Genomic DNA, 72089 nt, shown 5'->3' with positions numbered 1-72089 from the left:
GCTCTGTGTCAGTTTGAGCTGCTGCTGATTTGTGGCCTGCACAAAGGGAGTCACACAGCTGCATTGAGAGGGATCTCTGCGGACAGCATTGCTTCTACACTACAGCGGACCGGAGACTGTTCCAGATCTTCCAGTGACGCCTGCACTTCAGATCTGAGTAAGCCGCAGCATGTTGTGACGGGGTCAGATGCCATTCCCAGAGCCAGGAATCACGGGGAGTTCCTGAAAGAGCCTTCACCACCATCACCTGCATCGCTGGCAGCGGTTTCTGTAACCAGTGTGGTGAGCGGGCATTTGCCCATATAGATTCATTAGAACACTGCATTTAGACATCATCCACTAGCTGAAGACTGCCGGATTCCAAGGAGTAACATTTCAACCTTTATATCCTCTCTTTATTTGCTCAAGTGACTAAAGTTATTTAGCACCAAAAGGTCTGCTTTTTTTCTCTGGAACTCTAATTAACCGCTTCAGCCTCGGAAGGTTTGGCTGCTCAGTGACCAGGTAATTTTTTTGCAATTCGGCACTTTGTTGCTTTAACTGACAATTTTGCGGTCCTGTGATGTTGTACCCAAACAAAATTGACGTCCATTCGTTCCCACAAATAGAGCTTTCTTTTGATGGTATTTGATCGCCTTTGCAGTTTTTATTATTTGCGCTATAAACAAAATAAGAGCACCAATTTTGAAAAAAAAAACACAATATATTTTACTTTTTGCTATAATAAATATCCCACATTTTTTTTATCAAAAAAGCAAATTTCTTTCCTCAGTTTAGGCCGATATGTATTTTTCTACAAATTTTTGGTAAAAAAAATTGCAATAAGAGTATATTAATTGGTTTGCGCAAAAGTTATAGCGTCTACAAAATAGGGGATAGATTTATGGCATTTTTATTATAAAATGTTTTTTTATTAGTAATGGCAGCGATTTGCGATTTTTATCGTGACTGCAACATTATGGGGGACACATCGAACACTTTTGACACTATTTTGGGACCATTTATACAGCGATCAGTGCTATAAAAATGCACTGATTACTGTGTAAATGACACTGGCAGAGAAGGGGTTAACCACTAGGGGGTGGTCAAGGGGTTAAGTGAGTCCTAGGGAGTGATTCTAACTGTGGGGGGATGGGCTTCCACTCCCATGACAGCGATCACTGCTCCCGATGACAGGGAGCGGTGATCTCTGTCATGTCACAAGGCAGAACGGAGAAATGCCTTGTTTACATAGGCAGCTCCCCATTCTGCGGCTCCATGACACGATTGCCGGGATACCGGCAGACATCGAGTCCACGGGACCCACGGGCACGGTCACGCTGTATGCGGCGGGTGTGCTCCCGCTAGCCCCGCCAATTAAAGGGGAAGTACAGGTACGCCCATTTGCCCCCCCCGCTGCCATTGTGCTGACGTATATCGGCGCGCAGAGGTCGGCAAGTGGTTAAACTGTTTGATTGATATTGTGCAAGTCTCTTATTATTGGTAACAGTTGGTGGAAAATGACCGAACCCAGGGTTTCAGAGGTGATGGAGGCTTTGCAGAGGCGGGGCAACCAGTGGGGTACAGATTCTATCAGCGGCCCTTATGAGGGTAGCGCTACATGTATGATGTATGTACTTATAAAATGTGTTTTTCATAATACCTAAAGGGTCTTTTAGTGTCTTTTGGAGTCATCTTGACATATCAAGTTGTAAAAGTCAATAAAATATAAAGTTGTGCTTGCTTGATTCTTATCTTTGTTCTTTTTATATAGTGTCTATATTGTGGCTTGTCATTGTCTAGTTCAGGGGTGTCCAACCTGCGGCACACGACAGCTATGAATGCGATCCAACAGAACATAGTAAATTTGCTTAAAATTTTAAATTGGGGGGGGGGATTTTTTGTAGAAATGCATTTACACTTAGTGAGCACATGTGGCCGATGAAAAATTTGACAGTATCTCTTTACTGGAGTTTTATAAGTTTTAACTCTTCCACTCTTCACAATCATGCCTTATTCATGTTTTCAGCAGCATCTACACTATATTACCAAAAGTATCGGGACACCTGCCTTTACACGTAGGGTTCAATATTGAATTGGCCCACCCTTTGCAACTATAATAGTTTCAACTCTTCTGGGAAGGCCGTCCACAAGGTTTAGAAGTGTGTCTATGGGAATGTTTGACCATTCTTCCAAAAGCGCATTTGTGAGGTCAGGCACTGATGTTGGATGAGAAGCTCTGGCTCACAGTCTCCGCTCTAATTAATTCAAAAGGTGTTCTATTGAGTTGGGGTCAGGACTCTGTGCAGGCCAGTCAAGTTCCTCCACCCCAAACTCACTCATCCATGTCTTTAAGGACCTTGCTTTGTGCACTGGTCCAAATCATTTGGTGGAGGGGGGATTATGGCGTGAGGTTGTTTTTCAAGGGTTGCCCTTAGTTCCAGTGAAGGGAACTCTTAGGCCCCATTCACACCTGAGCGATTATCTGCTTGAAGCTTGAAGCTCAAAAACACTGGAGGAGAAAAAGATCAAGTATTCTCTTTGGAGATGGTTCACATCTCCACTCCAAACGCATGAAGCTAAACGTCTGAAGCTCTAACAAGTTCTGAAGCTTTTTTTGTCGCTCAAACTGGGCAGATTTGGGTATTTTTGGCATGTTTGTATTTCCATAGGAATGAATGGAAACGTGCTATTCACGCGTTTTTGCATGTTTTTGCAAGATTTTCTGCTCAAATGAAAAAAAGTTAAAAATAAAATAGTAATAATATATGAATAAATAAAGGTAAAATAAATACACAAATAAATAAAAATCATCATAAATAAGTAAAATAAATGAACAATATGTAATAATATATTAATAAATAATAATTAACCTCTAACCTTGAAAAATAATAAATACATTATTATTATTATTATTATTATTAATAATAATAATAATAATAATAATAATAATAAAACAACAACACTGAAATGCGAACAAAAAATACATTAGTAATAATAATAATATTTTTTTTGTGTGTTAGGGTTAGGGTGTTTAGTTGTTTATTATAATTTTATTTTTTAGGGGTAAGGGTTACAGTTTAGGGTTAATTATTTATTTGTTGTTACTTAGTATTAATTTATTGAATTTATTTATTTTTTATTTATGATTTTTATTTATTTGTGTATTTATTTTACATGTATTCATTTATTATTATTTGTATAATAATAATAAAAAATAAAAAAAATAAAAAATAAATACAAAAATAATAAATAACCCTAACCCCAGCTCCTAATCCTAAACTGAATTTGAACCCCTTACCCTAACGAAAAAACATTATAATAAATGAATAATAATAAAAGAAGAAATAAAAGCTAACGGAAAAGATAAAAAAGCTGAAAAACCTAGCAACAAATGATGCAACAGATAATAGTTTTCTCTTTCGCTAATAAGAAAACGCCAAAGCGTTGTATACAAACGCGCAAAAATGTGCCAAAAACGCTTGAAAAAACGTTGGAAAGGCGCTAAAAGACGCTACGCTTGGGTGTGAATGCAGCCTTAAGGTGTCAGCATACCAAGACATTTTGGACAATTTCATGCTCCCAATGTTGTGGGAACAATTTGGCTCCTTCCTGTTCCAACAAGACTGCACACCAGTGCACAAAGCAAGGTCCATAAAGACATTAATGAGCGAGTTTGGGGTGGAGAAACATGACTGGCCTGCACAGAGTCCTGACCTCAACCTGATAGAACACCTCTGGATGAATTAGAGTGGAGACTGCGAGCCAGGCCTTTTCATCCAACATTAGCGCCTGACCTCATAAATGCTCTTCTGGAAGAATGGTCAAACATTCCCATAGACACACTCCTAAACCTTGTGGACGGCCTTCCCAGAAGAGTTGAAGCTGTTATAGCTGCAAAGGGTGGGCCAACTCAATATTGAACCCTACGGACTAATGCCCCGTACACACGGTTGGACTTTGTTCGGACATTCCGACAACAAAATCCTAGGATTTTTTCCGACGGATGTTGACTCAAACTTGTTTTGCGTACACACGGTCGCACAAAGTTGTCGGAATTTCTGATCGCCAACAACGCGGTGACGTCAACCACGTACGACGAGACTAGAAAAGGCCAGTTCAGAACCAAGCGCTGCACCCTTTGGGCTCCTTTTGCTAATCTCGTGTTAGTAAAAGTTTGGTGAGAGACGATTCGCGCTTTTTCAGACTCGTGGCTTTCAGATCGTGTTCTGTTCAGTTTGTGCTTGTGGGTTTGTATCTGCTCTTCAGTGCGTGCAAGCAAGTTCCGCGTGACTTTAAGTAGTCATTGTGTTCTTGTTCGTTCGTTACTGTTTTTCAGGTCGCTCTTCACAGGCCTTGCTGTTCTTCAGTGCGTTCTGTTACTTCGTTCTGAGCAGCCGACCGTTTTCTAGCCATGTTGCGTATACTTACTCCTCGTAGAGTTCGTGCTGTGCGGGGCCTTGACATAAGTCCAGTTGATGAACTGGGTGGGGAGGAGTTCATGGACCAAGAATTGGTTGCTTCAGCGTGACCAGTTCTGTCATATGCCTTTGCTCCGTGAGATCTGTGAGAATAATCCTGATGATTTCAGGAACTTTCTCAGGATGACGGACCCCGTGTTTCACTGTTTGTTGGCTTCGCTGACCCCCTATATTAGCAGGCAGAATACCTGCATGAGGCAAGCCATCACTCCGGAGCAGAGGTTGCTTGCTACCCTGCGGTACTTGGCGACAGGGAGAAGTCTGCAGGACTTGAAGTTCTCGACAGGCATCTCCCCCCAGGCTCTGGGGATCATTATCCCAGAGACCTGTTCTGCCATCATCCAGGTCCTGCAGAAGGAGTATATGAAGGTAAGATTTATCCTTTAATATCACATTTTATTGTATTGAATGTTGGCTAATATCTTGTATTTCTCTCCTCATTCCCTAATTACCATGATTGGAATATACTGTGAATGTCCCCTTTGTCCTCATGCATGCTGGATTTTTATGTAATTAATATTTTAGTCCTTCATACAGATTGGCCTTCAATAACCTCCCCAGCATGTTCTCCTGCCCCTATATTTACCTCATGTAGTCACTTAACAATGTATTTGCTCCATAGTAGTGCTTTACCCCAAACACCCCCTAAAATGTTTAGAAATGTGATTTGTGCTTTAAATTCAGGCAGAGTGCCAGAGGGTTTTTTTTGTGGTGTCCCCAAATCATTTTTATTAACCCTCCCTCCCCCCAACTGCTAAGTCAGCTGATCCCAATTCTCTATCTATCCTCAATCATCTATCTGCTGACTTTGCCAAACCCATACACACTATACCCATCTCTTTAGTGGTCAGATTTATGGATGAATTCCCCAAAGCATGTAGTGCAAGGGCCTGCCTGTATACTTTCAAATGGTACTGTTTAAAGTTTTTGTATTATTATTATCTTGACAGGTAATAGTAGAATGTCCAAATGTCCTCAAATGTGTACAGTGTGTATTTATAACTTTGTATGATGACACTTCTTACCTGTCCAGTGGGCTGCCAATAGTGTAACTAAGGAGGGGCTGTTCCAAGTAATACCCTGTATTTAGGCATTCATCTCTCAATGAAGTGGAGAGGGTTACCTGTCCAAGATTCCCCCCCATAATGTTAGAAATGGCCCATGGGGGGGGGGGGGATATGATAGGTGTACCTTATACTTTGGTGTTGTTAAATTCCCCTTAATAAATGCTATCTGGAGGTTGGCCAAGAATGTTTGTGTCTAATCTGCTTGCCATGTTTATGTGCAAAAATAGTAATTTATTTTTTTTTTCCTCAACAGTTTCCTTCCACGCCACAGGAATGGCAGACTGTGGCCTCCCACTTTGCCCAGCGGTGGGACTTTCCTAACTGCGGAGGGGCAATTGATGGGAAACATGTCCACATCGTCCCACCACCCAACTCGGGGTCGTACTATTTCAACTGTAAGTGGTTCAATAGTATTGTGATGTTGGCGGTGGTGTCGGCTAATTACGACTTCTTGTATGTGGACGTGGGGAAGAATGGCCGGATGTCCGATGGTGGAGTCATCGCCCAGACAGAGTTTTACAGGCATCTCCAGAATGGCAGCTTGGATTGCCACCTCCAGAGGACAATGTGGAAGGACTCCCATTCGTCTTCGTTGCTGATGAAGCGTTTGCGCTGGGGGACCATCTTATGCGGCCATTCCCTAAGAGGACCCTCACCCCGGAACAGAGGGTTTTTAATTACCGGCTGGCCAGAGCCAGAAGAGTGGTGGAGAACACATTTGGAATCCTGGCCAGCCGGTTCCGCCTATTTCTGACACCCATCCATATGGCGGAGTATAAATGTAATCATATAATCCTGGCGTGCTGTATTCTCCATAACTTTTTACGCAAACATTTGGCCAACTATGCTGGCTCAGTTGGGCCTGAGGCTGGAATGATACATGAACCAACACTGACGGCGCTTGAAAGTGGCCGTCCTGGCTTGCCCTCCCTGAGTGCCCGTGATGTCCGGTTACGATACCTGGAGTTCTGTGCAGGTAGGGGGGCCATCAATATGCCAGCAAATTTGTGAAGCCTTTATCAAATAAAAAACCCAAAAAAAGAAAATCTTTGTGGACATTTACTGCTTGTGTTTGTTTTAGCTGACCCTGACAGAAATGTGTTGACTCCAGAAAATGGCGTGATTGTGTAACCTTATACAAAGCACTGTTGGGTGTTCTTTACTAAAGGCAAAGACACTTTGCACTACAAGTGCACTTGAAACTGCACTGAAACTGCACTTGTAGTGCAAAGAGGATTTGCCCTTAGGAAATAACCACCATTTTCACAGAAAACACCAATTAAATCACCACCAAAGTGTTTTAGCGTTGACACAATAATCCACACATTCTTGCTTAACAATCTTTTTAATACCTGCGCAATCCCATGTGCATTTAGAAAAGGTTTTTCCAACAAACCAACATGTTTGTTGTATAACAATTTTTGGGGTAGCATTATAAAAAATGGAAATGTCCATTTAAGATAAAACAGGCATGTGTAAAACCAACAAGAAAGACACAAATCTTGAACTTACAAAGTTCACATTTGGTAGAACTTGAAGGCAATACATGAGTATTTAGGAACTGTGTTTGATATTGCGTTCAGATAGGGTGAAGTCACCCCAGGAAAAGCCAAATTTGGAAGATGCACACAAATTTCCCAATGTCAACATGTGCTAGCTGCCATCACGGGGTATCAAGGGACGTGTTTTGTGGGAGAAACCCCTTCCTCTCAGCTACTTTATTATTGAGGAAGGGGTTGCACCCCCAAAACGCGTCCATTGATCTCCCGTGATGGCAGATAGCACATGTTGGCACACTGTGTGCATCCTCCAAATTAGGCTTTTCTAAAAATCGCAAAAACATTTTGAACATTGTAGCACACAAAAAAACAAAGGGATTGGAAGGTGTTTTAAACTCGCCCCAAAACATCAATGATGTTTTTATTTTTTACAATAACATCATTGATGCTTTTCTTGAGGTTTTCCAATTGTAAATTACATCCCATGATCTCCCCGATCAGGATCTGGGCACTTTCTGATGTGAAAGTATCTGGATCCACAACATCACGATCACCTAAAAAGAGAGAAACCCAAAAAAAAGTATCAAAAATATGCCAGCATCCATCTCTTACCTGAGCCTGTGGTTGCAAACACTCACCTGTTGTGGTGACAATTTCCACCACATCTTCTTCCTTCTGCTCTTCTTGGGTTGGTGGGATTTCCCCTTCTTCCAGAGGTGGGGGGTCTGTGGTCTCCTCGGATGAGGGGTGTCCTCCGAGTCTTTTCTCCCCTATGTCAAACAAAAATGCTATACTTAGCACACAGAGATTTGATGGCAGAACTATAAATAGGAAACATTGCTTGGAAGTGGGGTACAATTGTCTATTTTGGCAGAGTTCCAAAATGTAGCATTTTCAGTGTCCTTTGTCAAGATTCAATACTTTACCTGTTTGGTACAAGCTTCACAGATGTAGCCCCCCACCCTATAGTATACACTGGAGCACCTGTGTGGCCCCCTAATAAAAATGGTGTTCTTGTGTCCCACACTAGTGCTCCAGTGTCCAGATGTGAAAACAGCTGCTGAGTGTCCTCTCCTTACACAGAATCTAGTTTGCATTTCATTCTAGTAACAAAGCCATCTACACAACCAAAATAGTTTCAGACAAGTAGGGCGTAAAAATTGTGGCCAAATGCATATGGCCTAAACAATGGTTTTATAGGCCGAAAGAAAAATGTTTGATACGAACGAATAATGTACCCATGAACATGAAAGTTGTCATTTAAAAATGTACACTTGTAAGAAAAGCACATGGAGCAGCACGAACGTAAGAAACATAAAGAATAGGAACACAGGACAACTACTTACTTTTTTGCTGCACTCTCCGGATCTTTCTGTACTGCTCATGTTCTCGTAATTTCAGGTCCGACCACCCTTTCCTGAGCTGATCTTTCGATCGTCGTACCCCGAATTTCCGGTGCAGACTCTTGAACACTTTTGCCATGATCTTGGCCTTTCGGACATTGGGGTTGGGGTAAGGTCAATACTTCCCGTCATAGTCGGCCTTCTTCAGGATGTCCTCCATCTCCAACATCTCCCCAAAGGACATATTTGATGCCTTAAATCGTCTCCTTCTGGATCGTGACGTTTCAGGCTCCGGGCTTTCCTCCCCCTCCTCCTCGTTGCTGTAATTAGCACGCACCTGCTGTGTATCCGCCATGTGCTCTTCCCCCACTGCGCCGAACGAAAAGGGGCGGGGAATAGACTAGAAAGAACATCAGGGGCGGGTGGAGTTACACGCATGCGCAGTGTGTATAAAGCGTAGCACGCGTGCGTATTACGTACGATATGTGAGCGGAGGAAGGAGCTTCGAAAGCGCAGATCGTGATAACGAAGGTAAGATCTAAACTTGGGCCTATACTGCTTTGAAATGGAAGCCTATATTGTAACCAGATTAGGGGAGTTTGGCCTGACCTTAGGGTTTGTCTTGTGTTGTGTCTTGCAGAGAAAATGGATGGCTTCAATGACCACAACTTCCTTCCCCTGTTCATAGACAAATACAGGGAGATGCCCTGTCTGTGGCAGGTGAGACAGACCCCATTATAATATTAAACAAAAGAGGCAGGCAGCGCTGGAGACACTGATGGAGTTGGTGAAGCCGGTGGTCCCTACAGCAACCATCCCCTATTTAAAAACCAAAATTGGTGGCCTGAGGAGCACTTATCTTAGGGAGCTCAAGAAGGTCACGGATTCCCAGAGGTCCAGAGCTGCAGCAGATGACGTTTATGTCCCCAGGCTGTGGTACTATGAGAGACTGCGATTTCTGTCAGACCAGACTGGATACAGGGAATCCCTCTCAACCCTTCCTTCCACTCTTCCTTCCACCCCAGCTGAGGCTTCCGATGTCCAACCTGGGCCTTCCAGCCAGGAAGAAGTGGAGGAGCCCAGCTGGAGCCAGGTATAGCATTGTTCTACAGATTTCTGGTCAATAACTAAATTATGTTTACTAGATGTTATTATTGATCACTAATTGCTGATTGAAAAAAGTGTTTTACATATCAATAGACAGTTGTGGGCACCCAAAATTGGGACAAGAATGAAAAATGCTGGGCTCAGAATGATAGTCTGTTATATTTGTTAACATTCAATTTGCAACATGAGGTGAAAATTGTGTGTGATTGATTAATAAAAAACAAAAACAATGTCCCTTTTTCATACACAGGAAGACCTCAGCCAGGAGGAGGTTGTGGAATGTGGCAGTCGGGAGGAGGCTGGGATTAGTGGCAGCCAGGAGGAGGCGGGGCTAAGTGTCAGCCAAGAGAAGCCTGGGACCAGTCGCAGCCTGACTGAATCGCAGGTTCCTCCCCTCCGCCTTCCATATAAAAGAGCGAGGAAGACGACTCCCATGCAGGATTCAGCACTCAGGCTAATTCAGGAGGCTTCGGCGTCCCTTCGAGCCTTACCCACTCCTGAAGAGGCCTTTGCCTGCATGGCTGCCACCAAACTGCAGGGCATGCAGGAGGGTCAACGCAAGCTGTGTGAGGACCTTCTTTATAAAGTCCTAAGTAAGGGGGTGAGTGGGGAACTAACACCCAAGACCGACGTGATTGAGTTGGACCATCCTCCTCCTCCTGCTGCCACAACTCCACCACCAGAGCCACCGCGTGGAAAGAAGCATGGAAGGAAGACCAGAGAGTGATGGCCCTGGGTTCAATCTGGTCTGACAAAAGCTGCAGTCTCTTGTATGACTACAGCCTGGGGACGCAGATGTCATCTGCTGCTTTCCGGATCTCTGGGACTTCTGGACCAGACTGCACTCCCTTAGATAAGGACTCCTCAGGCCACCAATTTTGCTTGAAAATAATTGATGTCTGCCCTGGGGGTCCAAGGCTTCGCCAATTTCTGCAGTTTCTCCAGCATTGCCTCCTTCTTTGTTTAGTTATGAGCCCTTAATAAAAGTTTTATTTTGGGAAATTATACTCTCCTATGTGTGTTTTCATCCAAAAAGGACAGTTTGTTGGTGACGATTCAGGTACATTTCTAACATAAAATGTGAAATTAACAAGGGACAACAACACCAAACAATCTCCTACAGATTAAATACAACAACATATCAATGGTGTTGTTGTAACTTGACACAAAAAACACACATAAACATTTTCTGGAGTACAAATAAAAATGCCAAAAAAAAAAAAATAAGCCTTGAAAAAAATACAAACCAAAAAAAAATAATCGGCCTTAAAAACAAACAAAAAAAAAAAAACAACACCAAAATAATGTTGTCAGATGTGAAAAATCTAAATATATTGAAGGAATCCCGATAAATAGTAAAGAAATAAGTTTGTGAGAAGTGTGTGTGAATATGAGCAGCAAAAATACTTAATTCCTGTCACATTATAAAGAAGAAGAGAGTGCGCTGTATTAAACCATTTTTAACATTGCAGTGTGACGAAAGTGCTGTATCCATTGCGAACGCTAATTTTACCAGACCGAGCTGTTCCGTGTCGGAATTTCTTCTGAGCATGCGTGGCACTTTGTGCGTCGGAACAGGCCACACACGGTCGGAATTGACGCGATCGGATTTTGTTGTCGGAAAATTTTATATCCTGCTCTCAAACTTTGTGTGTCGGAAAATCCGATGGAAAATGTCCGATGGAGCCCACACACGGTCGGAATGTCCGACAACACGCTCCGATCGGACATTTTCCATCGGAAAATCCGACCGTGTGTACGGGGCATAAGAATGGGATGTCATTATAGTTCATGTGCGTGTAAAGACAAGTGTCCCAATACTTTTAGTAATATAGTCCAAAACAGTAATTCTCCTGCGCTACAACAACAAGAGAAGGGTGCACCGACCTAGTGAATTACCACTATAAGTTTCTTACAAATATATAATAAAACAGCATACATTATTAGCTCACAAACGCACAATGTATACACGCATACAATATCAATAAAAAGTGGACCTAATCGCCTCCAAGACTGCTGGGATGCACCAATGATGCAAGGAGACCTAGTGGCGTTCTTATAGGCTTGGCTGATCCATTTCGAGGGAGGACCCTCTTCCTCAGAGGTATAGTAAGTGCTAGGTATTGTAGTGTAAATTCTCAGTGTTATCAACATCCCTTCAATCAAAATAATAAATGAACAAAACAACGTCCTCATTCAAAATATATCTCCATAATAACCATAATATAGTGTAGTATAGTCCAGTGGTTCCATGTTCTTCTGGAAGAATGGTCAAACATTCCCATAGACACACTCCTAAACCTTGTGGACGGCATTCCCAGAAGAGTTGAAGCTGTTATAGCTGCAAAGGGTGGGCCAACTCAATATTGAACCCTACGAACTAATGCCCCGTACACACGGTCGGACATTGATCGGACATTCCGACAACAAAATCCTAGGATTTTTTCCGACGGATGTTGGCTCAAACTTGTCTTGCATACACACGGTCACACAAAGTTGTCGGAAAATCCGATCGTTCTGAACGCGGTGACGTAAAACACGTACATTGGGACTATAAACGGGGCAGTAGCCAATAGCTTTCATCTCTTTATTTATTCTGAGCATGCGTGGCACTTTGTGCGTCGGATTTGTGTACACACGATCGGAATTTCCGACAACGGATTTTGTTGTCGGAAAATTTTTTTAGCCTGCCCTCAAACTTTGTGTGTCAGAAAATCTGATGGAAAATGTGTGATGGAGCCTACACACGGTCGGAATTTCCGACAACAAGGTCCTATCACACATTTTCCGTACGGGGCATAAGACTGGGATGTCATTAAAGTTCATGTGAGTGTAAAGGCAGGCGTCCCAATACTTTTGGTAATATAGTGTATATTTGTGAGCAACTAATTTCAAAGTTGAAGCACACGATGGGCAATATTTAGAACCAAAATATCTGATGAGCACCTTGAGAACCCATTGAGAATTGCTAATCCATCGAATCGGATATTGACGCGTTCGTTTATCAAAAATAGCGTCATTTATCGCACTAGTTTTATGTTTTCCTTGTTTACTTTCATAATAACATTTTTTACAAGAAAAAAAAGGAAGGTTTATTACTCAGATACATTATCTATATCAATGATCGTTACCTTGTGATCTGCCCGACTTGTTCTGCTTATCAGCTTTCCTTATTCTTAGTGTATTTCCTTATTGTTAGTGTATTTCCTTATTGTTAGTGTATTTTTTTATTGTTAGTGTATTTCCTTATTGTTAGTGCATTTTATGTGCAGCTCAAGACAATTCCTCGATTGTTCATTTTTGAGATACATTACACTTTTTTATGTGTTTCCCCTGACAAGAGTTCTAACCTTCACTTTCTTTTTTTTTTTTTTTTTTTACTTTGTTTTATTTTATAGAAATGTCATCATACAAAGAAAACGTGTGTTTACATTAAATCTTAACGAATACATAACATTATCCTTATACCCCCCCATTCCGCCCACACCTTGTATCCAAGTCCAAAGGCAGTTTATCTATCATTGTCTTCATGTCCCAACCCCCTTTTATTTATTGAGTCAGTGCCTCAACATATCTCCACGATTTTTTAAACTCCTTCCACTTTTCCCATTTGTCTTTACGGTCTACCCCATCTTGTGCTTCCTCCCCTCTAAATCGTCTAAACTCTCTGGATAATGTGTTTCATTTATGCAAAGTACCCAATCCCGAATGTTAGGGCTTTCTACTTCCTGCCATTTTTTTGGTATAAGACTTTTTGCTGCATTAATCAAGATGGGAATTAAAGATCTTTTATATTGCTTAACAGAAACAACTGATCTGTGAAACAAACATATCCAAGGATCTTCCGTTATTTCTTTTTTTTTTCCACAAAAAAATTTTTATTTTGAAAAGATTTGTAGGAAATACAGAAAGTACATTTCAAAACATACCATAATTAGCACATTTGGCATCAACAAGGCAATATAATTCAAACAAATATAAACTAATGCAACAACATTTAGTGCTCCTCACGTGCCCTGTTTAATCAGTCTAGTAGGGAATTAGCCCTTTGATTTCTAGTGGTTGTGGCAGAGTTTTCTCCCCCCCAGGTAAAGTGATGTTGTTGCAATGCACTGTAGCTTATTGGAGGTGGTGCTGTGCATTGAGGGCCAGTAAGGGAGCAGAAGACTACGTTTGGTCATACTATTAATTTATAGTAGATGGATAGTGACCGACTCTAGGTCATCTCGCCATCCCAGCTCTCTCCTAGAGGAGAGTCCCTGTAAAGAAAAAAGGGGGGGGAGGAAGAAAGAGCAGAAGAAAGAACAGAGAGGAAGGGTGGGTGGGGAAAGGGAGGAGGGAAGGAGGGGGAGGCGCACCTCAAGTAGAGGTGCAGCCCGCCCAGGGACTATGTGGGGAGGGGGTGGGAAAAACCACCAGCTACCCTCACCACGGGTCTCCGGGTATAGCATATAGTGTACAGGGTCTATTGCTCTTTGGGAAGCCACAGAAGTCAAGGGCTTTCCTGCAACAGTGCTTGGTATGGTTGTGAGTTCCGATATTCAAGCCAGGGAGCCCAAGTAGTCGAAAAATTCGGCATTCTGTCTTGTGAGGCGTGGATCAGTTCCTCTATCACTGCTATTTGTTTAATTTGGAGTATCCACTCCTTCATAGAAGGGGGTAATTTGGATTTCCAGTGGACCGGTAAGCATGGCCACTGATTTGTAGTACTTTTTATGGGAAATTTTGGAGAGGTGTAAGAGGTACTGTGCTGGCGTGAATTCCAGTGGGAGCGAGGTTTTCTCACTTGTTACTGCATGGACCCTTTTCCAATACGGCTGGATCATTGGGCATGTCCACCATATATGGAGAAGGGTCCCCTGGTCCTGCTCACATCTCCAACATTGGTCAGAGACCGTGGGGATAAACTTGTGGAGTATTTCTGGCGTTCTATACCATTTCATTTTGTTCTTTTACCCATTTTCCTGTGTGTGCACGTTGAGGGAGCCTTTGTGGATATATAGATGAACTCGATCCCAACTGGAGTCCTCTATCTCCCTATCTAGAACGGTTTCCCAGTAAGCCAGTTCCGAGCGCTGGGAGGCATAGGATTCCCCGAACACTGCGGCGTAGAGCACTGAGATCAAGTGATTTTTGGGGAAGGGGCCGGTGCACAGTGATTCTAAGACCGTCGGGTTTTTCCCAAAGTTGTCCCTGTTCGCGAGGTTGTCAAGGAAATGTTTTATTTGGATACAGGCCCAGAAGGGAAAAGACTTAGTGTTTGAGATTGCTTCGAGTTCTCGTTGTCGAAGGAATCTACCCCTCAGAAAGAAGTGCCGAGCCTGCATCTCCGGATATGGCCACTCAGCCGCTAGGTAGGCTTGTTCCATACCAGGATTGCCCTTAAGAGGCGTGATTGCACAGGTTTTTGCTGAGAGTGAGTATATTCTACATGCCTTATCGAAAGCATTTAGGGTCGTTCAGATGGGGTGTGTTTGGGTGGCTGTTGGTATATGTTTGTGCGGCAGCCAAGGAGTTAGGCCCAAATCAGTCCCTGCAATCAGCTGTTCTAGCAGTACCCAGCCCTTGTGTCGTCTGTGAAGCCTCCAGTCTACCACTCGGGGCAGTTGTACAGTCCGGTATTTCTTTGTGGGTGATTTTCTTTATTAGTTGTAGAACCTCCTTCCAATATTTTTTAATAGTGGGGCAATCCCACCAAATATGTGCCATTGTTCCTGTTGCCTTACACCCTTCTCCAGCACTCCGAGGATTTCTCTGGTTGAAATTTACTTATTTTATCTGGCGTTGCGTACCACCTTGCCAGGCACTTGTAGTTCATCTCAACCATTTTAGTATCTACCGCAGAACTATGTGTATCATAATCTTATCAATAGTGTCTTTATTACATCGTGACCCCAGTTCGTTTTCCCATTTTTTGATGTATAGCGGAACCTCCAGGTCATCTCTATCTGATAGTATTCTATATATACGGGCTGTATTATTCTTCTATTTTTTTCTCAGACAAAGCCGCTTCAGCGACCTGTAATCTTCTCCGTATCTTATGGGCTGGGGCAGTTTCTCTACAAACTGACTTAACTGGAGATAACGCCATGCATCTATCACCATTACATCCGTGTCCAATCTCAAATCTTGAAAAGTGCTTATTTTACCCCTTTTTATTATATCTTTCAGTTGTGCATTTTCTTTTTTTATCCAATTCCCTCCCACCGACCTTTTCCCCGGTGCAAAATACTCATTTTCCTTTAAAAAAAAGGTGAATTGTAGGCCCATTTATTTTGTGTATGGATCGTGTCCCAAATTTTTAATGTAGTGCGTGTTATTTTGTGCATGTTTATTCCCAATAGCCTGTGCTGTGGGGGGTTCCATATTATACGTCTTAATTGTGTACTGCTCATTGCATGTTCTATATTAATCCACCTCTTTTCATTTACCTCTTTTGCCCATTTCACCACCTGTGTAAGTGCTACAGCATTGTACTTTTTAAGGTCCGGGACAGCTAGGCCACCTTGTTTTTTCCCCCTTTCTAGCACCGGGCTGCAATTCTCGTTTTTTTATTATGCCATATAAACTTCGAAATTAAGCTTTTTAAAGTTTTAAAATATGTTTGAGGAAGTGATAAAGGCAGCATTTGAAACTTATATAGAATTTTCGGCACCAGCACCATCTTGAGTTCTTGACCATATTAATATGCCCTATCCAGGAGAGAGGTAGTGTTGATATTTTTTTATTTCCTGCTTAATTTCATCTAGCAAAGGGATATAATTTATTAGGTATATTTTCCTTAATGAGACAGTCAAACTGACTCCTAAATATTTTATTTCCTTTGTCCATGAAAAATTAAATTCTTCTTGTAGTTTCACTTCTTCCTGTCTGCTAATATTTATGTTCAAGATTTCAGACTTGCTAAGGTTTATTTTGAGATTTGAGATTTCTCCATATTGTTACAATGTCCCCAGCAAGTTTGGAATTGTGATCCTTGGATTTGAGATATAGAACAGCATGTCGTCGGCATACGCTGCCAGTTTATGCTCTTCTTCTCCCATCCTAATCCCATTAATATCTGAGTTATTTAGTATTGAAGCCAGCAGGGGTTCCAGTGTCAACACAAACAAGAGTGGCGGCAACGGGCACCCCTGCCTAGTTCTATTTTCCATTACAAATGGGGAGGAGGATACCCCGTTCACCTTTACCGAGGTAGACGGGTGATTATATAGTACTTCAATCCATTGGATCATTCTGGGACCCACGCCCATGATTTCCAACGGTTTTATCATGAGTCCCCAGTCTACCCTGTCAAATGCTTTTTCGGCATCTATCGACAGGAGTAGACCTGGGGACCCACTCAATTTAATGGCCTGTAGGAGGAGCAACGTTCTCACACCGTTGTCCCTCCCTTCTCTTCCTGGTATGAATCCGACCTGATCCGGGTGGACCAAGTCGGTCATCTATTCCCTCAGCCTAGTTGCCAATACCTTTGCATATAATTTAGTATCTGCATTTAATAAGGGTATTGGCCAGTAGTTTGAGCAGACTGTCCTTCCCCTCCTTCAAGATAACCGTTATTGATGCAGATAGTGCCTCCCTTCCCATATCAAAATTCACCCCTAACCCATTCATATACTGGCAGAGCTTCAGTACTAAAATCTCCATATATTTTTTAAAGTAAAAGATCGTAAACCCATCTGGTCCTGGGATTTTGCCCGGGGCAGAATCTTTTAATGCTCTAAAGATTTCCTCCTCTGTGATGGGTTTGTCCAAATTGGACCTATCGTTTACTGACAGAAGAGGCAGTCTAGCGTTTTTTAAAAATACTTTGGTTTTCTCCATTTTCTCTGTTTCCCGCTGTTCTTTCTGTCCCACGGAGTAATGGGCTCCAAGTAATTCCTGAACACTTTCGCAATCTCGTTAGTAGTATATACCATTTCCCCGTTCTTATTTTGGATTTTTTCAATATAATGAATTTCTTTTTTCTTTTTTTAGCATTCTTGCTAGGTGTTTACTCGCTTTGTTTCCCCATTGGTATCTTTCTTTTGCTATTCTATTAAATGTTCTTTTTGACTCTTAATCCATATCTTTAAGATCATCTCTCTTATTAACCAATTGGTGGAATGGCTCCTGATGTTGTCCTTTGTGTTTTTTTATGTTCTTGTTCTAGACTATAAATCTCTTCAATTAGGGTGTTCATTTTTTTATTCTTTCCTTTTTTTTCCCGATGCCAATGGAGATAAGGACACCCCTGATGTATGCTTTGTGTGCCTCCCAAAGGGTGGCACCCGAAGTTTCGCCCATGTCATCAACCAAAAAATATGATTCTATTTCTTTCTTGACTGCTTCTGCTACTTTCTTATCCTGAAGAAGGCTTTCATTTAAACGCCAGGTGAACGGCTGTCTTTGAATCCCCGTTATCCCCATCTTCATGGACACCGGGGAGTGATCAGACGCTGTAGATATTTTTATCTTAGTTTCCCTTACTTGATCCAACAACCTATGGTCCACCAAAATGTAGTCCAGCCTTGAGTACGTCCGTGCACAGGGGAGAAAAAAGTATAGTCATGTGTTTTTGAGTGTTGCACCCTCCACGCGTCCATGATTTGACATTGTCGCATCCTAAGCTTAATCATTTTTAACAAGACTCTACTTTTCCCCTGTGCCCGGGATGTGCTATCCAACGTCGGATCCATGCAAAAGTTAAATTCCCCTGCCAATACTACCTCCCCTGTCTTAAAATCCAGAAAAAGACCTGTTTCTAGCCTTCACTTTCTAAAGCTTTTTTATTTCTGTCCCCGGTGAGCAGTAAAAATTGGACTCTGTCCTAAACTTAGAAAAAAATGTTTGTCTTGACATACTATAAAGTGTACATTCCATCCTGTTAATGGCTCATTCACATGAGAGGTTGGAAACGATAAAAAACGCACAGTTGAGCTGGGGTTTTACCACCCCCGACCCCCAACTGCTATCCACTTTAACCTCAATATAGACTCAGTGTGTCGGCGTACCAATGTACTCATCCAAAGCGGTGTATGCAATTATTGAAAAAGGACACCACCCTCCCGACCAGCCAGCATGACTTAAAAGTGTAGCGTCAGCCTACATGTCTCCACTGAGAAACCACACCTGCTGATGCATTTTGCCCCACCCACTGGGACTTAGTCATAGGGAAATGCCACGATGCATTTTGTCCTGCCCACCCAGGCATAGTAAAATATCCTATGATTAACCCATGATTGGTGGAGTGAAATGCATCAGGGCCGTGTTTTCTCAGAGGAGACATGTAGGCAGAGGCTGCTTCATACTCTTGTGTCACGCTGACTGATCAGGTAGTGACATCCTTTTTCGCTAACCGCTGTCCAGTTTAGCTGCCACAGCAGTGGCCAAGGGTGTACACATGTCAAGGGCACAATACTTTGCAGCCACTGAAAGAATTATACCACCTGTCGCTTTCGTCATTCAAGTGAATGTGCAATGCATGCGGTTGCGGCACACTAGTGTGGGGATCAAGGGCATGAAGCGGGAGGTAACAAAGTGATATGTTGCCTTCTTACCATGCAGATCACCTTTCAGAAAGCATTCCACATGTAAACGAGCCCTAAAAGCAATAAACTACATTACTATACAATAATATGTAACTGCAGCAAAAAAAATAAACACTTTAAATAGGATTACTTGATTTTCATAAACAATTATAGAAAAAAAGCTCAAAAAGAAAAAGATTATATAGTGCTCTCTGCTAAAAATATATTATTTTTATTTAAAGCTTCTTGTAATTAACTTAAAAAGTACACAAAGAACTAGCGTACTGCATTATAAGGCATTTATAAGGGGATAACCTTCAAAAAAATGGCCTCCTGCCCACTTCCTGTGATTTTACCAGCTCCTACCAATGCGTTGCGTCATCAATCCATGACTTCATCAGGGGCCAATGTATGCTAATCGCCTTTTTATGGCCCCAGCTCAATTGTTTGTCCCCATAGAGACCAAATAGATATACAAAGCGGCCACCATTTTACTGGAGACCAAGCAGGAAGTACCCAAAAAGATAGGTGTCATTTCAGGTAGCCAGGTCAATTGTTGTTTCCCATAGAGACAAAATAGATATACACAGCGGCCACCATTTTACAGGAGACCAAGCAGGAAGTAGATGCACTTTCTGGTAGATAGCTAAAAGTGGAACTGCAATATGCTCACATAATTTGTAATAAAAACATCTTTGCCTTTCTGAAGCTTCCCTCCAACCACTTTGCATATTATTATATATATTGAGATGATTATGTACTTGCAAAATATGCTGCAGAAATCTCCCTCCCTGCAGCCATTTTAACCATGGTCAGCTGAAGCTGCTGCCTGTTCCACTTCCTGGACACAGACACACAGAGACACACCTCCGGCTGCAACTCTCATTGGTCCTCTTATGACTCATCCCCCCTTCCTTCCTGGAAAATTTACAATAGTGAGAGAGAGAGAGAGAGCTGTGCATGATGTCATAAGCCTAGGCCAATGACCAGACAAGAAACAGGAAGTAGGCTGTATAAGGTATTTACTGGCAGAAAAAAAAAATGTTTTACTATCCAAAGTTAAAAAAACAAGGGCAGAAGATTTAATAGATAAAAAATTTAAAAAATGACCGAAGGTCTGCTTTAATGGAGATGACATACACAGCACTAAATCCAAAATATATCATTAAAAGAAAAATAGCTTAAAAATCAATAAAGAATAAACAAATAACTAACAATCATAATATTAATAGATGGTAGGTAACTAAAACATCACGATTTAGCCCCTTCCTTGTCCACTATGAACAGTAGTATTTTCCATATAATACAAGATGAATATAAGCATTAAAATTCCCAGTCTTATTATTATTATTATAATTATTGAGAGAAAGATTGCTAAAAAACGAATTACATAAATTCTGATGTCACTGAACAGTACTAGCATGATTAGATCTTATATGTAAAGGTAATCTTTAAAGGGTCAGGTGCATAGAAAGAAAACAAACCAAAATAATTCCAGTTGTCTTGTACTTAAGACAACTGGAATTATTTTGAACCACCTATATGTACAGAAGACTCCCGGGAATGGCATTTTCTGCTGCCCTGCCATCTGTCCTGTCATCTGTCCCTGCCATCTGTCCCTGCCATCTATCCCTGCTGTCATGTCCCTGCCATCTGTTCCCAGTGCCATCTGTCCCCACTGCCATCTGTCCGCAGTGCCACGTATAAGTGCCATCTGTCATCAGTGCCACATAGTGCCATCTGTCATCAGTGCCACCTGTAAGTGTCACGTGCCATGTCACCAGTGTCATATGTCATCAGTGCCACGTATCAGTGCCATCTGTCATCAGTGTCATCAGTGCCACGAATTAGTGCCATCTGTCATCAGTGCTACGTCTTAGTGCCATCTGTCATCAGTGCCACGTATTAGTGCCATCTTTCATCAGTGCCACCTGTCATCAGTGCCACGTATTAGTGCCATCTGTCATCAGTGCCATCTGTCATCAGCGCCACGTATCATCAGTGCCACATATTAGTGCCATCTGTCATCAGTGTCACGTGTCATCAGTGCCACGTATTAGTGCCATCTGTCAGTGCCACGTATTAGTGCCATCTGTCATCAGTGCCACGTATTAGTGCCATCTGTCATCAGTGCCATGTATTAGTGCCATCTGTCATCAGTGCCACATCAGTGTCAGTGCCACGTATCAGTGCCATCTGTCATCAGTGCCACATCAGTGCCATGTATCAGTGCCATTTGTCATCAGTGCCACGTCAGTGTCACATGTCATTGTCCTGGTTCTCCAGGGCCTTCAAAACTGTAATAGGTAGTCAACAAATTAGATGTGTAATTTATGCTCCTAGAACACGTGATGGCGCTCCCTGCATGTTGGGCCTCTCTATGTGACCAGGCTGTGAAAAAGTCCCACACATGTGGTATCCCCATACTCGGGAGGAGTAGCAGAATGTATTTTGGGGCGTTATTTGTGGTATACACATGCCATGTGAGAGAAATAACCTATTACAATAAAAATTTTGTTGGGGAAAAAATATAAATAAATAAATCTTTATTTTGCAAAGAATTGTGGGAAAAAATGACAACATCAAAAACCTTGCCATGCCTCTTACTAAATACCTTGGAATGTCTACTTTCAAAAAAGGGGTCATTTTGGGGGTATTTGTACTTTCCTGACTTGTTCGGGTCGCAAGAAATTAGATAGGCCGTCAGTACATCAGGTGTGATCAATTTTTTATGATTTACACCATAACTTGTAGACACTCTAACTTTCACGCGGACCAAATAATATCCACTAATTTGGGTTATTTTTACCAAAGATATGTAGCATTATAAATTGTGGCCAAAATTTATGAAGAAAAATTACTAATTTGCAAAATTTTATCACAGAAACAAAGAAAAATGCGTTTTTGTTCAAAATTTTCGGTCTTTTTTCATTTATAGCGCAAAAAATAAAAAACCCAGAGGTGATCAAATACCAACAAAAGAAAGCTCTGTTTGTATGAAAAAAAGGACAAACAATTCATTTGGGTACAATATTACATGACTGAGTAATTGTCATTCAAAGTGTGAGAGCGCTGAAAGCTGAAAATTGGTCTGGTCACGAGGTGGGTTTAAGTGCCCAGTTGTCAAGTGGTTAAGAGTCGACTTCACTACTACACTCGATGAAAGATACACGAGGAAGGAAGGTCCTTTACTGTATGCCAATTTCGGCTGACACTCTGCTGTGATTCTGGCCAAATTCTGATCCAGGGCCACGCCTGTCAAAAAGTTGACCATTCTTGTAATTTTTGGCAAAACTTGCTAACAAAGTTTTACCCTATTTGAGATCGCGGAGTGTTGGATTTGTCCCTTAACCTAATTAGGGTCAAGCGGGGGAATGAGCTTCTCTCTCATGTTTCTCACTGCGATAAATCAATGCTCGTCATTAACTTCACTCCCGCACAATGGGGTCGGGCTGTTGCCTGGTACTTTCCAACAATTTTTCAAACTTTTCCCTTGTCACACCCACTTGTTTCTCGTAAACAAGGCAATAAATGATGTGGCACAGTCATGTTAAAACAAACATCTCGAATAGTAAAATAATATTATGGTGCGTTTGATATAAAATATATTATATGAATGATTTTTCTATCAGACTGGAACAATCTGTTTAGTAGTTCGTCTTGGAGACAGACATCATGTTTGTTTAGGGGATACTTAAACAAATGCTTGAGAAGAAAAAAGAACTCACTGCTCCAGGTGAATGGATTAAGCCTAATGGATTTCCAATCAAGTGCAAGCCCCGGCCCGCCTCCGTGGATACATGTAGTAAAGAAGAAATGGCTGTACATCGATGAAAGTCCAATGCCGTTTATTAAATCACAAAAAATGACATCAGGGAGGACACCAATACACATTCTTGTAGATGCGTTTCACACAGTACAATTGTGCCTAATCATTAGGTAATAATTAAGCACAATTGTACTGTGTGAAACGCGTCTACAAGAATGTGTATTGGTGTCCTCCCTGATGTCATTTTTTGTGTGATTTAATAAACAGCATTGGACTTTCATGTGCAGCCATTTCTTCTTTGCTACTTAAACAAATGCTGTTGGATACAGTAGGAAAAAGAAACTATTGTATTTCAGCTGACAGTTAGATATTTTTATTATAGTTGGAGCAGTCGGTTGTTAAGGTAAACACGTTTGTAACCGATGTCAACAAAAGCTTGACACCTGAAATTTCCCAAATAAAAGCCAGCAGCAGAGATTGAGATATGGGATTCCATCATGCCTTAGAACCAGGATAAGTCTGTACCAGCCAAGAAGAAGAAGATACCCGAAGACGCTTTTGCCTGATCTCCAGCAACTGCTTATAGAAGCTTTGGGTCATCATTGCCAATGGAGATTTTGAACACACGGTAACCTGAGTTAAGTAACTTTTAAGCATTTTTCTACTGTTTACAGACCATAGTTTCTCATTAATTGCTAGGCATCTTGCTTCATATTTCTGTCAGCCTTGTACTGCATTCCTAATAATGTAATAGTTTTTTTGTTCAGTAAAAGCTAGACATGTGCAGGACGAAAAAATTTGTTATGTTTCGTTTTGATTCATTATTTACATAAATTCGTTTAGTTAAATTTGTTTCATTTGTTTAATTCGTTTTCGGGATTTGTTTTGTTTATTCATTTTCAAATCGATTCGAAAAGTTTTTTAATCAATTTCGAATAGTTTTCGAATCAATTTCAAAAAGTTTTTGAATCAATTTCGAATAGTTTTTGAATTCAAATTGTTTTCCAATTTCCAAAAAGAATACAATAGAATAGAAAATAAAGGAATAGAACAGAAAAAAAAATATTTATTTTTTCTATTCTATTCCTTTATTTTCTATTTTATTTTCTTTGGAAATTGGAAAACTGTTCGAATTTGAAAAGTTTTCGAATTTGAAAAGTATTCGAAAATGTTTTGAAAATGATTCGAATTTTGTGCGAATTGGATTTTCGTTATTTTGGATTCGTTTAAATTTGGTACTATTCTAATTCGGAAATTCGGATACATCTGAAATTCCAAATAATGAAAATTCGTCCGAATTTTAATTCGGAACGAAACAAACCACACATGTCTAGTAAAAGCACACGTATACACTGCAGAGGTCTGAGCATCCTTATACTTATACTGCAAAGTAACCTTGCTAGATAAACACAAAGCAAAACAAATATGCAAAGTAGAAATGTAAAACATCTGCCAGAAGCCCTCATCCCTTTCTTTGCCTCTGACGTCAGGCTTAAAGCGGTACTAGAGTCCCATTAGGAGACTAAAAAACATGCCCTCCTGTAAGTTTAAGCTGCCATAGTTCTCTCTGGTCCATGGCACTTCCATGTTAATTCAGTCTTTCTACCTAGGGGCTCTTCTGTTATAAAAACCCAGCCTGTCAGCAAGTTTTGGCAAAAGATGGTTTACTACCACTTTAACTGTTCGGTATTCTGACACCCACACACACTTTTTTAATTTTTTAAATAACAAAACATATTTTATAATTATTACTAATGGAAGTGTGGGGCCTCCCTCTGGCAGAGAGACATGGGGCAAGTGCCCCTTTTGCCCCCTTATAAATCTAGCACTGATCATGACTGGCTTCAATGGTTGATCATGTGATTATTTCAGAAAGACCCTCCCATTCAGCACAAAGAAAGAGAAGGTGACTGGTGTGCAGATGTGAGTTTCTACCATACTCCAGTAGGTTTAATGAAGTTTGCTAAAATTTTGAAAGGTTCTTTCAACTTTATTTAGTTGACATCATCAGAGTGGTAGTTTAGGCAGTATGGCATTCAGTGAATGAAAAGCATTTCTTTGATTGGACGAGGTGGACAGGATTGGATGAGGTGGACAATATCTTGATGGTGGCATCAAGATATTAACCTTGGCTAAACAGAGAACACTTTATTTAAAAAATGCAAAGTGTTCTCTAAATGATGCCTGTGCTGACCAAGCAACCTCCTCTGTTCAGTAAACAGCAGGCCAGCCACTTAGCACGGACCCAGAAGGTTGTGGCAACCTAAAAGTAGCAGTGTCTACTACAGTGATTTCCAGCTTTCACGTGGATCCCACAGATATGACATACATAGTTATGGTGGTCCGATCTGAACTAAAATAACTGGGTACCTAAATTTCAGCTGTAAATTTCTCTTACATGTGTGTACTAGAGGTTTGAATTAGACAGTGACATTTTATGTTTTTCAAGTATAGGTATCTGCAAACCAAAGTTCTCCCTTCTGTGCCATAGCCACTGCAAAACAATTCATTGTGCTGCATTCACATTAAAAACCTTTCCTAGTGGCATCAGGAGGTTGTGTAGGGCTGTGAGGTACATTGTTGTTCACATGTGAAATATTATTTGGCTTATTCCAATGACCATTCCTTATTTACTAAGTCCAGAGTCAAATTTTGCTGTTCTGTTTTGGATCTTGCTGGCCTGTAACCAAACAGATCCATTGCCTCTTTGCAGTTGTCTTGAATTTCATTTACAAAATTGAAGTTCAGAGTAGTTCTCCATTTTTGGACTACCTTTGAGGACTCTCGTGAGAAAGTCAAGATCCCTGCTACCTCCTCATGAGTTATATTGTAAACCCATTGTTCCATGTCTTTGGTGAGAGACAGGCCAGCAAAACTGTACATTTTTTTAAGGTTTTTAAGAGGTTCATTAGCAAGGTCCTCATGTCGAATTGCCATGTATCGCCCTTGCAACACCTCAGCTGTTTTAGCCACAGCGTTGATGTCAACCTGAGATTTGCAAATCTTCTCCATTACCCTGCTTATTGTAATATTTTTATTTCCATCAGTTTTAAGTACAATATGGTCATCAGTATTCAGAATAAAAGATTTCCTTGACAAAGCAACAGCTCGAGGATCCCTTACAAGGTGCAAAATACGAATATTAAGATCAGGGTCTCGGAAAAGGGGAAGCAGAACAGAAAGGTCTAAAATCCGGACTGTTTTCATCACCACATGGCTGTATGTCTTGCATGTTTCTGCCATTATATCCAGCAAAGTATTTTTGCAACGATGGTAGCACTTGAGGCGATCGTAACCTTCAGAAGGAATAGAGGCTGAACAAAATGATGGGTTGCAGAGTGCCCGAGTTTCTGCAAAGAAGTGCAAGTCAGAAATATGATTTCCCCCATTAGGAAGATAGTGATGAAGAGGGGACACATCACAGGTGAAAAGTGATCGTAGAAGATCTCTTAAGGGAAAATGTAGCAGCTCAGAACTTTCATCCCGAAACTTCATCCAGACGGGATGTCCAGGCTCAAAGAGGTAAAAGACGTCATCGTGATGATTGAAGATCTGTCCAAGGAATGAAGAACCTGATCTCCAGGATGACAAAATAAGGAGGTGGACCGGTTTATTTTTGGGAGCGGAGTGTGATGAGTGTGTAAAGAAGAGAGTTTTGGTAAAAAGAAATTGGGATAGAGAAAAGAAAACTAGAAAAACAAAGAGTAAGATGAAAAATTTAAGATGTGGTGACTTCATCAGAAATCAAGTATGAACTGGAAAGGGCAGGAAGTCCAAAAACAGGGAGAGATGAGAAATGGGACCTGTAAAAGAGAGTAGAAAATGATAAAGGTTAGTACATTGAATTCAAATAAGAACTGTAATGAATTAAAGTGTATGACCAACCAAAACTTTCTCTTCGTTCAGTTCTGGATTCAATGGGGAAGGATTAGACCCTATGTTGGGTTTTTATTGCTATCAGGGGATGCGTGGAGAGATGTGCCCTCACTTATAACAGTGTTACAACACTTTCACCAAACAAAAAGGGAGGAAGAACCTGCAACGGGGAAAATAAAAATCTGATGGGTTTCTGGCCTTTTCCCACGCTAATGATGACTAGAGTTGTGCACATTGGAAAAATCTGTTTTGTTTCAGATATGGTCACTAAATTAATAATTTCGTTTCATTATATTCATTATGTTAGAATGATTCATTTTCAGAATTTGTTTCGTTTCAAAATCTACATTTCAGAAGATGGCTATATTCATTCTATTTTATTCTATTCTATTCTATTTTTTTTTTCATTATTTTATATTCTATTCTATTTTTTTTCTATCCTGTTCTGTTTTATTTTATTCTATTCTGTTTTATTTTGTTCTATTCTATAAAGAAGCTTAAGCAGGAATCATCATCTTACTTCACTTTTATACTTTCCTGTATTTATTATGTTTCCATTTCGAATTCAGATTCATTTTTGAATTCAAAATCATTTTTGAATTGGAATTCATTTTCAAATTTGAATACGGATAATTTGTTTTGTTATAATTTATTTCAGATTAGTTGAAATTGGGTACTTTTGTGATTTGGAAATTCAGATACATCCGAATTTCTGAATAAAGAAAATTTTGTCTGAATTTTGATTCGTTATGTAACGAATCGCACATGTCTACTATAGGCTGTCTGTGTTGCTTTTGAAGAATTTCCCCAACTTTCTCTTTGTTTTTTGAAACCATTGTCAATGGGACAAGAGGAAATCTAATGCCGCGTACACACGGTCGGACTTTCCGGCATACTTGGTCCGGCGGACCAGAGTGTGCCGGACAATCCGCCCGTGTGTGGGCGGCGGCGGACTTTTCCGGCGGGCTTTTGGGAAGAAGTCCCCTAAAACGTCACAGTCCCAGCATGCCCAGGGACTGTGACATCATATGGGGGCGGGGTCTCCGCCTATATAAGTCACAACGCAGCCCTCAGAGACCAGTCCAGCCGGAGAGAGCGTCGTGTCAACATCTGGGGGAAGAGAAGAGAAGCCAAGAAGCCCAGAAGCCCAGAAGCCCAGAAGTCCGGACCTCCGCTCGCAATAGAGCTACATGAAGAGAGCGGAGGGGCCGGCCGAAGACCTGCGACACCGGGAGAAGAGGCCGGAGAGCGGAGAAGAACCAACCGGACGCCGGGAGAAGATGAAGCGGAGGGACCCCCGAAGCCGGAAGAAGACCCCCGAAGCCGGAGGAAGATCCCCCCCCCGGAGCTGTTTAATAAAATATTTTAAAAACCTGTGTAGTGTGTTTTATTACTTACACTTTTTTCCTAGGTAAATGGGTAGGGGTACCATGTACCCCATACTCATTTACATAGGGTGGGGGGCCGGGATCTGGGGGCCCCCTTATTAAAGGGGGCTCACAGATTCCGATAAGCCCCCGCCCGCAGACCCCGACAACCAACGGCCAGGGTTGTCGGGAAGAGGCCCTTGTCCTCATCAACATGGGGACAAGGTGCTTTGGGGGGGGGGGGCGCAGGGCGCCCCCCTCCCCCAAAGCACCCACCCCCCATGTTGAGGGCATGCGGCCTGGTACGGTTCAGGAGGGGGGGGGCGCTCGCTCGTCCCCACCCCCTTTCCTGACCGGCCAGGCTGCGTGCTCGGATCGGGGTCTGGTATGGATTTTAGGGGGACCCCACGCCGTTTTTTCGGCGTAGCGGGGTTCCCCTTTATAATCCATACCAGACCTAAGGGCCTGGTATGCCCCGCGACGGGGCTAGCAAGGTGTCAATCTCGCCGATAAAAGCGGCAAGATTGACATCCTTTTCTAGTCCCGTCGCACCTGAGTCACGTTCAAAATGAACGGACTTGTCCGTGTGTGGGCAAGTCCGTTCATTCTGAAAGTCCGCCGGAACTCCGGCGAAAGTCCGTCGGAAAGACGGGCGGACTTAGCCCGCCGGAAAGTCCCGGCGTGTGTGGGCAAGTCCGTCCGTTTTAAAGTCCGGCGCACCTGGCGGACAAAGTCCGTCGGAAAGTGTGCCGGACCAAGTAGGATAGAAAGTCCGCTCGTGTGTACGCGGCATAATGCCGCGTACACACAGGCGGACTTTTCGACGGGACTGGTCCGACAGACCGAGTCCGGCGGACAATCCGACCGTGTGTGGGCTTCATCGGACCTTCAGCGGACTGTTTCTGTCGAAAATTCTGACGGACTTTAGATTTGGAACATGTTTCAAATCTTTACATCGGAACTCCGCCGGACCCAGTTCATATCGAAAAGTCCGCTCGTCTGTATGCTAGTCTGACGGACGAAAACCAACGCAAGGGCAGCTATTGGCTATTGGCTATCAACTTCCTTATTTTAGCCCGGTCGTACGTCATCACGTACGAATCCGTCGGACTTTAGTGTGATCGTGTGTAGGCAAGTCCGTTTGTTGAAAAGTCCGTCGGAAGCACGTCAAAAGTCTGTCGAAAGTCCGTCAGAAAGACTGTCGGACTTTTGGTGCTGAAAAGTCCGCCCGTGTGTACACTGCATAACAGTGCCCCGGATAGCAGTACAAACCCAGCAGGAGTTTTAATTTTTTCCCACACTCAAAAACACAAAAAAGTTTTGGCTGATCATACACAAAATCTTGCTTTAACCCAAGTACTGAAACTTTATATTTGCATATATCTTCAGTCTTTTTAAAATTTATTTTTACCTGGTAATCCTGTCAGTAACACACTTCCTATTATAGGGTGACAATGCTCACTGCTAGTAAGAAAAACATTCCTTGTTAGATAGCTGTTAGTGGGACAAGTAGGCCCATTGGAAGGTTGCCCCTATGTTTCTGTTCTGGTTGTCAACTCAAATTTTTGGATTTTTTTTGGATTTTCCTTTATCTTCTGTCCCAGGATGTGGGCCGTCAGGACAAATAGAGAGCAAACAGGGATAATTAAGCCTGATGGGATTTCAACCACTCTATGCATTCTTATTACCATTATAAAAGCCCATTCACACAGGGGCGACTTTGGATCCCCTAGTTGCCCCTAGTCGCCTCAAGTGGCGCGACATGATAAAATCAATGTAAGTGAATGAGAGCCGTCTTAATGCACACTACTGAAGTCGCTCTGACTTCAGAAAAGGTTCCTGTACTACTTCAATCGGACTTCTAGGCGACTTGTACGCATTGATTTCAATGGAAGTCGCCTCCAAGTCGGATCACCGTTCATAGTGAGGCGACTTTACAGGAAGCTTACAGGAAACAGAAAGGAATACAGATGCAGAACACAGAACAACAGGGAACAGGGAATAAGGAAGAAAACAGGAACAAGAATGATGTCACAAGAGCTGATGAGCTCTGATTGGCCACTTGTAAAGTTCCCTGTCCTGGAGGCGACTTCAAGTCGTGTTGTAAGTCGCCCCAGGTCGCGCTGAAGTCGCCCCAAGTCACGCTGTGATTCATACTCAAGTCGTGTCCAAGCTGCCTCCCAAAGTCGCGCTGGAAGTCATGTTGCCCCGGTGTGAATGGGCTCTAAGGGGGACATTTTTTCCTCCCGCAGACCAACAATTTAATAGAGGACTTCTCCACTGACCATCAACATAAAAGTGGATTCCACACTGGAAACCAATGTCATGTGGGCATTTAAATTGGCCAGCCACTCACCCAGTTCAACCCATAGAAGAAATAAATACCAGAATACACACAAATTGAAAAGCTACATATACACAATCCTATACCCACAGCTGATCCAGAGGAAGGCAACCAAACCCAGCAAGCATGATCCAATTTTCTCAAGTGGTGGAAAAAATTTCTTTCCTGATCCCCAAAGAGACAATCAGATATTTCCTGGATCAACTTTACCTATAAATATTAGTACCCGGTTACGGTGCAGCTGAAAAGTATTCACAGCGCTTCACTTTTTGTTATGTTACAACCCTTATCCAAAATGGATTAAATTGATTTTTCTAAAAATTCTACAAACTAGGGTTGCACTGATACCGATACCGGTATCAGTATCGGTGCCGATAATAAGCATTTTCGTGAGTATCGGTACCTGAAACCGATACAGGAAGTGACAGCTTGGAAGAAATCTTAACTGCCATCCCCACCTGCACAGAGTCCTGACCTCAACCCAATACCTTTGGGATGAATTAGAGCGGAGACTGCGAGCCAGCCCTTCTCATCCACATCAGCGCCTGACCTCACAAATGCGCTTCTGGAAGAATGGTCAAACATTCCCATAGACACACTTCTTAACCACTTGCGGACCAGCCGCTGTCATACTACGGCAGGTCGGCACGAACCGTCGTAGCTGTAAGTCGTCCCTTTAAATGCCTATAGCAGGCGCCGACCGCACACTGGGGGAGCCGATGTGCGTGACCTGTGGTGATGACCGCCGGCCACGTGCGATCGTGGGCACGAGAGCCAGAACAGAGACGTGTAAACACACAAATCCCTGTTCTGTGAGGAGAAGAGAGACAGATCGTCATCTCCTACTAGCTAGGGAACACATTTAACCCCTTGATCGCCCCCTAGTGTCAACCCCTTCCCCACCATTGACATTTATACAGTAATAAGTGAATTTTTATAGCACCGATCACTGTATAAATGTCAGTGGTCCCAAAAATGTGTCAAAAGTGTCCAATCTGTCCACCGCAATATCGCAGTACCACTAAAAATCGCTGATCGCCGCCAATACTAGTAAACAAATATAATAATAATAAAAATGCCATAAATCTATCCCATAGTTTGTAGATGCTATAACTTTTGTGCTAACCAATCAGTATACGCTTATTGCAATTTTTTTTTACCAAAAATATGTAGAAGAATATATATTGGCCAAAACTGATGAAGAAATTTGATTCTTAAAAACATTTTTGGGGATATTTCTTACAGCAAAAAGTAAAAAATATCGTTTTTATTCAAAATTGTCGCTCTTTTCTTGTTTATAGCACAAAAAATAAAAACCGCAGGGGTGATCAAATACCACCAAAAGAAAGCTCTATTTGTGGGAAAAAAGGACGTAAATTTTGTTTGGGTACAACGTCGCACGACCGCGCAATTGTCAGTTAAAGTGATGCAGTGCCGTATCGCAAAAATTGGCCTGGTCATTAAGCAGGCAAATCTTCCGGTCAGTAAGTGGTTAACCTTGTGGACATACTTCCCAGAAGAGTTGAAGCTGTTATAGCTGCAAAGGGTGGGCCAACTCAATATTGAACCCTACGGACTAAGACTGGGATGTCATTACAGTTCATGTGTGTGTAAAGGCAGGCGTCCCAATAATTATAAAAAATAAAAAGTCTGGGTCTGGGACTCATTATCCAAAAAGCACAAATGGATGCATAACGCCCCTCTAATGCAATTAACGGGACATGCCTATTTCCCCCCCGGGGAACCTTGACCCTAAGTCTCACACCTTTGTGACACCAATTTTACTTCACCAAGTAACATCCGCCACTGGCATTCTAACTCTTTCTACGCTCTTACCATCTTCCACGGTGTCATTCATGGACCGGTGGAGATACCAACAGCTTTCCATGTTCATTAAATCACTACCAAAGCCATTACGATCGCTAGCAGACCTAACTCCGGTGGAAACCGCCCTCAAGCATGATCAACCACCTGAAAAATCTCCTACTTCTACCAAGCACTCTACCAAGGCCACTCAAAGGAGTGGGCCTTCCTTTTTATCTAAATGGGAACAAGACCTACAAAATCCTCTTTCGTAAACTCAGCGATCCTCCAAATAATTCACACCTCTTCAATGTCCTCCAAAACTGTGGAGGTAAATTATAAACTGCTGATGAGGTGGCACTGCAACCCGGTGGTGCTTAACAAAGTTAAGCAAAGTTTCAGCACTCTGTTGAGGGGATGTAGACCAGCTTTATGGAGATGCTGATTTCATTTTCCAGCAGGACATGGCACCTGCCCACACTGCCAAAAGTACCAATATCTGGTTTAATGATCATGGTATCACAATGCTTGAGCTGAGGGCCGCTATCAAAGCAACCCGAGCTTATATAACACCTCAGCAGTGCCACAGGCTGATCTCCTTCATGCCACGTCACATTGATGCAGTAATTTATGAAAAAGGAGCCCCGACCAAGTATTGAGTGCATACTATACTGTACATGGACATACTTTTCAGTAAGCCAACATTTCTGTATTAAAAATCCTTTTTTTTTTTGCTCTTCTGTAATATTCAAATTTCCTGAGATACAGAATTTTGGGTTCTCACTAGCTGTAAGCCATAATCATCAACATTAAAAGAAAGAAATGCTTGAAATATATCACTCTGTGTGTAATGATTCTATATAATATATGAGTTTTCCTTTTTGAATTGAATTACTGAAATAAATTAACTTTTTGATGATATTCTAATTTTTTGAGATGCACTTGTAAATGTGAAAAAAAATAATGTAAAAAAAAAAAATAGCATGTACAACAACAAAAAAGTAATTGGTATACTAAATACTGTCATTACGGGAACCCTTGAGTCAAGTCCTTTATTTCTGGGCATGTAAGGGTAAAGACCCTTGGAAACTGTCAACACCCCCCCCCCACCCCACTCAATTACCCCTCTTTCATTCACTTTCTATGCCCCCTTTTTCTACGCCATACCCCATGTCCTCCATTCCTGATCTACCCTTCCCCTTTTTATATCCTAAGACCCTCTCCTCCCCCCTCCCAGGACCCAGGCTCATTCCTGAGTCCTCTCCCCTTTCCCCTATTGATAGGAAAAAACAAATTCTTCTTTTTGGGTTTTTTACTTTCTCATTGAAATATTAGAAAAAATGTAAAAACTATAGCTAAAAAAACCCTTTTTTTTGGGGGGGGGGGGTTCTTTACTTTCTTTTTGAAAAGTTAGAGGGCCAGTGCACACCATAGAAACGCATTCCGTGTGTTCCAGGTGCTTTTCTGTATGTGTGTTTTTGACGCATTCCAGTGCGTTTTTGATGCAGTCCAGTGCTTTTTTTCCCCATTTTTTTTCTAACCTTAAATAAGGACTTGTGTGTTCCAGTGCGTTATTGGTGCATTTAGGTGCGTTCCGGTGTGTTTTTATTCACTATATTGTCAAAAGTATTGGGACACCTGCCTTTACACGCACATGAACTTTAATGGCATCCCAGTCTTAGTCTGTAGGGTTCAATATTGAGTTGACCCAAACTTTGCAGCTATAACAGCTTCACCTCTTCTGGGAAGGCCGTCCACAAGGTTTAGGAGTGTGCCTATGGGAAAGTTTGACCATTCTTCCAGAAGCGCATTTGTGAAGTCAGGCACCCATGTTGAACGAGAAGGCCTGGCTTGCAGTCTCCGCTCTAATTTAGCCCAAAGGTGTTCTATGGGGTTGAAGTTAGGACTCTGTGCAGGCCAGTCAAGTTCCTCCACCCCAAACTCGCTCATACATGTCTTTATGGACCTTGCTTTTGTGCTCTGGTGTGCAGCCATGTTGGAACAGGAAGGGGTCATCCCCAAACTGTTCCCACAAAGTTGGGAGCATGAAATTGTCCAAAATGTCTTGGTATGCTGACGCCTTAAGAGTTCCCTTCACTGGAACTAAGGAGCCAAGCCCAACCCCTGAAAAACAGCCCCACACCTATGGTTGCCACCTCATCCCTTTAAACCCGAACACACATTAATTACACAGGTCCTGTGGCTGATTAAGGTGGTACTTAAACTCACTTGGTGCCTTATCTGCATTTAATTAGCCTCAGAACCTGTGTAACTCAAAGGTGTTCGGGTTTAAATGGATGAGGTGGCAACTCTACCCACACCATAATCCCTCCTCCACCAAATGATTTGGACCTGTGCACAAAACAAGGTCCATAAAGACATGGATGAGCAAGTTTGGGAAAGAGCAACTTAACTGACCTGCACAAAGTCTTGACCTCAACCCGATAGAACACCTTTGGAGTGAATTAGAGCGGAGACTGAGAGCCAGGTCTTCTCATCCAACATTAGTGCCTGACCTCATAAATGTGCTTCTGGAAGAATGGTCAAACATTCCCATATAAAGTATATAATTGAGACAGTGCTGCACATAGCAATACAACAAAATAATATAAAATGAAAATTGTGTACAATATAAGTGCTCAAAAAAACTCACTCTACACTGACACACCTTATTCCTTGCAGTGAGTGATTACTTGCAGGATGGGAATGTCTGCTAGACAATAATACTTGTAGTATGTCTGTGCTCCCTTTCCCTCTGTCTCACATTTAGTCTGTGTGACTTTCCGTGGGTTGGTGTGGGTCCGTTCCATACTCCTTGGACAGATTACCACCTGGAAACTATATGTTTTAGTTGACTCTGGTCATGCACGATATTTCAATTTGAAGCCAATGTGGATTCAAGTTTGAAGCAGCATAGTGGAAGGAACCCTACATCTGATATAGATTACTACCTGCCCCTTCAGAGTCCAACAGAGATTACTAAGGACCAGTGAGGTTTATTCCTGAAGGGAGAGTTGCACTGTTTGCAAGGAATGTTTTGACCCCTTGTAGGGTCTATCAAGGAGGTGAGCGAGCATTGTGTGTGGTGGCGGCAGCACTATGGCTATGGAGGTTGTTTAGAGCAAGAAAAAACATCATCTTCTTGCATGCTAGTGGAAGAAATATCACTTATTTATTATTATTATTGGACTTTTTTGGAGCACTTATATTGAACACAATTTTCATTCTATATTATTTTGTTGTATTACCATATGCAGCGCTGTCTCATTTATATATTTTATATCTTGTTTTTTTTTTTTGTGGGAGCACAAAGGTGACAGAAGCAGCAACCCTATGTTAGTTTTTTTTTTAGTATAGTAGCGCACAACTACCTTACTCATGAATTGTATCAAACATCCCCATAGACACACTCCTAAACCTTGTGGACGGCCTTCCCAGAAGAGTTGAAGCTGTTATAGCTGCAAAGGGTGGGCATGAGAGAGAGATTTTTTTTTTTTTATCCTTGAGCTGAGGGGTTTTGTAACTAACATAGCAACGAGTAAAAGAATCCTCCGTGTGACACAGGCAGTAGGGTGCTAGAGGTTTATGCTGAAGATTGTAAAATAGAAAAAGGAGCAGGACATAAGTGCAATGATCCAGGGCTGGAAGAATCAAATGATACACCAAAAAACAAAAAAAAAACAAAGACCTAGCTGTGCTTCTGTGTACTTCTATGAAAGTTAAATTATTCCTAAAAAAGAGACTCAATTAGCTTATTCTTCAATTAGAACTTGGCTGTAGCTGACTACTTTACAGCAAGCAGAAACCCAAAAGAGAATTTTACGAGAGAAAAACTAATAAGAACACTTACGTTAATTGAAGGAATAAAAGTCCGATTTATTCCGCTGTTTGAGGAGCTCTGGCTGGTCTCTATTCTCTTTCTTGACTATTCTTCCTGTTCAGTGTTACTGAGTCTAACAGCTTGACAGCTGAAAAAAAGCCATAAACATATACTCATTAAGCGATAAGTCCTATCAGGTGTTCCTCAGTTAACAGCCAGCTGTTAAAGTATACCTTTACTCTAAAATACATCTTTGCCCCATTGCATTCTTCCACTGTCAGTAGTCTACAAAAACACCCCCCCCCCCCTATTTTTATTACCCTTTTTTTAACCAATTGACCTCTGTAAGGTTTTACCCTCTTCATGACCAGACCATTTTTTGCTACTCAGCACTGCGCAATTTAACTGGCAATTGCGCGGTCATGCAACGCTGTACCCAAACAAAATGTTTATACTTTCTTTCAAACAAATAGAGCTTTCTTTTGGTGGTATTTGATCACCACTGCATTTTTTTTGCAATATAAATAAAAAAGACTGAAAGTTATAAAACAAAAAAAAATGATATTTTCTACTTTCTATTATAAAACATATCCAATAGGCCAAAATGTATTCTACTACATGTCTTTGGTAAAAAAAAAAAAAAAAATCACAGTAATGCCCCGTACACACGGTCGGACATTGATCGGACATTCCGACAACAAAATCCTAGGATTTTTTCCAACGGATGTTGGCTCAAACTTGTCTTGCATACACACGGTCACACAAAGTTGTCAGAAAATCCGATCATTCTGAACGCGGTGGCGTAAAACACGTACATCGGGACTATAAACGGGGCAGTGGCCAATAGCTTTCATCTCTTTATTTATTCTGAGCATGCGTGGCACTTTGTGCGTTGGATTTGTGTACACACGATCGGAAATTCCCACAACGGATTTTGTTGTCGGAAAATTTTATATCCTGCTCTCAAACTTTGTGTGTCGGAAAATCCGACGGAAAATGTGTGATGGAGCCCACACACGGTCGGAATTTCCGACAACAAGGTCCTATCACACATTTTCCGTCGGAAAATCCGACTGTGTGTACGGGGCATAAAGCCTCGTACACATGATTGGATTGTTCGCCAACAAAACCGTGGAATTTTGTCCGAAGTGCGTTGGCCCCCCTGATGAAGGCACGTGATCCCTGTGCCAAACACGCGTAGGGGAGGGGCCAGGACGGAGCTGTCAGCACGGAGGAGCAGAGGAGAAGGATATACCACACCGCACGCCGTACCAGTGTTCCTTTGATTGTATAACCTTGATTAGGATGGTGCACTCACGCACCCACACAATGTGAGTACCCCTATGAGGGGAAGCGCTTATTTTTCAATAAATTGTTGGATATATTACACTATGGGGTTTCTTTTTTTCCCTGTTTTATGAATCATGATGCTATTTGAGCAAGTTGGAGGTCAGCGTCTGCATACCTTTTAGAGCCGAGGAGTGGCTCCCATGCGTATTCAAACATAGTTTAGTTACTGTGTCACACGCTTAGAGGTGAGCGCATATGCTGTTGGGGGTCACTGGAGAGCACTGAAGCAAGCTTTATATCCCTGTATACACGGTTTTGGATGAGCACGATGGATATCACTGATGATGGACATTATATCTATGCACTTTGAGTTCTGTCATTTACAAATTTTGCATTTTATATCACTTTATTGGAGAAGTGAACACACCTTTGATATTTTTATGAGCACTTGGACTTTATATTTATGCATGTTGCACTTTGATTATTTATCACCGATTGATAGCACTTATGATTGTCATATCTAATATTTGTAATTTTTATGTTCATATTTGCTTTTTGCACATTTTTATTACTGATCCTTGGTTTAGCGCAGACACAATTTTTTGATTCATTTTATCACTTACACGGATATGAAACGTGGTTAGTGTTTGCTGCTTGCCTTCAATAGGATATTTACTCTAGAGGCATTAACCCATTTGTGGCTCGCAAGACTTTTCTATATTTTTCCCCTATATTAGTATGCAGGACACATGCATGCGGCAAGCCATTACTCCTGAGCAAAGGCTTGTTGCCACCTTGCAGTACTTGGCGACGGGGAGAAGTCTCCAGGATCTGAAGTTCACAACTGGGATCTTCCCTCAGGCTCTGGGAATCATTATTCCAAAAACCTGTTCTGCCATCATCCAAGTCCTGCAGAAGGACTATATTCGGGTAAGTTTTAGCCTTTAACATCACATTCTATGTATTTAATATTTGCTAATGTATTGTATTAATTTCTTCATTCCATAATTATCATTATTGTAATATACTGTGAATGTGCTCTTTGTCATCATGCATGCTTTAAGCTTTTAATGCTGCTTTTTTGTCCTTCAAGCATATTTGCCGTCACTAACCTCCCCAGCGTGCTATCCTGGGCCCATACACACCTAGCCTAGTAACTTAACAATGTATGTGTACAAATGTTATTGTTGTCCTCAAATCAGGAGGAGTGCAAGAGGCCACTTTTTTGGGGCCCAAACTCATTTGGAACCCCCCCCCCCAAAAGTCAATCGATACCAATAATCTGCTGATTTTGCAAAACCCATACACACTATACCTCGTTTGTGGTCATATTTCTGAATTAATTCACCAAAGCATGTAGTGCAAGGGCCTGCCTGAATACCTCTAAATGGTGCTGTTGAAAGTTTTTGTCTCCTATTATCTTGATAGGTAATTTATGAATGTAAAAATGTGCTTCAATTTGGACAGTGTGTATCCATATTTTTGGATTGTGACACTTCTTACCTGTCCACTGGGCTGCCAATAGTGTAAGTAAGGAAGGGCTGGCCAAAGTATCACACATTATTTTGGCATTCAGCTCTCATGGAAGTGGAGAGGGTTACCTGTCCAAAACATCCACCCATCCCCACCATAACATTTTTAGAATGGGCCACCAGAGGAGGTGAGGAATCTGATAAGTTAACCTTATACTTTTGTCTTTAACCACTTGACCACTGGGCACTTAAACCCCCAATTTTCAGCTTTTGGTGCTCTCACATTTTGAATGACAATTACTCAGTCATGCAACACTGTATCTGTCAGGGGATGTTATACACAACATCCAATGCAGGTGATCAGATCGCTGGGCTGCACCAAGGAATCAGGGACAAACGAGTAAATGAATAAGAAGGTATGTTTATTGTTAATGATAAAGACACACGTGAAAACAAGACAGCAAACCAAAAACAAGTAAATGGTGAAAACACAGCAAACCCCCAAACCCACCTAACTATCTATCTAACTAATATAATACACTAGCAAGGAAACCAACATGAAATAAAAAATAAGGCATGAGCCAAAGCGACAAGGGAACAGAAACCAGGAATAATGAAGCAGACCAAGGAGCAGGGAACAGGAAACAGGGTTCAAGGTCAGGATACACAAACGGGGTTCAGGAACAAGAGCAGGTACTGGCAGGGACAAGGGCTTAGCAGAGGAATTCTGAAGCACTGAGGTTAGTTCAGGGCGGGTTTATATAGTCCAGCAAAACCATGACAGGTGTGCTTGATGACAATTCTGCAGTCCAGGCAGGGAGACCCCCGCTGGTGGCCACTGGAATTACACCCTTTTGGTGCTGAATGTAATAGTGCCACCAACAGGAGAAACCAGAGATGACACCGTTCCTGACAGTATCTGTATGAAATGTTTGTCCTTTTTTCACACAAATAGAGCTTTCTTTTGGTGGTATTTAATCACCGCTGGGTTCTTTATTTTTTGCGCTATAAAAGAAAAAAGACAGAAAAATCTGTAAAAAAATGCATTTTTCTTCGTTTCTGTTATAGAATTTTGCAAATTAGTACTTTTTCTTTATATATTTTGGCCAAAATTTATACCGCTACATATCTTTGGTAAAAATAACCCAAATCGGTGGATATTATTTGGTCTTTGTGAAAGTTATAGAGTCCAAAAGCTATGGTGCCAATATCTGAAAATTGATCACACCTGACATTCCAAGGTATTTATAAAGATGCATGTTGAGTTTTTTGAAGTTGTCATTTTTTCCCACAATTCTTTGCAAAATCAAGTTTTTATTTTTTCGTTTTTTTTTTTTCACAAAATTGTCATATTAGCAGGTTATTTCTCACACACAGCATATGCATACCACAAATGACACCCAAAAACACATTCTGCTATTACTCCCGAGTATGGCGATACCACATGTGTGAGACTTTTACACAGCGTGGCCACATTTAGAGACCCAACATGCAGGGAGCACCTTCAGGCGTTCTGGAGCACCCAGGCCAATTCTGACATTTCTCTCCTACATGTAAAAATCGTCATTTTTTTGCTAGAAAATTACATAGAACCCCAAAAACATTTATATATATGTTTTTTTAGCAAAGACCCTAGAGAATACAATGGCGGTCATTGCAACTTTTTATCTCACACGGTATTTGCGCAGTAAAAAACAGTAAAGTTAGCCCAATGTTTTTGCATAATGTGAAAGATGAAGTTACGCCGAGTAAATAGATACCCAACATGTCACCTTTCAAAATTGCACACGCTTGTGGAATGGCGCCAAACTTCGCTACTTAAAAATCCCCATAGGCGACGCTTTAAAATTTTTTACTGGTTACATGTTTTGAGTTACAGAGGAGGTCTAGGGCCAAAATTATTGCTCTCGCTCTACCGATCGCAGCAATACCTCACATGTGTGGTTTGAACACTGTTTTCATATGTGGGTGGGACTTACATATGCGTTCGCTTCTGCATGCAAGCACACGGGGACAGGGGCGCTTTAAAATTTATTTTTTTTTTTTATTGTTTATTTTACTTTATTTTAGTTTGATGCTTTTTTCAAAAAAAAAAAATTTTGATCACTTTTATTCCTATTACAGGGAATGTAAACATCCCTTGTAATAGGAATATGGAATGACAGGTCCTCTTTACAGTGAGATATGGGGTCAATAAGACCCCACATCTCACCTCTAGGCTGGGAAGCCTGAAATAAAAAAAATAAATAAAAAAAAAGATCCTGGCTTCGATCGTAGCGGTGAGTTGGTAGAAGCACCGGAGGGCGGCGGGAGAGGGGGATGTCCCCTCTCGCCTCCCGTAAGAATGATTAAGCAGTCGCTATGATCATTCTCATGGTGTAGGGAATTGCTGGCCAAAAAAGCTGATATCTGAATGATGCCTGTAGCTGCAACCATCATTCAGATATCCCCGCACAAAGTCAAGGACGTCGTATGACGGCCGGTGGGCGGGAAGTGGTTAAAACACATTTTTTTTTTAACACAAAGTTGTCCATTTATACAATATTTCTAACACATAGCATGTACATACCAAAAATGACACCCCGAAATAGATTCTCCTACTCCTCCTGAGTACGGCGATACCACATGTGTGAGACTTCCACTGCCTGGCCACATACAGAGGCCGAGTACAGCCGAGTATGGCAGAATATGGCTGAGTATTGCTGAGCATGGCTGAGTATGGCAGGGTATTGCAGGGTATCGCCAAGTATGACTGGTATGGCAGAGTATGGCTGGGTATCACTGAGTATTGCAGAGTATGGCTGGGTATTGCAGAGTATGGCTGGGTATGGCAGGGTATGGCAGAGTATTGCGGGGTATGGCAGAGTATTGCAGAGTATTGAGGGGTATTGCAGAGTATGGCAGGGTATTGCAGAGTATGGCAGGGTATTGCCAAGTATGGCTGAGCATGGCTGGGTATGGCTGGGTATGGCAGAGTATGGCTGGGTATCACTGAATATTTCAGAGTATGGCTGGGTATGGCTGGGTATTGCGGTGTATGGCAGAGTATTGCGGTGTATGGCAGAGTATTGCGGTGTATTGCAGAGTATTGCGGTGTATGGCAGAGTATTGCGGGGTATTGCAGGGTATTGCAGGATATTGCGAGGTATTGTGGTGTATTGCCGAGTATTGCAGAGTATTGTGGGGTATTGCAGAGTATTGCAGGGTATTGCAGAGTAATTTGGGGTATTGCACAGTATTGCGGAGTATTGCAGAGTATTTCGGGGTATTGCAGAGTATTGTGGGGTATTGCAGAGTATTGCGGGGTATTGCAGGGTATTGCAGAGTATTGCACAGTATTGTGGGGTATTGCAGAGTATTGCACAGTATTGTGGGGTATTGCAGAGTATTGCACAGTATTGCGGGGTATTGCAGAGTATTGCACAGTATTGTGGGGTATTGCAGAGTAGTGCAGGGTATTGCACTACTCGCATATTGTAATGCGTTTTAACCACTTCCCGCCCGCCGACCGTCATACGACGTCCTTGACTTTGTGCGGGGATATCTGAATGATGGGTGCAGCTACAGGCATCATTCAGATATCAGCTTTTTCGGCCAGCGATTCCCTACACCATAAGAATGATCATAGCGACTGCTTAATCGTTCTTACGGGAGGCGAGAGGGGACGTCCCCCTCTCCCGCCGCCCTCCGGTGCTTCTACCGACTCACCGCTAAGAAGAGAATGTGAGCATTGAGAGATTTCATAATTTGCCGCGTCACAAATGTGATATCTCCATTATGAACGCTAGTTTTACAAGACCAACCGCTTCCGGCTCATCCTTGCTTCCGAGCATGCGTGTTTGTACTTTGGACTTACGTCCAACAGACTTGTGTACACACGCTCAAAGTCCGACAACACACATTTGTGTGCCAACATTTTGCTAGCCAACATTTGTCCGCGGAAAGTCCAACAACAATTGTCCAGTGGAGCATACACACGGTTGGATTTACCGCCAACAGCCTGTCATCGAACATTTCCTGTCGGAAAGTCCGATCGTGTGTACACGGCTTCAGTGTATAATAATTGGTTTGCGTGAAAGTATCTACAAACTATAGTATATTCACCATATTACCAAAAGTATTGGGACGCCTGCCTTTACACGCACATGAACTTTAATGGCATCCCAGTCTTAGTCCGTAGGATTCAATATTGCAGCTATAACAGTTTCAACTATTCTGGGAAGGCTGTCCACAAGGTTTAGGAGTGTGTCTATGGGAATGTTTGACCATTCTTCCAGAAGCGCATTTATGAGGTCATACACAGATGTTGGATGAGAAGGCCCGGCTTGCAGTCTCTGCTCTAATTCATCCCAAAGGTGTTCTATCGGGTTGAGGTCAGGACTCTGTGCAGGCCATTCAAGTTCCTCCACCCTAAACTCACTCATCAATGTCTTCATGGACCTTGCTTTAAACACTGGTCCAAATCATTTGGTGGAGGGGGGATTATGATGTGGGGTTGTTTTTCAGGGGTTGAGCTTAGCCCCTTAGTTCCAGTGAAGTGAACTCTTAAGGTGTCAGCATACCAAGACATTTTGTGTAATTTCATGCTCCCAACTTTGTGGGAGCAGTTTGGGGATGGCCCCTTCCTGTTCCAACATCACTGCGCACCAGTGCACAAAGCAAGGTCCATAAAGACATGGGTGAGCGAGTTTGGGGTGGAGGAACTTGACTGGCCTGGCCTCAGCCCGATAGAACCCCTTTTGGTTGAATTAAAGGAAGTTCTTCAACCATTTTAGATTGTCATTCTACATGGATGCAGCATGTCTGTTTCTCTCTCAAGGGGCTTGAGACATCATCACCTGACAACAGTGATATAAGTGGGAAGGAGACCACGGAATCGGAAAGAGGGATATCGATCGTTCAGGATTCCGGCTACTGGATCTACATACACATGCCCATTACCCCTGCAGGGGTTGGGCGTTCCGGTGAGTGAGGGCACAAGTGGGGGTTCAACCAAAGACGGATAACATCAGTCACAGTAAACCTGTCTGGGATCACTTGGATGCACACACCATTTGTTCACAGGGATTTTTTCCACACTCATAGGACAATTTCTATTGGACGATTTTTATTGGAGTATTTGGTTGCAAATAGTATTATTACATAGTTTTTTCTTGATTGTAAATATTCACAAAATAATTCATCAAATTTGAACATTTTTTGTTTGTTTTGTATCATTTTTGGGATTTTTCCAGCCAACATCAGAGGATTTTTAGCTGCCGTTTTTTGGTGTCACTTCATCTTGAACATTTATTATTGGGATTTTTAACGTGGATATAATTGATGTTTTATGTTTTAGTTTCATTTATACAAGTTTTTAATTTCACTTTATATAGTTTTTTGGTGATTTGTATACCTAACATCTTATATGGCACATACATCCTAAAGGGTTTTAGCACTTTTGCAGGATTTTTCACTTAGTTTGTTGATGCATCCTGATGCACACAACACATTTCTTCACGTTGAGGTTTTAAAAAATAATAATTTTTTGTGAACAGCACCAATTCCCCTATCAGAGTATTTTATCACTTGGACTTCACCTTGGTGTTTTCCTTGTTTGGGGGGCTGCAGTTCTTGTTGGTACTTGTCCTAAGCGCGGAATATTTGAATTTTATATCATGAGATAGCTGTGGGCCAATCACAGCATCACTATAGTAATCACATCTGTTATGAATGAAATTCATTCAACAGCTTTTTCGGAATTGTGATCACATCTAAACTCCCAAATAGGGCTTTAAACTTCACTACCTCACTGTCCTGTGTGACTTCAATCCTTAACTATCTAGATCTTTGGAGGTTGCAACACCAGATAGATAAAGAGTTTATCTTCTACTCTTCGCCTCATGACTCTCTAGATTGGACTATTTTCTTTGGCTCTTTCCACACTACCATTGATACAGGAAACTGAGATACATGATATTGCCATCTGAGATCATAGCTCTATCTCAGTAGTCATATATGACTCACAGTCTAAAGGCAATGCCAGATTGTGGAGATTTCCCTTATACTTAGGCAACAATGAGGATTTTTCTCATACTATTAGATGGACATGGAGTGAATATGAAATCTCTAATGCCCTGTACACACGATAGGATTTTCCGACAACAAAATCCATGTTTTTTTTCCGACGGATGTTGGCTCAAACTTGCCTTGCATACACACGGTCACACAAATCTTGTCGGAAATTCCGAACGTCAAGAACGCGGTGACGTACAACACGTACGACGAGCCGAGAAAAATGAAGTTCAACAGCCAGTGCGGCTCTTCTGCTTGATTCCGAGCATGCGTGAAACTTTGTGCGTCGGAATTGTGTACACACGATCGGAATTTACGACAAAGGATTTTGTTGTCGGAAAATTTGAGGTCCAGATCTCAAATTTTGTGTGTCAGAAATTCTGATGGAAAATGTCCGATTGGAGCCTACACACGGTCAGAATTTCCGACAACAAGCTCCCATTGAACATTTTCCGTCAGAAAATCCGACCGCGTGTACGGGGCATAACTGTGGTTAACCAATCCTACTTTGTTCTGGGAATCAGGCACTGCCTATCTGAGGGGCATAATTATATCCTATACTACCCAGTTTAAGAACTACATCTTGAAACACCTTTGTTCTTGGTTACATATTGTTTATATTGCTATCCTGTTTAAAAAAAAAAAAAAGCATTTACGCACATAAATAGTTAATGTTTAAACACTCCCTCCCAATTGAACCCGAGCAGATATTTTTATGTGTGATCATTTTATTTGAGTCATCTATGATTTAAAGGCTGCAAGTCTGAAACATGTAAGAGGGCTATATGGAAAATATGTAAAGGAGACCATTCCCCTAGTGGTCTCCACCAGAAAAACAGGAATGGACTATCTCGGTACCCTGAACGGAATACACGTAGAGTAAAATTAAGATGTTTTTATTTATACGAAAATATAAAAACAATGTATTCAGATACATATAGAAACATCAACTTCAGTTTCACACAAATTAATAAAATTTGTCTATACAAATGTTACATTGATACTTGGTATACTCCAGAATGCATACAGGAGATATAGTGAACAGAACTCCTCAACATGTTTCGCAGAAAACTACCGCTTCTTCAGGAGGAACAGAGTTGAATGAAGTCTAAAGAAGAAAGGTAACAGAAGAAAGGTAACACCCTTCTTCTTTAGACTCCATTCAACTATGTTCCTCCTGAAGAAGCGGTAGATTTCCACGAAACATGTTGAGGAATTCAGTTCACTGAGGACCCATTATATCTCCTGTATTAATTCTGGAGTATACCAAGTATCAGTGTAACATTTATATAGACAAATCTTATTAATTTGTATGAAGCTGAAATGTATGTTTCTATATGTATCTGGATACATTGTTTTTATATTTTTTTGTATACATTTTATAAGGAAGTTGAATAAAAAAAAATGCATCTGTATTTAATCCGAAGAATACAAGTAATGAATTATTGGAGGCCTTTAAAGTAATGGTAGAGAAAGACATAAAATAGATTAATATTAAACATCTGCACAGACCCCCAAAATTCATAGAACAGGGAAATAAGAAGTTAGAAAAAAGAAAATAATATAGTTGTGAGAGCTGCAGACGCTGACAGCATGAGGAAAGGAGAAGAGAGCCGGTAACCAGCTTCTGTAAAAGCAACATCTACACTGATAATTAGGGTACTGATTACAAGTGTCTTGATTATCAGTGCAGTCCCAACAGTGCCCCCCAGTGCTACCAATCTGTGCCCATCAGTGTCACCTATCAGTGCTCATCAGTGCTGCCTATCAGTGCCCATCAGTGCCATCTATCAGTGGCGCTTATTAGTGCAGCCTATCTGTGCAGCCTCATCAGTGCCCATCAGTGCCCATCAGTGCTGCCTATCAGTGCCCTTTAGTGCAACCTCATCAGTGCAGCCTGTCAGTGCCCATCAGTTTAGCCTCATCAGAACACATCAGTGAAGGAGAAAATTACCTGTTTGCAAAATTTTGTAACAAAGTAAGAACATTTTGGCCTTTATTCGTTTATTTTGCAAAAAAATTAAAACCCCAGGGGTGATGAAATACCACCAAAAGAAAGCTCTATTTGTGTGAAGAAAATGAGAAAAATGTCATATGGGTACAGTGTTGCATGACCGCGTAATTGTCATTCAAAGTGTGACAGCGCTGAAAGTTGAAAATTGGCCTGGGCAGGAAGGGGGTAACAGTGCCTGATAGGCAAGTGGTTAAAGAAAATGAACAAGAAATGGAGAAAGGTGTGCATTTTGACTGGAAAAGAAGCTAGATATTTAATACCTAAGACCCTTAGGATTCCCACAATATATTATCTCCCGAAGATTCATAAAAAAAAGCCTCCTGGAAGACCGATTGTCATTGGGATTGACGCCATTTTTCTCAGAAATTGGGGAATATATAGACTGTTTTTATAGGATATAGTGATGAAAAATGAGGCATTCCTTAAAGAGTCAAAAAAAAAAAAAATTAAAAGTCAGCAGCTACAAATACTGCAGCTGCTGACTTTTAATTGGACACTTACCTGTCCCAGGGTCCAGCGATGCGGGGGATCGAAGCCCCACTCGTCTCCCCCTCCGTTCAGCGGCGCCGGCATTGCAACTGTGGGCGCCGGGCTGTGGCTTCACAGCCTGGCACCCACTGTGCATGCACGAGCGGCGCCGAGCGCCGTGATTGGCCGCTCAGTCACCTGGGACCTGTAATGGGTCCCAGATGATTGACAGGAGGGAGGGAGCAGAGCCCTTCCTGTGCTGAGGGGGAAGTGATGTCACCAGCCCAGGCACTGGAAGAGGCAGACTACGAGGGACCCCCTAGCAACAGGCATTTAGAGGTGAGTAAAAAAAAAAAAATATCCAAATTTTTTTTGTATTTTTTTTTTTAGGATTTTTCATGTAGTTTTTTTTTGGGGTGGAACCCCACTTTAAGGACAACAGAGAACTTATTAAAATTACAATATTGAGCTCTGCCTCCAATACATACATGGAGGATTGTTATCTGGTTACGGTGGATGGTAAATCTTTGTATACCAGTATAAATCAAAAAGATGCTAGGGATGCAGTCAAATGGGCTTTAGAAAAGAAATCCAATGTGTAAATGAAAGAGAGAGAGTTCATCCTTGAGTTGTTCTAATTTGCCATGACCAACAACTATTTTTGGTGTAACAACTACTATTTCCAACAACTCAAGGGTGTAGCTATGGGGGCAAAGTACGCGCTCAGTGTGGCCAATTTGGTCATGGCTAAGTGAGAAGAGGAACATATTTCCCGGAGGTGGCCAGAGATGGCGCTATACAAGTGTTATATAGATGGCATTTTGATGGTGTGGGAGGGGCCTAAGACAGGTTTGGAAGGATTTCTAAACAGCATTAACAATAATAGATAGGACCTTGGTTTCACTGGTGTTCATAGTCGAGATTATATGAATTTTTTTGGGTCTCACTCTTTTTAAGGAAGATGGGAGAATATGCATGAAAACTTTTCAGAGACAAATCGTAACAGTTACATTCCCACTACCAGTTTCCAACACCAGAGATGGATTTATAATACCCCTAGTAGTCAATTTACTAGGATTGGAATTAATTACGATTTGAACTTGGATTACAAACATCAGACCAATAAATTGATTGACAGATTCTTAGAAAAGGGTTATAAGGGACATTTTTTGGAAAACGAAAGTAATACGATTCTGAAAAAAGACAGACAATATCTGTTAAATAAAGAAAAAAGTAAGGATTTGCACATACATGCAGGCTGTAGTTTGATCAAAGATTTTAATATGCATTCTAGAGCAGGGGTAGGCAACCTTTCAGAGGTTGAGATCTATCTGGACATTATGGAGGAGATCAAATATCCCCAGGGGAAAGGGGGGGCGCTCTTAAAAAACAAACAAACTATCAAACGCCCAATAAAAACACAGCATGGTGTCCTGTGCCTCCCCCCCCCCACTCCCACTAGTGTCTTTCGCTCCCCTTCACATCATCTCCCTCACAGTAGTGACCTCTCCCCCCACTGTAGTGTCCTCTGCCTCCCCATAGCAGTGTCCTCTGCCCCCCTAACCCTGCAGTAGGGTACTCTACCCCCCTACTATTGCAGTGTCCTGTGCCCCCCCCCCAAAGCAGTGTCTTCTTTACCATTTTACATCACCCCCTAGTTTTAATGCCCTTTGTCCTCTCCCTTTACACCCTCCCCCCACTCTAGTGACCTCTGCCCCTTAAAGCAATGTCCTCTGTCCCCTTCACATGCCCCCCCCACTGTAGTGTCCACTGCGCCCCCCAATGTAGTGTCCTCTGTCCCTTTCACTCCCCCCACTGTAGTGTCCTATGCTCCCCCCAATCCGATGTCCTCTGTCCCATATACAGTAGTGTCCTCTGCCTCTCCATAGCAGTGTCCTGCCCCCTTCACATCACCCCCTCACTATAGTGTCCTCTATCCCCCCAAATCAGTGTCCTGTGCACCCCTTAACTCTGCAGTATGCACCCCTCAACTCAGCAGTAGGGTCCTCTGCCCCTCCTACAATTGCAGTGTCCTGTGCCCCCCCAAAGCAGTGTCTTCTGTACCCCTTTACATCACTACAATTGTAGTGTCCTCTACCCCCCCATAGCATTGTCCCCTGTCCCCTTTACATCACAACCCCCCACTATAATGTAACTTGCACCCCAATAGCAGTGTTGTGTGACCCCTCAAAGCAGTGTCCTCCATCCCCTTCACACACTCCCACTGTAGTGTCCTTTGCCCCCCCCCCAAAAATTGTCCTCTGTCCCTTTCACCCCCCCCCCATAGTGTCCTCTGCCCCCCAAAGGAATGTCCTTCACCCCCTTCACATCCTCCCCCCACTGTAGTGTCCTCTGCCCCTCCAAGCAATGTCCTCTGTCCCCTTCACATCCCCCCCACTGTAGTGTTCTCTGCACTCCCCACCCAGCACAGTGTCCTCTGCCCCTTCAAGCAATGTCCTCAGTCCCCTTCACTCCCCCCCACTGTAGTGTCCTATACTCACCCCAATGCAATGTCCTCTGTCCCCCATAGAGTAGTGTCCTCTGCCTCCTCATAGCAGTGTTCTGCCCCCTTCACATCACCCCCTCATTATAGTGTCCTCTATCCCCCCCAAAGCAGTGTCCTGTGCACCCCTCAACCCTGCAGTAGGGTCCTCTGCCCCCCTCCTACAATTGCAGTGTCCTGTGCCCCCCCAAAGCAGTTCTTCTGTACCCCTTTACATCGCTACAATTGTAGTGTCCTCTACCCCCCCCATAGCATTGTTCCCTGTCCCCTTTACATCACAACCCCCCCACTGCAGTGTAATTTGCACCCCGATAGCAGTGTCATGTGACCCCTCAAAGCAGTCTCCTCTATCCCCTTCACACACCCCCACTGTAGTGCCCTTTGCCCCCCCCCCCAAAGCATTGTCCTTTGTCCCTTTCACACCCTTCCACTCTTAGTGTCCTCTGCCCCCCAAAGGAATGTCCTTCGTCCCTCTTCACATACTTCCCCACTGTAGTGCCCTCTGCCCCCCCCAAAGCAATGTCCTCTGTCCCCTTCATACCCTATCCCCACTCTAGTGTCCTCTGCCCCCCAAAGCAATGTCTTCTGTCCCCTACACATCCCCCCAATGCAGTGTCCTCTGCGCTCCCCACCCAATGCAGTGTCCTCTGCACCCCCCAATGCAGTGTCCTCTGTCCCCTTCACTCCCCCCACTGTAGTGTCCTATGCCCCCCCAATGCGATGTACTCTGTCCCCCATACAGTAGTGTCCTCTGCCTCCCAAAGGAATGTCCTTCGTTCCCCTCCCCCCCCACTGTAGTGTCCTCTGCCCCCCAAAGCAATGTCCTTTGTCCCCTTCACACCCTCCCCCAACTGTAGTGTCCTCTGCCCCCCCCAAAGCAATGTCCTCTGTTCCTTCACATCCTCCCCCCACTGTTGTGTCCTCTGCCTCCCCAAAGCAATATCCTCTCTCCCCTTCACATCCTCCCCCCACTGTAGTGTCCTCTGCCCCCCAATGCAGTGTCCTCTGTCCCCTTCACCCCCCCCACTCTAGTGTCCTATGCTCCCCCAATGCAATGTCCTCTGTCCCCTACACACACCCCTCCCCCCACTGAAGTGTCCTCTGCGAACCCCAATGCGATGTCCTCTGTCCCCTTTACCTCCCCACCACCAATTTAGTGTCCTCTGCCCCTCCCCCCCAAAGCAATTTCCTCTGCCCCCTACACACACCTCTCCCCCACAGTAGTGTTCACACTGTACTACTGGGGAGGTGATCAGGAAATTCTTTTTTTTTTTTTTTTGCTGTTACAGTGATTATCACTGTAACAGCAATGCTGGAACTGTCATGAATAGGTTTCATTCTTAACAGCTGTGATTACTATTGTGCTTTGATTGGCCCACAGCTATCATATGGTACATTTGCCCAGGTACCATGTGATAGATGTGGGCCAATCACAGCATCACTATAGCAATCACAGCTGTTATGAATGAAATTCATTCATAACAGCTTTTTTAACACTGTGATCATGTGATCGCACCTAAACACCCAAATAGGGCTTTTAAGTGGTTCTAGTCAGAAGATTTTTTAACTTAACCACTGAAAGATCAGCCGCTGCAGTTGTACTGCGGCATGTTGGCTCTCCTGGGCGAATTGCCACCATTGTACGTCGGCGGCTTTAAGACCTCAAGGGGGCGTGCCCGCGGCGTGACGCCGAAGCCGATGCACGTGGCCGGCGGCCGCAATGTCCGCTGGCCACCTGTGATCGCTCCTGAGAGAGGCAGGACAGGAATCTGTCAATGTAAACAGACAGATCCCTGTTCTGTCAGGGGAGGAAAGACAGATCTGCTGTTCCTAGTGATTAGGAACAGCGATTTCCCTAGGGAGCATTTAACCCCTTGATCGCCCCCTAGTGTTAACCCCTTCCCTGCCAGTGACATTATACTGTAATCGGTGGCTATTTGTAGCTCTGATCGCTGTATAAATGCCTCTGGTCCCAAAAAAAGTGTCCAATCTGTCCGCCGGAATGTTGCAGTTCCGCTAAAAATCGCAGATCACTGCCATTACTAGTAATAAAAAATAAAAAAATACCATAAATCAATCCCCTATTTTTTTAGATGCTATAACTTTTGCTCAAACCAATCAATAAACGCTTATTGCGATTTTTTTTTTTTTAACCAAAAATATGTAGAAGAATATCGGCCTAAACTGAAGAAATTTGTTTTTTACATATTTTATTATAGCAAAAAGTAAAAAATATTTTTCTTTTTTTCAAAATTGTCGGTCTTTTTTTGTTTATAGCGCAAAAAATAAAAACCGCAGAGGTAATCATTACCACCAAAAGAAAGTTCTATTTGTGTGGAAAAAAAGAACATAAATTTTGTTTGGGTGCAGCGTCGCATGACCACACAATTGTCAGTTAAAGCGACGCAGCCCCGTATCGCAAAAAATGGCCTGGTCATTAAGGGGATAAATTCTTCCGGTCCTTAAGTGGTTAATAGGGATAAAACACCTTCTGTGTGCAGCAGACCCCCCAAATACTTACCCAAGACCAATCTCAAACCAGGCTGGAACTTTCTCTCCTCATACATCGGGGCACCATTGGCTCTCGCTGCTGTCAATCAAAGTCAGTGAGCCAGTAATGAGAGAGGGGGAGTGGGGCCAAGCCACAGCTCCATTTCTGAATGGACACACAGAGCAGCGGCTCGGTTTGGGTGCCCCCATAGCAAGCTGCTTGCTGTAGGGGCACTCGGCAGCAGGGAGTGTCCAGGAGCACCAGCGAGGGACTGAGAAGAGGAGGATCGGGGCTAATCTGTGCAAAACCATCAGGTAAGTATAACTTTGAGTTCTGTCATTTATAAATTTTGCGTTTTATGAACTTTATGAACTTTTTATATCACTTTATCGGAGAAGTGAACACACCTTTGATATTTTTATGAGCACTTGGACTTTATATTTATGCATGTTGCACTTTGATTATTTATCACCGATTGATAGCACTTATGATTGTCATATCTAATGTTTGTAATTTTTATGTTCATATTTGTTTTTTGCACATTTTTATTACTGATCCTTTGTTTAGCGCAGACACAATTTTTCGATTCATTTTATCACTTACACGGATATGAAACGTGGTTAGTGTTTGCTGCTTGCCTTCATTAGGATATTTACTCTAGAGGCATTAACCCATTTGTGGCTTGCAAGACCTTTCTATATTTTAGGTAAGTATAACATGTTTATTATTTTATAACCGCTTTAGCCCCGGAAGATTTTACCCCCTTCCTGACCAGAGCACTTCTTACAATTCGGCACTGCATCGCTTTAACTGACAATTGCGCAGTCATGCACTGCTGTACCCAAACGAAATTTGCGCCCTTTTTTCCCCACAAATAGAGCTTTCTTTTGGTGGCATTTGATCACCTCTGCGGTTTTTATTTTTTGCGCTATAAACAAAGAAGCGTCAATTTTGAAAAAAAAAACAATATTTTTTACTTTTTGCTATAATAAATATCCCCAAAAAATACTTAAAAAAACGAATTTCTTCATCAGTTTAGACCAATATATATTCTTCTACATATTTTTGGTAAAAAAAAAATCGCAATAAGCATATATTGATTGGTTTGCGCAAAAGTTATAGTGTCTACAATCTATAAGAAAGATTTATGGCATTTTTATTATTTATTTATTTTACTAGTAATGGCGGGGATCTGCGATTTTTAGCGGTACTTGTGACAGTGCGGTGGACAGATGGGACACTTTTGACACCGATTACTGCGTAAATGTCACTGGCAGGGAAGGGGTTAACACTAGGGGGCGATCAAGGGGTTAAATGTGTTCCCTAGTGAGTGTTTCTAACTCTGGGGGGATGGGACTGACTGGGGGAAGGAGACATATCGTTGTTCCTACTTACTAGCTAGTAAACACATATCCCTGACAGAACAGGACTTTGTGTGTTTACACACATAAATCCCCATGCTGGCTCTCATGCCCGTGATCGCACCCGCCGGCCACGAGTATCAGGCCCTTTGGCGTACGGTGGCCCCCTGGCGGGTCTTAAAGGGACAACGTACCCATACGGGGTTTCGCCCAGCAGAGCCATTCTGATGACGTATATCAGCGTGAGCCAGTCAGCAAGTGGTTAAACAACAAAAAAACAAGGTTTTACCCCCTTTCTGACCAGGGCCTTTTTTGCTATTTGGCACTGCGCTACTTTAACCGCTTCAGCCCCGGAAGATTTTACCCCCTTCCTGACCAGAGCACTTTTTGCGCTTTGGCACTGCGTCGCTTTAACTGAAAATTGCGCGGTCGTGCGACGTTGCACCCAAACAAAACTGACGTTCTTTTTTTCCCCATAAATAGAGCTTTCTTTTGGTGTTATTTGATCGTCTCTGCGGTTTTTATTTTTTGCTCTATAAACAAAAAAAAGAGCGACAATTTAGAAAAATAAAATGCATTATTTTTTACTTTTTGCTATAATAAATATCCCCAAAAATAGATAAAAAAACAATTTTTTCTTCAGTTTAGGCCGATATGTATTCTTCTACATATTTTTGGTAAAAAAAATAGCAATAAGCGTATATGGATTGGTTTGCGCAAAAGTTATAGCATCTACAAAATAGAGGATAGATTTATGGCATATTTATTATCATTTTATTTTTTTTTTACTAGTAATGGCGGCGATCTGCGATTTTTATGGGTACTGCGACATTGTGGCGGACACATCAGACAATTTTGACACATTTTTGGGACCATTGGCATTTATACAGCGATCAATGCTATAAAATTGCATTGATTGCTGTAAAAATATCACTGGCAGTGAAGGGGTTAACACCAGGGGGCGATCAAGGGGATAATGTGTTCCCTAGTTTGTGTTCTAACTGAAGGGGGGAGGGGACTGTGCAGGGGAGATGACAGATCGCTGTTCATACGCTGTATGAACAGACGATCAGTCTCTTCTCCCCTAAGAGAACCGGAAACTGTGTGTTTACACACACAGATCCCGCTTCTCTGTGTGTCAGCAGCGATCGCGGGAGCCCCGGTGGTGATCGTGACCGCCGGGCACTCGCATCGGCTCGGGGGGCGATGGGCGACGTTACATACTGTTGTTTCGCCCAGCCGTGCCATTCTGCCGCATCTGTGGCGGATGGTCGGCAAGTGGTTAACTGGTAATTGTGCGGTCATGCATGCCTATACCCAAACACATTTTACGTCCTTTTTTCCCACAATAGAACTTTAGTTTGGTGGTATTTGATCACCACTGGGATTTTTATTTATTTTGAGATATCAACGAAAAAAGATTGAAAATTTTGAAAAGAAAATGATATTTTCTCATTTTTGTTATAACAGATATCCAATAAACTCAAAGTTTGTCATACATTTAGGCCAAAATGTATTCAGCTACATGTCTCTGGTAAAAAAAAAATTCCCAATAAGCGTATATTGATTGGTAAGTCATCGAGTCTACAAACTATGGGACATATACTGGAATTTACGCAGCTTTTACTTTCTGACTGGCTATCTGATTTTTTTGAGGTGCTAAAATGCCAGGGCAGTACAAAGCCCCCCAAATTACCTCTTTTTGGAAAGTGGACACCCTAAGGATTTTGCTGAGCGGCATGTTGAGTCATAGTAGGTGAGGTTGAAAAAAGACACAAGTCCATCAAGTCCAACCTATGTGTGTGATTATATGTCAGTATTACATTTTATATCCCTGTATGTTGCGTTCATTCAGGTGATTATCTAATAGTTTCTTGAAGCTATCAATGCTCCCCGCTGAGACCACCGCCTGTGGAAGGGAATTCCACATCCTTGCTGCTCTTACAGTAAAGAACCCTCTACGTAGTTTAAGGTTAAACCTCTTTTCTTCTAATTGTAATGAGTGGCCACGAGTCTTATTAAACTCTCTTCTGCGAAAAAGTTTTATCCCTATTGTGGGGTCACCAGACGGTATTTGTAAATTGAAATCATATCCCCTCTCAAGCGTCTCTTCTCCAGAGAGAATAAGTTCAGTGCTCGCAACCTTTCCTCATAACTAAGATCCTCCAGACCCTTTATTAGCTTTGTTGCCCTTCTTTGTACTCGCTCCATTTCCAGTACATCCTTCCTGAGGACTGGTGCCCAGAACTGGACAGCATACTCCAGGTGCGGCCGGACCAGAGTCTTGTAGAGCGGGAGAATTATCGTTTTATCTCTGGAGTTGATCCCCCTTTTTAATGCCAATATTCTGTTTGCTTTATTAGCAGCAGCTTGTCATTGCATGTCATTGCTGAGCCTATCATCTACTAGGACCCCCAGGTCCTTTTCCATCCTAGATTCCCCCAGAGGTTCTCCCCCCAGTGTATAGATTGCATTCATATTTTTGCCACCCAAATGCATTATTTTACTTTTTCTACATTGAACCTCATTTGCCATGTAGTCGCCCACCCAGATTTGTTCAGATCTTCTTGCAAGGTTTCCACATCCTACAGAGAAGTTATTGCCCTGCTTAGCTTAGTATCGTCTGCAAATACAGAGATTGAACTGTTTATCCCATCCTCCAGGTCGTATGAGTCCATGGAATATTTTATTTTCTGATACAAGTTTTTGGAAAATTACAAAATTTTCTTTACACAAAGTTGTAAATTATATATTGCTCACACGTGTCATGGGTTTATGTGCTGATTGTTTTTTGGGGTCCTGTGCACGACTAGACTGCCAAAAAGTCCCACACATGTGATATACCCATACTTAGGAGAAGCAGCAGAATGTATTTTGGCATGTAATTCCACATATACCCATGGTACGTGTGAGCAATATATCTAATGCCCTGTCTTTCCGACGGACTTCCAACGGACTTTCGAATGAACGGACTTGCCTACACACAATCACACCAAAGTATGACGGATTCGTACGTGATGACGTACGACCGGACTAAAATAAGGAAGTTGATAGCCAGTAGCCAATAGCTGCCCTAGCGTCGGTTTTGGTCCATCGGACTAGCATACAGATGAGCGGATTTCGCTGGACTCAAGTCCGTCGGACAAATTTGAAACATGTTCCAAATCTAAAGTCCGTCAGATTTTCGACCGAAAAAGTCCACTGCAGGTCCGATGGAGCCCACACACGGTTGGATTGTCCGCCTGATTCGGACTGTCCGGTCGAAAAGTCCGCTCGGGTGTACGCGGCATAAGTGACAGCTTTGAGTAAAATTAAAAGTAAATATGAAATTTTCCAGAAACTTGTGGCAAAAAATAAAATATTTCATGGACTCAACATGCCTCTCAGCAAATAGCTTTCTACTTTCCAAAAAAGGGGTCATTTGGGCGGTGTTTGAACTGTCCTGGCTTTTTATGCCTAATATTAAAAGCTTATGCCACACATCACCCACTTTTCTAACCACTTGAAGAACAAGCCTTCCCTGACACTTTTTGTTTTGCTAGAAAACTACTTTAAACCCCCAAACATTATATATATTTTTTTAAAGCAGAGGCCATACAGAATAAAATGGTGAGTGTTGCAATTTTTTTAGTCACGCAGTATTTGAGCAGCGATTTTCCAAATGCAATTTTTTTGGAAAAAATACACTTTTTTGAATTGTAATGCACAAAAATACAATATATTGCTTGTTTGGTAAAATAGAAAAGACGATCTTACGCCAAGCACATAGATACCAAACAGGACATGCTTTAAAATTGCGCATGCCCCTGCAGCACAGACATACTACGTACATTTTTAAAAGCCTTTTGCGGTGATACCTCACATGCATGGTGCAATTGCTGTTTACATAAGACACAAGTACGATGCTTGTGCTTGATCTTGTGTGCGAGCACGGGGGGGACAGGGGTGCTTTAATCATTTTTTTTCTTAATTATTTAATTTACTTTGTTCCTTTTTATTTTTTATTTTTTTAAATCACTTTTATTGTCTTCACAGGGAATGTAAATATCCCCTATTATAGCGATAGGTAGTGATAGGTACTCCTTTTTTGAAAAACTTGGGGTCTATTTGACTCTACATCTCTCCTCTGCCCTTAAAGCATCTGACCACACCAAGATCCATTCCAGTCTTCGATCAGCTCTATGGTCATCTGGCAGAACCACCGGCTGCATTCTCGAGTTCACCAGTGGGAGAGGAGAGCATGAGAAAACTGTGTGGAAGGTAGCTGGAGGGAGTGGGAGAACGTCCCCTTACATTGCTTGTAAAAACAGTCTAGCGTCTGGTTAGCTGCTAATTAGGTACATCATATGGCGCAGAACGGCCGCCCTGCCGCAGTAAATGTACGTGGGGCAAACGCAACTGGTTATACTCCACTACCTCACTGTACCATATGACTACAATCCTTAACTATCTAGATCTTTGGAGGCTGCAACGCCCCACAGATGCAGGGTTTATCTTCTACTCCTCGCCTCATGACTCCTTTTCTAGATTGGACTATTTATTTTGGCTCTTTTTCCATACTACCATCGATATGGGAAACTAAGATACACAATATTGCCATCTCAGATCATATGTCAGGAAAGTCCTGTCAGTAACAGGCGCCCTGTGCGGGCAGTTGCACGCATGCGCAGGCGCGCACGTGTGCGCGCACGCGTGCGCCAGGCGGGCTATTTAAGCTGAACTGTCACATGAGAATCTTGCTGTCTGCTCTACAGCGTTACGTGTGTATTTCCTGAAAACCTGTTTCCCTGTACTAGACCCGGCTTGTTCCTGATTATCCTAGCTGTCTGCCTGCATCTGATCCCAGCTTGTCTCCGACCATCCCTGTCTTCTGCCTGCATCCGACCCCGGCTTGTCTGACCACTCTTCTGCCTGACCCTCTGGCTTATCTACAGTCCGCTTGGCTATCGATCCGGCTTGTCTGACCTTCCAGCCCTATACACGGACTTCAGTTCCAGTCTGCTGTGTGGTTCCAGTCTGCTGCACCAGTGTTCCAGTCTGCTGTCCTGTGTGTTCCAGCCTGCTATCCAGTTCCAGTCTGCTGTGTGATTCCAGTCTGCTGCACCAGTGTTCCAGTCTACCTACCAGCTCAGCCTAAGTTCCACTGCACAGTGTTTCCAGAGTTCCAGACCCACTTCCTGCTGTTGATCCTGCCAGGCACTTGTGCCACTCCTAAATCTTGTGCTTCCTGTATACCCTACCAGGGCCCTCGAGTTGGAGCCACAAGAGAGGCCATCCCCTGCAAGTCAGGCTCGTCCACAAGGTACGTGACATCATAGCTCCATCTCAATAGTCATATACAGTAGGACTCACAGTCTAAAGGCAATGCCAGATTGTGGAGATTTCCCTCCTACTTGGCCAACAATGAGGATTTTTATCACACTATTAGATGGACATGGAGTGAATATCTGGGATTTTCTGCATGTCCCAAAGCATTTGGGGGTGCCAGAGAGTGATGCCTGGGCCCGGTTTGTGGACATTCGAGAGGAATGGAAGCTGGGACGTGCCATTTACAGGGATCGAGTACTGGTTGTAAAGGCGGGTCGGCCAACCAGGAGCCATTCGGTCTCTGTCAGAGAGGAAGGGGTTAACAGGAGGAGATTGCCGGATCCCCACATCTATGTTTGAGGAGGACTGTTGTGCTGTGCAGCCACCATAGAAGTAGCCACAAGGACTGCAGTGTGTGGTTTTTCCTTTCTGACCTTTGCAGGAGCAGCTTATGCCTGCCACCCAGTGTGCCTGATAGAGGGACTGTCTAATCACGAACACTTTGGGTGTGCTGTTCCTGCCCACCTCTTCCACCTCTTTTGTAGCCTGTTGTCCGTGGAGGGGCCCCTCCTATCAGGAGCAAAAGAAGGGCTGTTCACAAATTGTACACATGTTTTCTTGTAGTTGTTCTGTTTTTAGGTTAGCAGTTCCCTTCTGACAAAACAAAACAAGCAGAAATATATATATGTGGTGGTGTTTATTTTCTCTGCCGGAAGGATAATAACCCCCTTTCAGTTGTGATGTACAGTGTACAGGTAGCATGTAAGTGTAGGATGTTATGAGTTTTGTCTTCTTTTAGGATCTTCAGGGATGGGACGGCTGTCCATCTCCATTGTTCCAGAGGACAAGAATTCTGCGAGCAGAGTATTTTTCCTGCAGGAAAAATGATCTGGCTCAAATTGTGTTCCATGTGTCTACCTGCAGGGACCTGTAGCTAGGGTTGTATATTGGTGATGTACAGTGTATATACTTGACAAAAATGTACATATTTATTTTTGTACGGAAATGATTTGTACCATAGCCCTGTCCAAGTTGTTTCCCTTTCCCTATCCAACTAATTAATGGGATGCCCTTGCTCCTGGGCCCAGGAGCCACTTTTTTATTCTTTCCTCAGCTGGGGACCAGCTGTATTCTGGTGGGGGGTGAGTGTAGCACCCTCTACCTTAGGTAGGTAGGTTGCTAGAGTAGTGTTTTTATAGGAAAAGCAAATATAATATCCTTACAAAACTTTAAGGCTATATCAGTATAACACATATTCCAGGTGTAAGCCATAGAGTGTAACCAATAACCAGGTTATGATTATTTATGGACTAAGCTACCCTGTTTACCCCATTGGGAACTAATTGTAAAAAGGGTATTTATAGGAGAATGATAATACCAAAACATTTAACAATTAGGAAGTTTATACTAACTATACATGAAGCTACAGATCTACCCAGACTAATCACAAACATAGAGGGAAAGTTTCCAGTTAACTAAGAGTGTTGGTAAAGCTCTTTCAAAAGTTTAGAGGCTTTTGGGTGAGAAATCCAGCTGAGCCAATATTTCTTAAAATTATTTATACTATTGTTTTTTTGGGCTAGCAATAGTTTGTAATGTGCATGGGTGTTTAGTCTTGTAATGACTTCAGAAAGGTTAGGGGCCTCTGCCAATTTCCACAATTTGGTTATGGTAAGTCTTGCGGCTATAAATATGTTCGCCACTATTATTTCGTAATGAGGTGGGAAGATCTCTAGATTTATACTCCAGCCATAACTAGAGAGATTTTGATTAGTTTACCTGAGAGGGAAGCAATGAAAACAGATACAGAGTTCCAAAAACTAGATACGTTTTTACAACTCCATAACGTATGATAACGGGTTCCTATATGGTTATTACATTGCCAACATAATGGGGATGCCGAGGGGAAGATTTTAGACAATTTGTAGGGAGTTAGGTACCAGCTGTTAAGTATCTTCTGGGAATGATCCCAGCGTTCTATACAGGAGGTTGCTGTGTTGTTGATTATCATGGCTTTATACCAGCACGCCTCAGAAAAAGATTGGGACAGATCTCTTTCCCATTTTAGCATATCATCATTTTTCCCAAACTTGGGGTACTGAGAGAAGAGTTTGTAAAAGAATTCTATCCCTTTAGTTTTCAAAACTATCTTGGAAGTAAGATGCTTATAAATTAAAATCTCCCTCTGACGTCAGCCGGGGAGGTCACATGGCCGCTCAGCCCCTCCCGCAGTCGCCCTGGATCGGACATGTAAAGCGGCCATGAGTCACATGACCGGCCTGAAGATAGCTCGACAACGGTATTTACATGCCTCGTTTTAATAAAATGCATCTACAGTGTGGTATGCCTGGCCATAATAGAGGGGCTGGCAGCGACAATTTGTCATTTTTTGTTTCTAATAATAGCGGCGGGGGGGTCGGAGCCAGAGACACAGACACGGAGCTGACAGGCAGGCAGGGAGGAGGCGAGGGGGAGAGAGGAGAGCACAGAGAAGAGCTGTGGATGATGTGGGGATGTGCGCTGACCACAGCGATCAGGGCATAGCAGCCCTGATTATCGTGGTCAGCACGGAGGGGGGGACACAGGAAGTGGCAGGATCAGCCAGGTTTTTTACAGTTTAGAGAGGCGCAGACTACACAGCACAAGCACTGTGCTGTTTAATCTGCTTTAAGGCAACATGATCTCTATTTTTTTTTTTTTTTTTTTTTAAATTTTTTATTTATCAGAGGAAACGGGTCCACAGGAACCGATACATCAGGATTTAACATTGTAACAGTGCAATACAAACATTTACATAGATATTGTAAAGAAAACTTTGTTTCATATATTCCAAGAACCTCTTGTGATGTAAAGCAATATGAGATTGATATATTTCCGAGAATGAGGTGTAATAAAAATGCTGTCTATTTTCCTCGGATTGTAACAATGTCGTGATACAGTCATCTAGTAGCGGTAGATAGGAAAGGCCCACAAATTGTTCCTTTGTGTGTCCTGCTTCCTTCCTTTTTCTTATTTTCCTGCAGATCAAGAGAGCAAAGATAAGAGAGAGAATAAAGAGAAAGAAGGAGAGAGGAGAAAGGAAAAGAGACAGGAAGGGGGGGGGGGGATCCGCGAACATGAAGACCTCAGTTTGTTCCGCTGAAGTCACTCACCAGACTATCAATTAGTGACTTATATATTATTCTAGCACAGATTAAGTACCTCTTTCCTCTCTCCGGAGGGCTTGTACCTCCTCTGAGTATTTAAATATGTTCCATAGCTGCCAAGTCTTGGAATATGTCTCACTTCTGTTCTGACTCGTGAGGATCAGGTCTTCTAGTTTGTTAATTTCGTCTATTTTCCTAAGCCAGCTGGCAATGGAGGGCGGGTTGGGGGATTTCCAGTTAAGGGGAATGCAAATTTTAGCTGCGTCAAGTAGGTGTCGTACAATTGACCTTTTGTATACCCGAGCAGGTGTATCGGTAGCGTGTAAGAGGAAGTATGCTGGTTCATCAGGAACGTTGCGATCAGTGAACTTTTGTACTATCCTGCGAACCTTCTCCCAAAAAAGCCTTAACCGGGGGCAGGACCAGAAAATATGTATTAACGTGCCTGTGTCTTGTTGACATCTCCAGCATAGTTTCGATGTCTCAGGAAAAAATTTTTGTAATAGTGCCAGTGTTCTGTACCATCTTGTAAAAATTTTGTAATTGGTTTCTTGGTACCTGGTGCATATGGATGATTTATGTATGAATTGAAGGATGTGTGATCTTGTTTGAAGTGGCAATTCAGGTCTTTTTCCCATTTGTCAAAGCTGGGGTGTTGATAATTCCCAGATGGTGTGATAAGCATGTTATAAGTCAGAGATAGCGTGTGCGATAGCACACCGCTTTCCATACAAATTTCTTCGAAGGCAGTGTGGGGTGGATCAGTTACAGTTGGGGGGGCCAAACTGCTAAGAAAATGTGAAAGCTGGCTAGCTCTCAGGAAATCCAAATGGTATAGGCCGTTCGGGTCTGAGAGTTCGGCCAGTGTTACCCATCTTCCACCAGTGCTGTAATGGGAGGCTTGATATCTCCCTGCGTCTCTCAGCATGCGGAATGCAGGATCTATTATACCTGGTGTGAATTGTGGGTTGCCTATTATGGGTCTCAATGGTGAGTTCTTAGTGGAGAGAGATGTTTGTGTTAGTAGGCGTGCGCATATTTTTATGGTGGTCCCAATCAATGGGTGAGATCGTATTTGTGAGGGGAGTGTGGAGCAGCTCCAGGGGGCTCTATGTAGGGGGATTTCAGATTGCGTTTGTTCTAATTGTGGCCATAGCTTGGTTCCCTGATGTCGGCACCAGTCAATAAGTCTACTCAGGTGCACTGCCTGGTAGCATGTCTTGATCTCCGGCATGGCCAACCCTCCATGGTGTTTTGGGAGTCATAGCATTTGTCTCGGGAGGCGTGGTTTCTTCCCTGCCCACAGGAAAGTTAAGAATAGGGAATGTACCTGTCTGAAATAGGCTGCGGGTATGTGTATAGGTAGAGCCTGTAATAGATATAAAAATTTGGGGAGTACCATCATTTTTAGTATATTACAGCGTCCAAACCACAAATGTAGGCCATTTTTCCAACTGTGGAGTAATATTTGGACGTTTTTCAGTAAGGGCGGGAAGTTAAGTTTGAAAATTTGGGAGAGTTTTGGAGGGATGTAAGTGCCTAGGTACTTCAGGGCTTTGTCTGTCCATTTGAAATGAAAGTTATTTTGGAAATGTGTGAGCTGAGTCTGTGGTATCCCTATTCCCATGGCTTATTTTTAGGTTAGAAAGATGTCCATAGGTCTCAAAGTCCTTCATTAAGTTTGGGAGGGAAATGGCTGGGTTAGTAATAGAAAACATCAGATCATCTGCATATGCAGATACTTTATGTTGGGAGCTCTGTACTGCAATCCCCGTGATATCTGGGTTCAATCCCACATGGCACAGGAAGGGTTCTAGTGATAGGGCAAAAAGTAAGGGTGAGAGTGGGCATCCTTGCCTGGTTCCGTTTAATATTGGAAAAGGATCTGAGACAACACCATTAGCCCTGACTAGCTGATGGATTCGAGTATGCTGCGGATATCCAGTTAAACAGCCTTTCTCTTACTCTGATATGTTTCAATGTTTCAAACAAAAATTTCCAACGTATTCGATCAAACGCTTTTTCAGCATCTGTACTAAGAAAGATACTTGGCGTTTTGTCTCTATTTGCTATGTGGAGTAAATTCAGAACCTTAATGGTGTTGTCTCTGGCCTCTCTGGTTGGCACAAAGCCCACCTGATCCAGGTGTATGAGCTGTAGTAAATGTTATTGTATTCTAGAGGCAATAATTTTGGTAAAAAGTTTTAAATCGGTATTTAGCAAGGATATTGAACGATAGCTGCCGCATTGTGTAGGGTCTTTACCCTCTTTTGGGATTATTGAGATCTGTGCCTGAAGTGTAGAGGGGTGTAATTTTGAGCCGGAGCCAAGGTCATTGAATAGTTTTGTGATATAGTGGCCTAAAGAGGAAAGGAAGGTTTTATAGTAATTAATGGTCAGGCCATCAGGTCCTGGTGCTTTCCCCTGTTTGGTGGAACTGATAGCCGATTTAAGTTCTATTAGTGTGATCGGCTCCTCAAGTGATTCCCTTGCCTCAGTTGGTAGGGTTGACATTAGTGACGAGGTTATATATTCAGGTGTATTGTCTGATGTGGGCAGTGTTGTGTGTAGGTTGTATAAAGAATTGTAGTAAGTTCTAAACTCTTCCGTGATTTGTTTGGGTAGGGACACCGTCCCTCCGGAGGTAGTTGTGATCCGCGGTATGTAGGACGCTAGTTTTTGTTGCTGTAGGGACCGGGCCAGCAACCTCCCACACTTATTACCAGATTCATAACGTTTTCTCCGGCAGATCTGAAGTGCTGCTTTTGCTTTGAAGTGTAGTATGTCCGTGACCTGTTTACGGGTGGTGTCAAGCTCGGTCCCTACTGTATTTCCCTCGTCGGGGTCATTTTATGTCTTGTTTCTAATGTCTGTAGTTTCCTGAGCAGTGTGGCTAGCTGTTCTGTTCTTTGACGTTTCAGCCTGGAGCCATGCTTAATAAGCACGCCCCGGATCACGGTCTTATGTGCTTCCCACACCAAACCAGCGTCACTGCCAGGGGTATTGTTAGCTTTAAAGTAATGCTCGATCTCCTTCTTTACATCTGCGCAGACCTCCGGGTCCTGCAGTACGCTCTCATTTAACCGCCAAGGCGGACGCTGGGTCGTGTGTGGGTCAGCAATGGCGTATCTCATCCCTATTGGAGCGTGGTCGGACCATGTGATAGATTCTATCTTGGTGTTTAGAACTGCCTGTAAATTTCTGTGAGGTACTAGAAAATAGTCAATGCGGGAGTACGACTGGTGGGGCCGAGAAAAGAACGTATAGTCCCTCTCCCCCGGGTGGAAAAGACGCCAGACATCTATCAGTTGTGACGAGTGTAAGGCCGTTTGTATCCTTTTGCGTGAGGTATTTGAGGTCGAGGATGTGCCAGAGGATGTGCCCTCAGTCGGGGTTAAGGGTATGTTAAGGTCACCACCTATAATTAGTTGGCCTTCAGTGAATTGTACAAGTTGGTCTAATCGTCTCGTTATGAATGTGTCTTGGTGTTCATTAGGGGCATATAGGTTTGCGAAGGTCACCTTTGCATTACCTATTAGGCCTTTTAAAAATAGATATCGTCCTTCTGGATCTGTTTTAGATTCTAGCCATGTCCATGGTACTTTAGCTGATATTAGGATTGAAACCCCTCTGGATTTGGCTTGTGTATTGGTAGAGTGGTAGACAGTGGAATAATATTTGTTTTTAAGAATTGGTATAGTATTGTCTCTGAAGTGCGTTTCCTGTAGCAGGATTACGTCCGCCTTCAGGCGTCTCATGTCCTTAAGAAGCATCCGCCTCTTTTCTGGTGTATTTAGTCCTTTCGTGTTTAATGAGATTATATTTTATGGGTCAGATAAAATATGGGTCAGATGGTGGACGCACCAACTAGAAATAAAACATTACTGGATCTACTGATTACCAACAATACAGACCTGATCACAGATGTGGAAATACGGGGCAATTTAGGTAACAGCGATCACAGGTCAATTAGTTTCAGTATAAATCACACAAATAGGAAACATGAAGGGAACACAAAGACACTGAATTTCAAAAGAGCCAACTTCCCTAAACTACAAACCTTGCTAAAAGGCATAAATTGGGATAAAATATTAGGAACAAAGAATACGGAGGAGAGATGGGTTTGATTTAAGAGCATATTAAATAAGGGCATTAGCCAATGTATCCCATTGGGTAATAAATTTAAAAGAGCGAACAAAAATCCTTGATGGCTTAACTCCAATGTAAAAATGCATATAAAAGCAAAGGAGAAGGCCTTCAAAAAATATAAGGTTGAGGGATCATCCTCAGCATTCAGACTTTATAAAGAATGCAATAAGAAATGTAAGGGTGCAATTAGGACGGCTAAGATAGAACATGAAAGACACATAGCGGAGGAGAGCAAAAAAAATCCCAAGAAATTCTTTAAGTATGTAAACAGTAAAAAAGGGAGGACAGACCATATTGGCCCCATAAAGAATGAGGAAGGACATCTGGTTACAAAGTTTGGGGAGATGGCAAAGGTATTGAATTTATTCTTCTCCTCAGTCTTCACGAGTGAATCGGGGGGCTTCAGTAACCAAAACTGCAGTGTTTATCCTCATGACACAACACAGGAAGCACCTCCATGGTTAACAGAGAACGGAATTAAAATTAGACTTGAGAAACTTAACATTAATAAATCACCGGGACCAGATGGCTTGCATCCGAGGGTACTTAGGGAACTCAGTCAGGTGATTGCCAGACCGTTGTTCCTAATTTTTACAGACAGTCTATTGACTGGAATGGTACCAGCTGATTGGAGAAAAGCCAATGTAGCACCAATATTTAAAAAGGGCCCAAAAAACATCCCTGGGAATTACAGACCAGTTAGCCTAACATCAATAGTATGTAAACTCTTGGAGGGGATGATAAGGGACTATATACAAGATTTTAGTAATAAGAACGATATCATTAGCAGTAATCAGCATGGATTCATGAAGAATCGTTCTTGCCAAACCAATCTATTAACCTTCTATGAGGAGGTGAGTTGCCATCTAGATAAAGGAAGGCCCGTAGACGTGGTGTATCTGGATTTTGCAAAAGCATTTGACACAGTTCCCCATAAACGTTTACTGTACAAAATAAGGTCCGTTGGCATGGACCATAGGGTGAGTACATGGATTGAAAACTGGCTACAAGGGCGTGTTCAGAGGGTGGTGATAAATGGGGAGTACTCGGAATTGTCAGGGGTGGGTAGTGGGGTTCCCCAGGGTTCTGTGCTGGGACCAATCCTATTTAATTTGTTTATAAACGACCTGGAGGATGGGATAAACAGTTCAATCTCTGTATTTGCAGACGATACTAAACTAAGCAGGGCAATAACTTCTCTGCAGGATGTGGAAACCTTGCAAAAAGACCTGAACAAATTAATGGGGTGGGGGCGACTACATGGCAAATGAGGTTCAATGTAGAAAAATGTAAAATAATGCATTTGGGTGGCAAAAATATGAATGCAATCTATACACTGGGGGGAGAACCTCTGGGGGAATCTAGGATGGAAAAGGACCTGGGGTCCTAGTAGATGATAGGCTCAGCAATGGCATGCAATGTCAAGCTTCTGCTAATAAAGCAAACAGAATATTGGCATGCATTAAAAGGGGGATCAACTCCAGAGATAAAACAATAATTCTCCCTCTCTACAAGACTCTGGTCCGGCCGCACCTGGAGTATGCTGTCCAGTTCTGGGCACCAGTCCTCAGGAAGGATGTACTGGAAATGAAGCGAGTACAAAGAAGGGCAACAAAGCTAATAAAGGGTCTGGAGGATCTTAGTTATGAAGAAAGGTTGCGAGCACTGAACTTATTCTCTCTGGAGAAGAGACGCTTGAGAGGGGATATGATTTCAATTTACGAATACTGTACTGGAGACCCCAGCAGAAGAAAGTTTAATAAGACTCGTGGCCACTCATTACAATTAGAAGAAAAGAGGTTTAACCTTAAACTAGGTAGAGGGTTCTTTACTGTAAGAGCGGCAAGGATGTGGAATTCCCTTCCACAGGCGGTGGTCTCAGCGGGGAGCATTGATAGCTTCAAGAAACTATTAGATAATCACCTGAATGACCGCAACATACAGGGATATGTAATGTAATACTGACACATAATCACACACGTAGGTTGGACTTGATGGACGTGTGTCTTTTTTCAACCTCACCTACTATGTAACTATGTAACTATATTTAGGGTGTCCATGTTCGCGAATTAGGGGGGGGGAGAGGGGGAGGGGCTTAGAGAAAGGGTCAGTTAAAAGATTATAAGAAGAAAGCTAGGTAATACGGAGAGGGTTGTATCAGGGCAGATTACCCCAAAGTAAAAGGAAAATATTTAAAGTGTGGAAGGTTTAGAGAGCTGCCGCTAGAGTGTGCAGCGTAATGGAGTACTAAGGGCGCAAGAGAAAGTACTTGCTAAAGCACTGTCCGGAAAAAATCCGGGTATGCAGCGCTGACCTAAGTGGGTTTGTGGGAGGACAGAGCCAAGAGTTGGGTCTCCTAGAGTATCTCTCCGCCCACGGCATATTGAAAGGTTATGTGTCTAATCGGTAAGTTATTGCAATCTGATAGGGATAAATCAATACAGGAAGTAATAGGCAACATCAAGAGGTTATTCAGCAGTAATTAAAATAACATTTCAAATCAAGCAACTATAACAAACCAGGTGTAACAAGTGCAAATAGGGGTCCCCATCTCGACACTTAAAAAGTGTTAGGGATGTTTCTGTAATCCTTTAAATTGTATTCTTGGATGATTTGGTGAGCTTCGAATCTATAGGGAGTATAAACCCATCATCTCTCATGGAGAGAGCCGGTCGGTGTACACCACATTCTAAATGCAAAGCACAAAAGTGTCCTCCAAGAATCCGTAAACTGGATCAGTATCCACCCCTTTCCCTCCAACCCCCACCCACACAGCCAGACTCATTTACAGTTAGAGGTTTTGTCTCACTGTTTTGTAGGCACACTGAAGTTCTGTTAGTTCTTGCACATCTATTCTGTATGGGAGTTGGTACGTTCTTCTGTGTCTCATATGTGGGGTACCTGTCTCGGTTACCGTCCATCATTTAGGTTACATTTATTGTAGTTTCTCCTACTAGCATGTGAGGGAGTGTTCCTTAGCCTTATTGTTGGAAGACTTACAGATAAGCCAGTGAGATATCCTGGGTTAGGTTAAAGCGGTGTGTAACGCAGAAATATTAGCCGCTTACCAAGCTCAGCCTCCATCTCAGGGATGTCCCTCGTAGGAAAAGTTACAGAGATGGAGGGTGGGAAGTGGCGGCAGATTAAAGTGTCTCCCTTCTCACCCCCTCAAGAGATCCCAACCGGAGTATTGAACGGAAGATGTTGGACTAGTCAGGTGAGGGGTGTTCAAGAAGAGTGCTTATGAGGGTCTGTGGCGGTGTGGGGATGTTCGTATGTCGGGATGGATGGGGACATCAAATCCCTTCTACTCACGTGCGGCACTTCCAGAAGCAGAGCGGCGTCTCCTCCTTCCTCGTTGACGAGGTGGTAACGGTCCCAGAGCAGCCGAAGGGCCCGATCTGCCCATCGGGAGTGGGAGAATCTGTAGCCAGTCTGGTACTGAGATCGGGTCCGCATCTAGAAAGCGGAAGAGCGCCGGTAGATCTGCTGTAGTTTGCAGTGTAAATGCTGATGCTTCGTTACTGAAAGTCACAGATAGTGGGTACCCCCAACGGTAGGTAAATCCCTTCTGCTTTGCCAGCTCGAGTAAAGGTCTCAGCATGGCACGACGCTTCAGGGTGGCTCTCGATAGGTCCAGTAGGATTTTAACTTCTGCTCCGTTGTGGTCAACGTCACCATGTTCCCAGGTGCAGCGTAGGATGGCTTCCTTCTGCAGGTAACGATGTAGCCTGCACACCACGTCACGCGGGTTGGATGGATCTGTTGGCCTCGGTCCCAGTGTTCTGTGCATCCTGTCCAGCTCTATGTCTGTGTCGGCGTCATCTAGAACGGTGCGGAAGATATCCTTCACCGGCTCTGCTAGGTGATCCGAACTGACGGCTTCCGGGATACCGTAAGTTGTTTCTGCGGCTTCGGTCCTCGACATCTTCCAGGTGCAGCTGTAAGGATATGGCTGTGTCCCTGTGTAAATCCCGGGCTTGTTCCAGAGCCGATACATTTTCCTCTAGGGAGGATACAGCCATCTCTCCTGAAGAAACTCTGTCAGCCAGGCTGGACACTTCTCCTCTCACCTCTTGTATGTCCCGGCAATGGGTCTCCTCAAGTCGGAGGATCATCGCCTCGATGTCAGTTTTAGTGGGGAGTGCTTGTAGGAGCGATCGGATGTCTGGGTCCACTGGTGCTGGTTCGGGAGGATATGTGGAGGCCATCCTTTTTATTGGGGTGTTCTCCGGAGTCCCAGACATCTGGATGGGTGATGCAGACAAGCTCCCAGGGAAAGGCTGGGCACCTCTGGTAGAGGCCTGCTGTGTGAGCTCACGTGGAGGGCCTCGTGGTGCTGCGACCCTGGCACCGGGAGAAAGTTCTTTCCTGAAATAATGGTGTATTTCTCCGGAGTTCTGGTTGGAGGGGGTCCCTTTGGATACTGCTCTTGTCCTGTATCGTTTGGTAGCTTTCATACTGATTAAAGTTGGATTAAATTCCGGGATTAGGAGTTTGAGAGCGGGAGCCCAAAGAAAAAGCAACCTCACTCATGTCCAGGCCACGCCCCGGATCTCTATTTTTTTACTTAGGTTAACAAACACTTTAAGTAGAATTTTTTTATCTGCTGAGAGATGTTCATAAAAGTCAATACCTTGATTAATCCATTTACCCATTGAAATTCGAGCCCTGCAGTAATCAAGGGCTCTCAGTGGAATAGAGATGTTATGTACTTCTCCTAAGAGATGACATTTTGAAGAGATATATTGCCATGCCTTAACAGATAGAAGTTTAGGTATAATAACTTTAGGGAGCATGGTGTAAGCTATTGCTAAAGCAAACAAGTCATTACCTTTGGTGACCTCTTTTGCAATGGATAACCATAATTTATCATCAGTGGTGAGGAACCAGTGATTCATTTGGTCTAGGAGCGTGGCATGATAGTAAGACTGTAAGTCAGGTAGGTTCATACCTCCTTTATATTTATAGGATGTCAATACTGAGAACGCAACCCTTGGTTTTTTACCATTCCAAATCGTATTTCTTAATTTAGCATTTATGCCTAAAGTGAATACTATGGTTGATCATTCTTCCCAGGCTGTCATGCGCCTGCTGTCCTTTTAGAAATCCGACAAGATCTGGGTCTATCAGATAGGGCGTAATCTCTAATAAGCGATTAGCCAAAATTTTGGCATACATTTTTAGATCTAAATGAAGTAAGGAGATCGGTCTGTAACTTGAAGTGGATGTAGGGTCCTTACCTGGTTTCGGGATAGTAATTATTAATGATTCTAGCAATTCTTTAGGAAATTTTTTAATGGCTACTGCAGCATTGAACATTTTAGTTAGATGCGGTGCTAAAATTGTGAGGAACATCTTGTAGTATTCAGTAGAAAAGCCGCCGTTACCTAGGGCTTTGTGTAGAGGAGTGTCAATTTTGGGTAAGTTTACTTTATCTAGGAATTTTTGGGTGGGTTGAATAGTGTTTTGATCCTCTTTTACAATTATATAGTCAGTATTCTGAAAAGGCATCTGTTATTTTTTGTGGGTTTTACATTATCTTATCGGAATTATGATGAGATAGTTTATGAATCTTTTGTCTATTCTGATGTTGGTGAAGTAGAGAGGCCGTCATTTTGCCTGCCTTATTACCCTGGGAATAATAGTATAATTTTAAAAATGTTTAAAGAATTTATCGTGGCTAGCCACTAAAGTAAAGTAGCTCTTATGCCGCGTACACACGGGTGGACTTTTCAACAGGACTGGTCCGACAGACTTTCCAGCGGACTTTCAACGGACTTTTGACGGACTTCCGACGGACTTTCTAACGAACGGACTTGCCTACACACGATCACACCAAAGTCCGACGGATTCGTACGTGATGA

General features: G+C 42.7%; 1 protein-coding gene across 1 annotated transcript; it reads right to left on the bottom strand.

The window, feature by feature from the left end:
• Nucleotides 1–23837: 23837 nt before the first annotated feature.
• On the bottom strand, nucleotides 23838–36221 carry LOC141107129 (carbohydrate sulfotransferase 6-like). Its single transcript, XM_073597879.1, has 2 exons — nucleotides 35998–36221; nucleotides 23838–26560 (listed from the first exon to the last, which is right to left on the bottom strand). The coding sequence occupies exon 2, from the start codon at nucleotides 26493–26495 to the stop codon at nucleotides 25365–25367; it is 1131 nt and encodes a 376-aa protein (XP_073453980.1). The 5' UTR covers nucleotides 26496–26560; nucleotides 35998–36221; the 3' UTR covers nucleotides 23838–25364.
• Nucleotides 36222–72089: the final 35868 nt, after the last annotated feature.

The sequence above is a fragment of the Aquarana catesbeiana genome, linkage group LG09 (genome assembly GCF_042186555.1).
Source record: "Aquarana catesbeiana isolate 2022-GZ linkage group LG09, ASM4218655v1, whole genome shotgun sequence".
In the NCBI taxonomy this organism is placed as follows: Eukaryota; Metazoa; Chordata; class Amphibia; order Anura; family Ranidae; genus Aquarana; species Aquarana catesbeiana.
The sequence above is the reverse complement of the archived record's forward strand: the minus strand, read 5'-3'. Positions and strand labels throughout refer to the sequence as shown.

Bases quoted from the DNA above. Each gene is read 5' to 3' on its own strand.
- LOC141107129 (XM_073597879.1), bottom strand. From the start codon at position 26,495: ATGAAGTCACCACATCTTAAATTTTTCATCTTACTCTTTGTTTTTCTA.